The sequence below is a fragment of the Miscanthus floridulus genome, chromosome 7 (assembly GCF_019320115.1).
Source record: "Miscanthus floridulus cultivar M001 chromosome 7, ASM1932011v1, whole genome shotgun sequence".
NCBI classification, from domain to species: Eukaryota; Viridiplantae; Streptophyta; class Magnoliopsida; order Poales; family Poaceae; genus Miscanthus; species Miscanthus floridulus.
Window position 1 is genome coordinate 117,123,608 of NC_089586.1, and position 63,849 is coordinate 117,187,456.

The 63,849-nt window shown below is 45.0% G+C and overlaps 6 protein-coding genes and 1 pseudogene across 8 annotated transcripts; 4 read left to right on the plus strand and 3 right to left on the minus strand.

Annotated features, from left to right (window-relative positions):
* Positions 1 to 1,776: 1,776 nt before the first annotated feature.
* On the plus strand, positions 1,777 to 5,791 carry LOC136467696 (endoglucanase 7-like). The gene is made up of 5 exons (XM_066466465.1): positions 1,777 to 2,575; positions 2,867 to 3,079; positions 3,588 to 3,788; positions 4,497 to 4,751; positions 4,852 to 5,791. The coding sequence occupies exons 1-5, from the start codon at positions 2,279 to 2,281 to the stop codon at positions 5,548 to 5,550; spliced, it is 1,665 nt and encodes a 554-aa protein (XP_066322562.1). The 5' UTR covers positions 1,777 to 2,278; the 3' UTR covers positions 5,551 to 5,791.
* Positions 5,792 to 6,566: 775 nt separating this feature from the next.
* LOC136467695 (dynamin-2A-like) lies at positions 6,567 to 17,905 on the minus strand. Its single transcript, XM_066466464.1, has 22 exons — positions 17,558 to 17,905; positions 17,414 to 17,464; positions 17,222 to 17,342; positions 17,015 to 17,119; positions 16,544 to 16,605; positions 15,863 to 15,980; positions 15,427 to 15,772; positions 12,530 to 12,677; positions 12,330 to 12,431; positions 12,130 to 12,249; positions 11,846 to 11,929; positions 11,613 to 11,740; positions 11,084 to 11,171; positions 10,819 to 10,957; positions 10,396 to 10,472; positions 10,161 to 10,217; positions 9,633 to 9,771; positions 9,357 to 9,508; positions 8,795 to 8,908; positions 8,649 to 8,716; positions 7,438 to 7,604; positions 6,567 to 7,122 (listed from the first exon to the last, which is right to left on the minus strand). The coding sequence occupies exons 1-22, from the start codon at positions 17,714 to 17,716 to the stop codon at positions 6,908 to 6,910; spliced, it is 2,760 nt and encodes a 919-aa protein (XP_066322561.1). The 5' UTR covers positions 17,717 to 17,905; the 3' UTR covers positions 6,567 to 6,907.
* A 370-nt stretch (positions 17,906 to 18,275) lies between these two features.
* Positions 18,276 to 21,032, plus strand: LOC136464403 (glutathione S-transferase T3-like). Of its 3 annotated transcripts, none has more exons than XM_066463357.1 (4): positions 18,276 to 18,321; positions 19,468 to 19,597; positions 19,677 to 19,902; positions 19,977 to 21,032. In XM_066463357.1, the coding sequence occupies exons 2-4, from the start codon at positions 19,472 to 19,474 to the stop codon at positions 20,207 to 20,209; spliced, it is 585 nt and encodes a 194-aa protein (XP_066319454.1). In that variant the 5' UTR covers positions 18,276 to 18,321; positions 19,468 to 19,471; the 3' UTR covers positions 20,210 to 21,032. The 3 variants fall into 3 exon arrangements, with proteins under 3 accessions (XP_066319454.1, XP_066319452.1, XP_066319453.1); XM_066463355.1 differs by lacking the exon at positions 18,276 to 18,321 and adding an exon at positions 18,491 to 19,231; XM_066463356.1 differs by lacking the exon at positions 18,276 to 18,321 and adding an exon at positions 18,491 to 19,231 and having other exon boundaries at positions 19,701 to 19,902.
* A 65-nt stretch (positions 21,033 to 21,097) lies between these two features.
* On the minus strand, positions 21,098 to 21,912 carry LOC136466120 (uncharacterized). The gene is made up of 2 exons (XM_066464585.1): positions 21,677 to 21,912; positions 21,098 to 21,599 (listed from the first exon to the last, which is right to left on the minus strand). The coding sequence occupies exons 1-2, from the start codon at positions 21,910 to 21,912 to the stop codon at positions 21,098 to 21,100; spliced, it is 738 nt and encodes a 245-aa protein (XP_066320682.1).
* Positions 21,913 to 25,460: 3,548 nt separating this feature from the next.
* LOC136464404 (pyrophosphate--fructose 6-phosphate 1-phosphotransferase subunit beta-like) lies at positions 25,461 to 30,789 on the plus strand (annotated as a pseudogene).
* Positions 30,790 to 32,429: 1,640 nt separating this feature from the next.
* LOC136467698 (DExH-box ATP-dependent RNA helicase DExH15 chloroplastic-like) lies at positions 32,430 to 46,247 on the plus strand. Its single transcript, XM_066466467.1, has 16 exons — positions 32,430 to 33,044; positions 34,305 to 34,480; positions 34,600 to 34,713; positions 35,072 to 35,180; positions 35,261 to 35,347; positions 35,634 to 35,752; positions 35,996 to 36,173; positions 36,324 to 36,923; positions 37,015 to 37,293; positions 37,378 to 37,584; positions 37,664 to 38,008; positions 43,512 to 43,748; positions 44,156 to 44,376; positions 45,653 to 45,752; positions 45,845 to 45,991; positions 46,111 to 46,247. Exons 1-16 carry the CDS (start codon positions 32,532 to 32,534, stop codon positions 46,207 to 46,209), a joined length of 3,531 nt encoding a protein of 1,176 aa, XP_066322564.1. The 5' UTR covers positions 32,430 to 32,531; the 3' UTR covers positions 46,210 to 46,247.
* Positions 46,248 to 47,260: 1,013 nt separating this feature from the next.
* LOC136467697 (formin-like protein 16) lies at positions 47,261 to 51,415 on the minus strand. Its single transcript, XM_066466466.1, has 2 exons — positions 50,085 to 51,415; positions 47,261 to 48,710 (listed from the first exon to the last, which is right to left on the minus strand). The coding sequence occupies exons 1-2, from the start codon at positions 51,377 to 51,379 to the stop codon at positions 47,261 to 47,263; spliced, it is 2,745 nt and encodes a 914-aa protein (XP_066322563.1). The 5' UTR covers positions 51,380 to 51,415.
* Positions 51,416 to 63,849: the final 12,434 nt, after the last annotated feature.

Consider the following 63,849-nt stretch of genomic DNA (forward strand, 5'->3'; position numbering starts at 1 on the left):
CAAGTGTCGACATCCTTAAAAACTCAGGTGTGGTATTTTGGTTCCAAAAGGTTGCCCCATAAAAGTATAAAATATTCGCGTTACAAAAGGAGAGAACAGCACTCGTCGTCATCATGGCTGCTTCAACAACGAGAGGTAGTTCATTTGTTCCATCAAGCCTCTCGAGACTCCACAAAAAGGAAGAAAGGAAAGTCTTTTGCCAGAAAAAAAAAAGCCTCAAACACATCTCCATGGGTAGTATGTAGCTACCAGCTCGCTAAAAAGAAAACCCCAACTAAGCTAAGCAGGCACGCGCGCGGTGGAAAACCCGTGCCGCCGATGCATCAACGTCGATCGTCACAAAAAAGAAAAAGAGAAACAATTAAGTGGCCAAGCTAGTGCTTCGATCACGTACACAAATTAAAAGGGCGACGATAGATGGCCGAGGTGAGGTGGTGCTTCTTCCATTTAATTTCTCCCTTGCTTCCCAAAACAGTCTGCGAAGAAAGGAGGACGTGCCAACAGCACGACGAGCTAGAGAGGGGAAGAAAAAGACGAGCCATGAAACGTCTGGTTGTTAGCGTTAAACTAGCATAAAGCATCTGCTAACAGCACATGATGATGCCCTAATAACAGGAATAAAGAGGGACGGAGACTAGTAGGGCTAGCTAATAGTACACGAGATGTCGAGATGGGTACCAAAGCACGGTCAAAATGTGGCTTAATTGGCCCGGGACGGGAACAATGATTAAGCTACGACGTAACGTAGCATACCATACCAAGGGATGGAGATGCAAGCAAGAAGCTTCCAAATTACAACTTCCAATTAAGGGACATATCAATCGCCTTGGTGCAAAGAGAAATCAGCATCTGGTCCGGCCTACCAACCTGCCCTGCCCACCGATTGTGCGAGCAGGCAGAGGAGGGCGAATAATGTACGTGTTCTACAGTGGGAGTCGCTTGCTCGTCCAATGGATGGATGGAGCAGCGGATGGAAGAAAGCGACGGAGGAAAGGGGAGGCCAGGACAGGGATCATCAGGCCGTCCAAATCGGTTACAGCCGGGGAGTCACTGTCCGGCTGGGCCTAATGCTAAGTAATATAAAGTATAATCCAAAACTTGGCACTACTAGATGCATGTGTGTATGTATTAAGCGTGCATATTTTTGTCCAAAGAAAGTCAGCCATCGCCTCGCGGATAGGTTGACCAAGAGGGCAGGGCGTGTAGCCAACTCATCCTGGCGAGACATGCTCGCGGTTACCGACAAAATGTGCCGGGATCAGAAAGAACAAAAGGTCGCGAGTAGCTAAACGGGAGCGCCTTGTTCGGCTGGTATTAAAGTTGGCTGATAAGCTAGCTGAAGCTATTTTGCTGTGAGAGAAAAATATTGTAGATTGTAGCTGATAAGTCGGCTGATAAGTTCAAGCGAACTAATCATCATCAGACCTGGGAAAAACATGTGTGTAAAGAACCCGGTGACGCAATGCAACGACCCGGTAAAATCGGAGTGCATGCATTTCCGATAATAGCTCACCGGCCGGCACGCTTACTGGGCAGTAGTGCGACGGGTCACTGACCAGACCAGCAGCAGCGTCACGTAAGCCTGGAGGGCCACGTGAAGGCATGCAAGCTGCCGATGACTGGGCTTCGATTTGCCGCGGTCGTACGCGTGCCTCACCTTGCGTCTGTGCAGGTGGCCGGTCGAGCAGTACGTACGTGTCCGGCCCCAACCGATGCACGAGCTCCGCCCAATCCGAAACCTCCGTCCAGAGTACCAGACCCCTCGCTCCGGCCGTCCGGCGCCCGGTCAAAATCTGCCCCGCCTTGTTCTTGCTTGCGTGCGTCGCCAAGGGCAAGGCCAAATCCACCCCAACCCAACCATTACCTCACCAAACCCGAACGAGTCCACGTCCGCCCCTCCAAACCCACGCTGACGCCACGGCACTGGCACCGGCACCGGCACCGGCGGAACGCTCGATCCTGCCCTCGTCTCCTCCTCCCCCGGCCGCCAAGCCCTCCGCTGCCGAGTAGTATTCTATTCCGTCCTCCCGGGGGGGCTGAACCAATTCAACACGCTGTGCGTGCGCTTGTGTCGGGCGGGCTCGCGGCAGGCAGGACGCTGGATATAAGCCGCTCGTAACAGAGGGAGGGAGGGCGAGGCCAGTCAAGTCAGCCCTCCGATCACGTGTCCGCAGCCACGCACACACAGACACACGCGCGGTGGAGGCGGCAGGGAGGAAGAGGCGTGCAGGCGGCCGACGCAGCAGGCGGCAGGTCACGGAGCGGCCATCCACCGCACATGCGAGAGGGCGCAGCGGCGCGGAGGCAGCCGCCGCGCGGGGACTCTCCTCGTGCAATGAGTAGCGCCGCCGCGACCGCGACGTCGTGTCACGGGCTCGGGGTCGCGCTGCTGCTGCTGCTGCTTGTTGCCGCGGTTCTCGGTGGAGCCGAAGCCGAGGGGAAGGCGCACAACTACGAGGACGCGCTGCAGAAGAGCCTGCTCTACTTCGAGGCGCAGCGCTCGGGCCGGCTCCCGCACAGCCAACGCGTCGCCTGGCGCCACCACTCCGGCCTCACCGACGGCCTCGAGCAAGGGGTACGTTGCGTCACGTAAATGACACCGTCCCGTCCGCCGCTGTCGTCCCACGTCTCGCCGGTGCCTCCATTATTCCACGGTCGCCGCGCGCGAACCCGATCGGTTTTCCGACGAGCGTGTGTGTTCACACGCCGATCAGTCTTCGTTTGGTGTGGTCACCGAGCGGGCGTGGCGGCACGTTGAGAACGGCACGAAATCGAGACTCTAGATGTCTCGGTGGACGATCGCCGTGTTGATCCGTCAACTAACATGGCTATCTTTTCCTCCGTGATGGTGACGATCGCGGCACAGGTGGACTTGGTGGGGGGATACTACGACGCCGGCGACCATGTCAAGTTCGGCCTGCCCATGGCGTTCACCGTCACGATGCTGTCGTGGAGCCTGATCGAGTACGGCGGCGACGTCGCGGACGCCGGCGAGCTCGGCCACGCGCTCGAGGCCGTCAAGTGGGGCACCGACTACTTCATCAAGGCGCACACCAGGCCCGATGAGCTGTGGGCTGAGGTAAGACGACTAGCTAGGCTACAGTTACACAACCCCACCGCGTCGATCTCTCGAGTCGTCTGTCTCACCTGCCTGCCCATGCCGTGCCGAGACGGCGAGACCAGTTCGCTGTGACTTGGCCTCTCGTGCCAAAGCTAGCTGTTACACACGACATGAAACGCAACGTGATGAAGCTAGCCAAGCTAGCTAGCTAGAGACCAATTCAAATTCAATTGTCGCTTGTAGTTTAGTGACTGCTTTCTTCATTCGCTACCTTTTCCTAACAAACATTCCAAACCGCATGTACTCTGGTATAATAATTAATTAAGTATATATAGCACACAAAAAGATACCTCTTTCTGGTGAATAACAACAACCGGGTTAGGTGGCCCGCCCATTGAACGTACGAAGCAGTAGCAATAAGTTATGCAGTTCCACATGGCATGGCATGGGGTTCCATCCAAAGCTAGCTAGCTGCTCGATCCATCCCAAACTAAACCAGCAGGTGTTGACAGTTTCGTGCGCGCAGGTGGGCGACGGCGACACGGACCACTACTGCTGGCAGCGGCCGGAGGACATGACGACGTCGCGGCAGGCGTACAAGGTGGACCGGGACCACCCAGGCTCCGACGTCGCCGGCGAGACCGCGGCGGCCATGGCGGCCGCGTCCATCGTCTTCCGCGACTCCAACCCGCACTACGCGCACCTTCTCCTGCACCACGCCCAGCAGGTAAATATTTTTGCCGGCTATGATTCGTGGGGGGAAAAAACATGGGCTGGAAATGTGGTGGACTAGCGGTAGTACGCGTACCGCACTTTGGACTGTTGCGAGCACCGGCAGGCTGCTGCAGGACTGTTCCGTTGTGATTGTGTCAGTCCTCTCCTCCGCGGCAGGCACGTGTCAATGCCCCGTTCGCTCGACTGATAAGCTATCGCTGAAAATACTGTTGACTGATTTATTGTAAGAGAAAAATATTGTTCGTTGGCTGAAAAAGTACGGCTTATAAATCAAACGAACAGGACGCAAGTTGTGAACACGACGTTTTTCAGACGAGAGGTTTCTGTCGGTTCGTAGGGGATGCCATGTGGGGCCCGGGGAGCCGGCGCGCAACCTAACGCGAAAAGGAACGGAGAAAAAAAGGGAGGGAGCTACCATCTGGTGGACGTGGAAAGCCTCCCGGTTTCCTCCATGATTAGGTCGCCAGTTCAATCGCATAAAACTGCTTGGAAACTAAGAAATGTAAACGTCATCATGTGCATGCTAATTCAACCAGTCCTTTTTGGTTTTTCTTTTCGTTTGTTTATTTTTATAACAACGGAACCAGTCGTGTTAGCACCTGCTACCAATACGTGCCTTTTCCCATGCCAATTATGAGACCAGTTTTGATTGAATAACCTGCCACGTTACCTAAATCATTTTTCTTTGGTATCTTTGCAGCTGTTCGACTTCGCCGACAAGTACAGGGGGAAATACGACAGCAGCATCGCGGAGGTGAAGAGCTACTACGCGTCGGTGAGCGGGTACAAGGACGAGCTCCTGTGGGCCGCCCTGTGGCTCCACCGCGCCACCGGCAGAGCTCACTACCTCGACTACGTCGTCGACAACGCCGACAGCTTCGGCGGCACCGGCTGGGCCATCAACGAGTTCAGCTGGGACGTCAAGTACGCCGGCGTCCAGATCCTAGCAGCAAGGGTAAGTGACAGTGTACGTACGCCATAATGCCAGAACCCAAAGAGACAGACAAAGAGTAGCAAGCGAGACTGACACGTGCATGCACCCGTACTTGTTTCAGTTGCTGCTGAGAGGGGAGCACGCGACGCGCCACCGGAGCACGCTGGAGCGGTACAGGGCGAAGGCGGAGCGCTACGTGTGCGCGTGCCTGGGCGGGAACACGGAAGGCGGCTTGGACGCCAACGTGGAGCGCAGCCCCGGCGGGATGCTCTACATCCGGCAGTGGAACAACATGCAGTACGTGACCAGCGCCGCGTTCCTGCTCTCCGTCTACTCAGACTACCTGGCCGAGGCCGGCGCCCGGACCGTGTCGTGCGCGGGCGGCGAGACCGTGGCGGCCGAGGAGGTGTTCGCGCTCGCCAGGGCGCAGGTGGACTACGTGCTGGGCACCAACCCCAGGGGCGCCAGCTACCTCGTGGGCTACGGCTCCAAGTACCCCAACCGGGTGCACCACCGCGCCGCGTCCATCGTGCCGTACAAGCACAGCAAGGAGTTCATCGGCTGCACGCAGGGGTTTGACCACTGGTTCGGCCGGCGGAGCTCCAACCCAAACGTGCTCGTCGGCGCCATCGTCGGCGGGCCCGACCGGCGGGACAGGTTCAGGGACAACCGGGAGAACTACATGCAGACGGAGGCCTGCACGTACAACACGGCCCCGATGGTCGGCATGTTCGCCAAGCTGCACCGGATGGCGCGGCAGGAGAGGGAACACGGGTCGACGACGCCGGTGCCCGTGACGTCCACGGCGGCTGAGGTGTAAATATATAGGATGTAGAGCGGGGGCTGTACAATTTTCCCCATTCTTTGGTTCATTTTTTTGGGGGTTTGAATTTCATTTTGCACAGATCGAGGTTATTGTATACAAGAAAGAAAAAGAAAAAGAAAAGGGTGGAGGCATCGACATGTGCAAATATAAATTCATTACCAGTACATATGAGGGAAAAAAATGACATTCTTAACTTATTGGTCATTCTTGTCTGTACCTTTCCGTCGGCGATTCTTCGTTCGTGCAGTCCAGCTTAACAAAGAGCACGTTATCTTCGCTAACCTGGCGCTATCTAGTTTTCAATGCCAATCTGGCACCATAAGATCACTAGATCAGCTGCAGAACATGAAACAAAGGCACAAACACATGGTCAGACCTCAGAAGAACGGAAATAGTGATGCTTTCACATGATTGCTGTCCTTTCTTTAGAGCAGCTTTCTTAATCATACAGTTTCTTTAGCCCTTGTTTAGTTGCTTCAAAATCCCAATTTTGGCACTATGCAAAAAGAAGATTCCCTGTCATATCAAATTTGCGGTATATATATGGAGTACTAAATGTTGACGAAATCAAAAACTAATTGCACAGTTTGGTTGTACTTTGCGAGACGAACGTTTTGAACCTAATTAGTCAACGATTAGACAATTATTACCAAATACAAACGAAATGCTACAGTGCACTACAGTGACATCGGAATTCAGCCGCCGCCGATTTGGCAGGCAACTAAACAGGCCCTTAGTCGTATAAACTAGGAGTCGGTGAAGATCACCTGCTCTTGCGCCCGAAGAATCACAATCGGTGCTACATAAAATATACATGGAACAAATTATGCCACAGTTCAGATGCTTCATTACCCACATCAGAGCCCAATAAGAACACAAGGGCCGTATCAACAAGCATGTGCTTATTCCAGCCCAACAATGAATTGCACAGTATAATCATACTGAAGTATAGCACCACGAATGAACATGTGGTTTAGTCTAAAAGAATGGGAAGAAAAATGATACATGAATGGGTGTAAAGAATACATTTGCCAGTTTGATGGGAAGACTTACAGCAGAATCGTACAAAACCAAAATCAACTGATCCGAGGCAACAAAATCCCACAGGCTGAGGATTCAAAAGATCAATACCTCCAAAACGATCGGGAATGACAATCATCAATGACCTATATATTTCTAATTTTCTATAAACAACTTTGGTTCTCTTGATACACACCGTCCATCCAAATCTTCTAGTAAGCTCTCTGTTCTTTGGTCCCAGATGTGTTCTTCCGCCAGTATCAGTAGCGGATGAGAGCCTGGCAAGGGCAAATGATGCTGATTGGTCACATGTAATGATCAATCAATGTACTTAGCTTCTCCCCCCACTTGGTGGTGCTGGTGGCAACCGGTTAGGTGTGCGTCGGCTGCCAGAGTTGGCATCCCCATTTTCGTGGCGTCGGCCTCGACTGTCAGCACTTCTTGACCTTGTCTCATGCTGTGAACGGTCAACAGAGCCATTTGCTGCTGAGTCAAAGGCAGACTTCCAGTCCTCACCAGAGTGGCCAGGAGACCGTGGGCTACTCTCTGCAAGTAAATTTATGTCCACTCAAGGTTAGGCTCCACAATTTGCTACCCAAAAGAAAAAATAACTACTGTACAATAAATGGAAAGTACAACAAACTGGTCCACATATTTACACCAAGCAATATCGATCTAGGTATCTAACGAGTTTTTTTTGAGAGTATGGTATCTAACGAGTTAGCTGGGCTTCTAGACAAAAGTAATGAAATTGCACGTGAACTTATGAACTAAGCATCATACTAAATTGTTACTAGCTCATTATACTATACATTTCTGGACTACAATGAAAAAGGTTCTTGTTTGAAGTATAGAACTTACCAGCTCCAGAACTATCGTTCGCATATGAAGCTGCTCTATTGTCATGGATGCTGAGCTGGCGAGTGAGCTTTGACAAGAGGGATGATTGTTTTTGGTATTTTTCCCGCCTACGTTTAGCATTGTGGTCCTCTTGGAGTAGTTCTTCGATCTTTGCATTGCTTTGTGCACTAGAAGTGAGGAAATGTAACTGACTCAGCAATGAATTGTTAAAAGAAAATGCAATGACAGTGGAACAAAACATTTTCTTCTAAGTACTTTAAAATACTAGTAACACCTTTCAACAGTCACCATACAGAAGCACGAAGTGCGACAAAAAGAAAAGGTGAAGTGCATAAGTAAAAGAAGACTGCAATTTTAATAGACTTCTGCCAGAACAAAGTTTGCAAACATTCAAAAGAGCGAATACCCCATCTACAATCAGATCCAGAGGGATTAGGGGTTTATGGAACAAGATTGACGTTGAACTTAGCAGACGTGGTTCAAGATATGTAGTTAAGGAGTTAAAAGTTGAATTTCAATTTGCATAACCACAAGTCTTAAGCAAACAAGGGCACATTGTGAGTAAAAAGATGTGGTAAACAAATGATAAAGCAAGATGAGAAATACTAGTAATATACTATGCCTGCACCTGAGTGGCGCATACAAGTTATAAGTGCAAGAATACCAAAGACATAAGTGTGAGAAGCAATTAAGCACAATCAGTTTGAAGAACTCGAGCATGGATAGAGGCACTACTTCTATCAGTTTCCTCATTTCTTAGAATGTAATATGCAAAGCACCTACAGTAACTAGAAGGATCGTAAGTAGACCTTCACATAGCCAGGAACAAGAAGCATATTTAGTTGCAGTTCCATCTAGATGGTACCTCCTCCTTGTCTTTTTATACGGAATATAGTTTTGTCGAGGCATTCATGTAAATTTATTGATGTTTTTCAGGCTTTGCCCTTTTCATAGTATATTCCCTCACCTGCATTCGTGCTTAATACCTCACTAACTGCTCCCTCTCATGTTTCTAAGCTAAATTGGGGTAGCGTGGTCACTCTTTTCTTTCTCTTGGTTCCAAGGCCTTATTAATCTCTGTGCCCATCCCAAATGTGTCTTATACTTTACATAGTTTATTACAATTTTCAGTGAACCGAGGGAAAAAGGAGTGGGAGCTCATTCAAGAAGTATAACTATCCCTAATTTATTTCCGTAGAATAACAACCAACCTTATTGAGCTGTACAGTTGGTTTAGCATATCTTCTTTTGATTTCTCCACTTGGCAAAGTACAATAGCCTGGTCATGCAAAAGACAATGAACATTACTCCACGAATCGCAAGGTTCAGAGAATCAACTGAAGCTATGAGTATAAACCTTTGGAACGTTTGCGGCCAAACTGTTCAAAACAGCTTCAACATAACCACGAACTTCTTGAGACATCCATCGAAGTTCTTCTTCAGGATCAGCAGGCCTACGGGCCATTGTATCCTTAAACAGAAAAGAGTTGTAGAATGAACAGTAAAATGAGTGATCTTGTGTTGGATACGTGTAAATGAAAACACATAATAAGGCCATAGCTTTAGCCTTTAGGTAAGGTAAAAAAAACAATAGATATCCTTTAGTAGATAGCAAGAAATGAGAATTGTCCAGTTGGTAGGTGGCCTGCAAAATGACTTTGACTCCCTTAAGCACACCTTCCCTTTGTGTCCGTGTCCACATTTTTTAGACACCCAACTTTAGTCAGTCCAACTTCACATGTTTGCTTTGGGAAGTCATAAGCTGGCAGGTTCAACTGCACTTGCAACGGTTCACACAGGCTAGATGAAAGGGACGACCTTTGCATTGGCCAAGATGACAATTCTGCTAAGGCTAAAAGGTTCACACAAAAAAAATACATGTACTGAGACACAAGTGACAAGTCATGGCCAGAGCTTACAAGGGATCCATCTGAACGGCTTTGTCTCATAGAACCATCCTCAGTTGGACCCTTAACAGAGCCCCCTCTGCTTTGAATAACACCTCTTATCTTCTTGATCCATTCATTCTTGTCAGCCATACTCTCAGCCTTCAATATAACGGCACTGTGAGCTGCAAATATGAAACAAGAACATTTATAGCAACAAAAAAGACTGAAAAGGATCCCCCCCCCCCCCCCCCCCCCCCCCCCCACCACCACCCAAAAAAAAACAATGTAATGTACACGGGAACAAACCTTTTAAGACACTTTTGTAGGCAACCCTGTTAGTAATCTTAAAAACAAGACTTGGGCCTTTCTCTTGTCCATTTGCCTTCTTCGAATCCTTAGAACTCTTCGAGATCTCTTCCTCCTCTATCTCTTCCAGGTTACACTCCTAAATAATGCAGCAGATAATTCCATTAGAAACAGATCGTATCACGCTTCCCATAGCCGTGTACATGTTGTCACTGAGTTCAGATATGAATTCCAACTTTCCGCAATGAAAGAAACTGTTTAATATGTGGCTGGAAGTATACTACCTCCTTTTCAAAGTTCTATGTAACTGCAATAAACATTTAGCTTCGGCTGATAATATAGACAACATATTAAGACTGGTTGTAGAAACTATTTTCCTATTTGTCATGAAACTATTTCAGAAAATATATTTGGTACAAAATGATGGTGAAAGGTTTAAATTGGGGAACATGTTAATGTCCAGAGGGGCATCTATCAAACAGCGATTGTAGTATTCAGAATATAAGTAAGATTGACATCTAAGCACACCTCCAGGACAATGACGCCTCGAAAATGTCTCTCCTCTTGCTTCTTAGTGTATCCAAGCTGGACGGGGGAAAAGGATTATAGTAAATCATGCAAGCCATCTCAAATAAAAAAGATGCAAGCCATCTCAAATAAAAAAGATACTAAAGATCAGCAACAAAAATGTCAAGAACAATTATCAAAAGTTAACATTAAGAATAATCACAATTGCAGGAAATCATAAAGTAGATTTATTAACCTTCCCACTCTTCTCGTTTAGAACAAACCACCTTTTGCTCCATTCATTATTTTTTGCACTTTTCTTCAAAAGGTAACCTGGTCAAAAAAAAATGTAACTAATTGAAGTATGACACTGGCTCCACACAGTTGGAAAATAAATTATAAAAAATATGACTAGTAACACATTACACATAAATCTGAATGCCCGCTTTGTATACAAGAGGTAAAAGGTTACATAAGAGTTATGAATAAGTAAAGAATTAACCAAATATATTAAATTCTTATAAAAATGGCTCATTCATTCTAATAAACTAAAATTGACAAGGCAATGAAATTTTAGAATATCTGAAGCGTTCTAGTACAGTTACATAGGAAAAAAAGCACTGCCAAATTGGTATGAGAAAATATGATGGTTATTCCACCCTATGGCACATTATCATACCTGCAGTTATTTCGCCGCCAGGCCCAGCAACCTGCAAATTTGGTCCCTCTTTTGTATCCTTATCTTGCTGATTGGATTTATCCTTCATTGATTTCAGGTTACCACCAGCTTCATCCGATCCAGTTTGGGGGCTTGAAGCCTAATGAATGAAAAAGAATGTTAACAGACACGAAAAAAACTAATACTGAGTCTAGCGGTCACTTTTTTAGTACAGCTCTTAAGTAAACAGGTTTGTGCATCCTGAGAAAAGAGGCAGAAGTCAAACCCGGTTCATCTTGGATTGTTCTGCATCTTGTCCTTTCTTAGATGATCTGTTATTTCTCAACTCATCCTCACGACGCTGTCTCTCCATTCTGCAAAACCATACCAAGACAGATGTATACTGAATGATGCATTCACATGATCATACAAATTCTGTAAAGGCCCCAGTTAGAAAATCATTTATTCATTTGAACTAAGTGAGCAGACGTTAGTTAAATGAGGAACACAGAAATGGAACCTCACTTATACAACTTACTAGCGCATCATTTCATTGGGGGGGGGGGGGGGGGGGGGGGAGTGAAATACTCAAGCCTTCTGCCTATTAAAATTTAGGCTGATAGTGCTATTTAGGGTTTTTTTTGTGTTTGCAAGATTTTTATGACAATAAATCAAGAATAGGAAAGAGAAGGATTGCTATATGAAATTTATACAATACATAATGACATAAATCAGGTAGAGCAGATTGTTTGCTTAAACTTGCATTACAGCATATTTAATAAAATAGGCAAGATATTTGTTTAAAGAGTACTGACCTTCTCTGTACTAACCGGATGAAGTGTTGTGGAGGAACAAAAGCTCGCTCCATATCAACAAGTGCAACCACCATCTTTTTTGCATCACTTTTGAAAGCATCTAATGCATTAGATGCAATTGCAATGACCTTAACACAGGAATGTCATGTTCAGAAATTAGGCTTAACATGAATCATAAACACAAGTAGAAAAAAGGAGGGAAAGCTGGTTACAGTAAAAGAGCAAAGGCATACCTCCCGCTTGAATGGGGGGTATCTTCCTAGTCCTGGTGTAGCATTTGCAGCAGCGTTTACTATGTCTAACAAAACTCGGTGTACCTATTGTGTTGATAGACACAATAATTAGTTAGCATATCAGAAGCTACAAATCAGTTAAAAATTTGTGGAAGTGCGATAGTCTAAAGATACAAATATATCATAACTGTTAAGTTTATCTTCACCCAAATACAGAGAAAAATCAGATCTAGACAAGTAGGTAGCTTTAACTGTATGTTTGAATTCTATCAATTAAAACATACCTCTTCAACACAGAGTCGTGATGGCTCCTTGGCCATTTCAAGAACTCCTTTTATTAAGGATCGTAAACCCTTCTCTGGAGATATCAAATAAGGTTGATAGCCATCCGCTTCCAACACAATCTAAGAAGAGAATTCCATTTACCATAGGCCAAAATAATTGCACAGTCTATAACTAAATATTGAACAGCTTTTGAATTTACCCTCTTCACGTTGTTCAAATCAAAATGCCTGTCCAATGGAAGTTGTTTGATCCTATCTGGAAATTTGCCCTCAAAACTTGCAACTATTTTCCAACCGGACCCCTTTGAGTGGAAAAAGTACAACAATCTAGTAGTCAGTTATTTCATTTGGCGACATCTTAGATATAACAAGAAAGCCACTAACAGGGCTCATCACTAACCTCACCAGAAGTAATATGAGCAAGAAATTTATCTTCGAATTCTCGACATAGCTCCAGAGCAACTGCTCTGGTTCCTTCAGCACTTTGTACCATCTGTTCTCCTAGCCTTGCAAGTTCATCTTGCACTATCTGGGATTTACCCTGAAGTCTGAAATTGAAGCAGGGTGTTTGCAGTTTAAGCATTATGAGCTAATATAAACTCAACTGGTAGATATAATAGGTGATCCGTAAAAGTTGCACAGTTCATTGGCTCAATGACTAATAGAAATTGAAAGGTGCTTTCTGGGGCAATTATCAAATTAACATTTTAGTAGTCAAGTAGAAGCTGTCGATGTATTACTTTTTCAGACCGGCTATGTTGTATGGAGCAGAATGTTGGCCTACAAAGATTCGACATGTTCAACAACTGAGTGTTGCAGAAATGCGTATGTTGCGATGGATTTACGGTCACACAAGAATGGACCGAGTTCGGAACGATGATATACGTGATACGTGATCGCCTAGAGGTAGCACCAATTGAAGAAAAGCTTGTCCAACATCGGTTGAGGTGGTTTGGCCATGTCCAAAGGAGACCTCCAGAGGCACCAGTGCATTGTGGAGTCCTAAGCCAAGCTAATAATATGATGAGAGGTAGAGGAAGACCGAAATTGACATGGGGGGAGGCAATAAAAAGAGATTTGAAAGCTTGGGATATACCTAGAGATCTATGTTTGAATAGGAGTACTTGGAAAGCAGTTATTGAAGCGCCTGAACCATGACTTGGGGCTCTTGGTGGGTTTCAACTCTAGCCTACCCCAACTTGCTTGGGACTGAAAGGCTATGTTGTTGTTGTTGTTGTACTTTACTTTTTCACATGGCAGTCCTCTTAGCATTTGAATGTCGATCGAATAAGATGTCTGACGAGTGGAGGAGAAGTATATTGGTACCGATCTACAAGAATAAAGGGGATATTCAAAGTTGTACTAATTACCGGGGAATTAAGTTGATGAGCCATACTATGAAGCTATGGGAGAGAGTTATCGAGCATCGCTTGAGAGCAATAACGCGGGTCTCTATGAACCAATTTGGTTTCATGTCCGGAAGGTCAACCATGGAAGCCATTTTCTTAATAAGACAAGTTATGGAGCGGTATAGGGAGAAGAATGACCTACACATGGTTTTTATTGACTTGGAGAAGGCTTATGATAAAATACCAAGAAATGTTATGTAGTGGGCTTTGGACAAACATAAAGTCCCAACGAAGTACGTCGGGCTCATTAAGGACATGTACAATAATGTTGTGGCTAGTGTTCGAACAAGTGATGGAGACACGGATGACTTTCCGATTAGGATAGAACTACATCAAGGGTCAGCTTTGAGCCCTTATCTGTTTGGCTTAGTGATGGATGAGGCCACAAGGGACATACAAGGGGACATTCCTTGGTGTATGCTTTTCGCGGACGATGTAGTGCTAGTTGGTGAAAGTCGGAAAGGAGCGAATCAAAAACTGGAGTTATGGCGGGAGACTGTGGAGTCCAAAGGTTTTAGACTCAGTAGAACTAAAACTGAGTATATGAGATGTGACTTCAGCACTACTACTCGGGGAGGAAGATATTAGTTTGGAAGGTCAAGTAGTGCCTAGGAAGGATACCTTTCGATATTTAGGATCAATGCTACAGAGAGACGGGGATATTGATGAAGATGTTAGCCATAGAATCAAAGCAAGGTGGATGAAGTGGCGCCAAGCATTTGGTGTCCTATGTGACAAAAGGGTACCACAGAAGCTAAAAGGCAAGTTTTATAGGACGACGATTAGACCTGCTATGTTGTATGGTGCAGAATGTTGACCTACGAAAAGACGACATGTTCAACAGATAAATGTCGCGGAAATGTGTATGTTGCGTTGGATTTGCGGTCATACAAGAAGGGATCGAGTTCGGAACGATGATATACGTGATAGATTAGGGGTAGCACCAATTGAAGAAAAGCTTGTCCAACACCGGTTGAGATGGTTTGGACATGTCCAACGGAGACCTCCAGAGGCACCGGTGCGTAGTGGAATCCTAAGCCAGGATAGTAACGTGAAGAGAGGCAGAGGAAGACCAAAGTTGACTTGGGTAGAGACAATAAAAGGAGACTTGAAAGGATAGAATATACCCAAAGACTTAGCCTTAGATAGGAGTGCTTGGAAAACAACTATTCACGTGCCTGAACCTTGATTGCTTCTGCTGGGTTTCAACTCTAGACTACTCCAACTTGTTTGGGACTTAAAGGCTTTGTTGGTGTTGGTGTTGGTGTTAGTGTTTGTGTACCGTAACTACAGATGCAAAAGTTGTGGCAGGATCACTGAGGTGACGCATGTAGATTTTATTTGCATTTAACCTGAAGGTCAGTACAGACAATGAGACAAGAACATTTGCAATCATACAATTCTAAGTTGTTTCGTCAGATGAGAATTAACTCGATCCTGAAAGGATTTTTGTTGACTGATAGAAGAAAAGGCATAGAGAATCTAACCTAAATGCAGTTAGGTACTCATCTAAAATTAGCGAAAGTGCCAACGCCATTGCACAAATATAAAACACACATGTTTAATCTACATCAGCATAATCTAGTGCCAATAAAATAAGTGGTATCGATCATTCTCCTTTTCTATAAATAAAGAAAGGATATTTGGAATTCTTTATATTTCAAAGAACATCATGGGAATTTGTAGACATCAAAGAAGAGGATGTGCTTTCAGTTTCACATTTGTTCAAATCTATATATCAAGGGTTTGACAATCATGGTCAGTAATTGACTTGAATGTCCTTAACCAATTAACTTTTTTCTGTATTTCCTTTTGGTTTGTCTTAGGCAACACAGAGTTATAATGCCTTTAAAAGTAAAGCACAGGATGATCAGCATTGCATGCATACCCGGTCAACAAGTTTGGCAGACGAACTTTCATCCGTTTACGTATCTGCTTAGCAATGGTATCCACGAGAGCAATTCTTCCCAGCTTACTCTGAGGTGCACCAGTTAGGATGGATTTAAGGGTCTCAGCCTCAGCTCGCCAAGCTATTTCCAGTGAATTATCAGACCCAACTGATCCTGATTGAGCAGATGCAATTGAGACAGACTGCCCGATTAGAGCAACCCACTCAATATCAGCTGCTGCTCGTGGGGCACCCTTGTTGGACAAAATGGCCTGAACACAAGAAACAGTTTTTGCATCTGCAGCTGCTTGATCGATTTTGCTTAAGACACCTATCGTTCTAGTTCCTACAACAGTTAAACAAGAGGAAATATCAATTAGTATTGAGAGAGTGGCTATGCTATTGTGGAGGACATAACTGAATTAGAGTGACAGACCATCTGGATCAATGTCCTTTGCTAGTCTAAGAGCTCGAGAAGATGCAACATCAGCCGCTTGCATTGCTGGTATCACAACGATCAATATTGCATCATTGTGCCCAGCATATTCACTGATCTGAAATGAGAAAAGTAGTAACCATTATAAAACATAACTGAGAAGACCCAACAAATGTAGGTCTTGCTGTGTGTCCTGGGCGTGAGTGTGAGCGCGTGTTTCCATGAAGGCCAAACAGCAAAAGACTCATAAGTGGAAAAAAACAAGTATTACTGCTTTGTGGACATTCAATCAGTAGCAGAACCCGACTATGAGTTGAGCAGGGGGCAGCACTTAAAAATTGTATGAATTACATAAATGGGAGGTGGCCATTTTGATGATTAAGCTGTGTTTTAACCTAATGGTCAACACTCTCCCATCAGCTAAATACATGGGTTGAAGCAAGACCAAGGTTTCTTGAGGAAAAAACCATTGGTTTTGCTATACTTACACAATAGCCTCTATAATTTCAAAGGATTGGTCTCTCCCGTTTATTATTTATTACTTCCTCTATTCCATTCAATAATATTCCTATTATATTAGTGAATAACTATACCATCAGTTATTCTAGCGATTAGCGAGTGCCCAAACCTTTCTGAGTAGTTGATCACTAATGACAAAAGCATTGCAAAAAAAGTACTCACTGTTGAATCATCCATAACTCGTTGGTCTATGCCAGGTAAATCAATCAATTTCAATGGAGGAGCTGGACAAGCAGACAAAAAGATAACACAATGTGAATGCAAGACCCCAGAAAAACAGAACAAAGTAAACAGAAGCATCTAATGCATGCCATGTATTATAATTATCAGATATTGAGCTCATTCAGTATAAGGTTATTACATTTCAGTAGACCAATGCACTATCTTTCGATAACAATAGCATATTATTGATAGCATATCTCAATAGAAATCATATCATCGTATCATTTCAGCATTAAATGAAACACAGAAGGTAGAAGACGTTAATGTTAATGTTCTACAACTAGAAGAAAAGTTTGAAAACGTTCCAGATCCTTAGCAACATTGCCCCTAAAGCATGCCCAATTATCCAGCTTGTTACCGAATTAGCAACATTCCCCAATTACAAGAGAAAAGTACAATCCAACAACACACCTGTACTTGTCCGCAACTTAAGGTAAATCTCATCGCTTCGGCTTCTCCCAGATCCACTGGATGCCCCTTTGCTAAGCCTATCCTGCAGTGAATGACGGAGTGCACCTGCAGGCCACACCACAAACCAAAAAAAGGCCACCAAACTCAGTAAAACGACCAACCGCGCCCATTGCCAGATCTAACTACGCGAGGTGAGATCTCACTCACTTGCCGACACCTGCTGCGACTTGCTGTCGATCTGTAGGACGATGGACTTGCTGCTGAGCCCCGGATCCCTCGCCAGGTCGACCACTATCGGCGCCCGCGTCGCGCCGTTCTCCCCCGTGGGCTGCAACACCACAGTAGCACGTAAGCGAATGCTCACAGCAGAAGAGAACGAGTTAAGCGTGACGCACTCACCAGCACAGGGTGGCCGATGAGGCTGTTCAGCACAGCCGACTTGCCAGCTCCCTGCACGGAAAGGGCGCAGAAAGGATTGAGTCAGATCGGAAGGCGGGGGCTGCGAGGGGGTTCGAGCTCGCGCGGCGGGTGGTGGGCACTTACGACGCTGCCGAGCGCGACGGCGTTGAGAAAGGTGGAGGGGCGGCGCGAGGCGGTCTCGTCAGAGGGGTCATCGTCCGCAAGGAGCGAGGCGGCCTGCCGCATGGACTCGGAGAGTTGGACGAGCTCGTCGATTGCCTCCATGGCTGCCGCCGACGACATGGCCGCAGGGATCTAGAGGACGGTCGGGAGATCTCGGGGTGGTGGGCTGGGAATTGGGGAGTTGCGGGTGCGGACTGCGGAGAAATTGGAGGCGGACTCGTGAAATTGGAGGCTGGGAATTGTTTTGAGAGCCGAGACGGGCAGTCGGGCACAAAGGGTAGTCGTTGCCTGACTGCGTTTCAAGTGATGGGACCAGCGACTCACCGGTGCGGTGCGGTGCCGGTGTGGGGCGCTTCGTTTGTTCGGGCACGTCGGCCGTCGCCCGTTGGGTGCTGGGGCTGTGGGGATTTTAGATCTGGCTCCCCAGCCGATGAGTTTGTAATAAACGAAAAGTGGGCTCTAAGACTGTCTCCAGCAGCCCTACCCAAACCTAAATATGCCTACTTCATGCTCGTCACGGTGAAAAAAGCAATTTCCAACGGAGTAGGCAAACCGAAGACCCAGTATGCGTCGGTGTCGTTTGGGAACCCAAATAAGCGTCCGTCTCTCTCCTCGACGCATATGTCTGTCACGCCCGCATAACCGTTTCGTGGGAGGGGAAAGAAGAGGAAAACGCACCCAGCGAGTCACCGTCGGCGAGATCTGCACCGAGCTAGGCTTCACAGGTACGGATCCCTCCGCCCCACCACCGCGTCCTCCCGCTCGCTGCGGAGCCCTGGCCAGCCCGCCCTGCGACGGCGCGTTCCCGCCCCAGCGGCGCAGCCGCTGCCGCTCGCTTGCCGGCCAGCTCCTAGATCCCCAATCTCTGTCCTTGCTCCTACCTTTAATGTCGCCCAGCGGCGCCGCCACCGAGCAGAATCGACGCTCGAAGGATTTGAACCAGTGGTTTCTTGTTCCTGGCGAAGTGGTCCAATTCCAATCGGCTACCAGTACGATGCCGGACCGGGATACGGCGCCGCCTTCTCGGACAGGTCCGCAGGTGGGGTCAACCTGATGGCCGTGCTCTCGGCGTTCCTCGCTGACTTGCGCGGCTGCTGGAATCCACCCCCGTGGACGGCAAGCTGGCCGGGAAGTCGTCGTTGATGGTCCTGTCCGTGCCAAATTGATGTTGCTTTAAGTAGCTAGTGTTCGGATCCACCTGATTCATTGCATGTGCTCCTCGTAGGCTTGCTAAGAGTTCATAAAAAAATCTCTCCTGATCTATTTTTCTTGTCTCCGCCATTTTTCTATGCCGCCGTTTGTTTACAGATTTTTCTATCAATCCATCTTTCCTACAGGTTCAAAGCTAATTTTTTTTTAAAAAAATCCATCCTTTTATATTCAGATTCAGTCCAATAAGAATCGTTATTTATATGTCCTTGTAGTTTTTTTTCCTGAAACCAATGCATTTTTTGTCTGGCCGGATCTGCACATTTATATACCTGCTCATTTTGTTGCATTCAGATTCAGTTGCTTTTTCACCTGTTTTCTTATGGTAAATATTTGATTTAGTAGTACTTGGGCATTGACAGATTAGTGTTAAGGATGATTTTTTTAGATGGTGAACACTTCTTCTGCTAATTGGGTTGAATGCAGGTAAAAATTAGTCGTACATAATTTCACCATTGTCATTGAATTTTCTTACTAGAACTTCTCATTAAATACACTAGAAGACTTGTCTTGTTGACTATTTCCCCATGGCATATATGTTGCTGGTGGTTTTAGATAGGGACCAAATTGCCTATGGATGGAAGAACCAAATGCATCGTCTGTGCTGATATATTCTTTTGCTTCTTGTTGTGCATCACCATTATTAAATCTCTTTGAACTAGGACGATGGATAACATTTTTAATGGCACAAGTGGTCGCGTTGGCGAATCTGGAGAAATCTTTGGGGCAGATCAGTGGACTTTTGGTTATTCTGCTGCTTTGCAATCTTTGGATGTTCCTCCAAACCCCCAGGTTTATTGCAGCCATGCATGATGGTTTGTTCTATTTACACATCAATACATCAATGATTAACAGTTCTTTTCATCACTAGTTCAACATGCATGGCTCCTCCCAGATGTCCTGCCCACCTATGAATGGACAACTTAGTCAGGGGTTCTCCATTGACAACACACATGGCTCTCAGGACCCTCCATCATTGAAATCACAGAGGGCCGCAAAGAAGAAAAACGTGTCCAGAAGAGGAACTGCATTCACCAAAGAGGAGGACTTGGTGGTGTGTTCGGCATTTCTTAATATTAGCAAAGACCCTATTACTGGTAATAGTTTGCAACGTCTTTTAAGAAATCTTTGACCCTTTGATGCCCAAATAACATGGTGGCATAACATGCAGGTGTGAATCAGACTTCAGGTGGTTATTACAAGAGGATGCATGATTATTTCAATGAGCATAAGCCTGAAGGGTCCAACCGTAGCCAGATTGCGATTCAGCATAGGTGGGCATTGATTCAGAAAGCGATGAACAAGTTCTGTGGGCACAAAGAAGCTATTGATAGGCTGAATGAGAGCGGAAAAAATGAGCAGGATCGGGTATACTTCCACTCATGTTGTCCTCCATCTCTCTAATTTTCATATGTTTATTTTTTGAATCGGTTTAGTCTATATTCATATGTGCATATTGATGATGCTGTACAAATGTACGAGAGGACAGAACCTTTTACCATCATGCATTGCTGGAAAAAACTTCGCAATGAGGCCAAATGGAACAATAAGTTTCTTGAGCTAAACAACTCTACATCACCGGATGGAATGTCATCTCCTCCAACTCAAGGCCATACTGTGGCTGGCCATGCAGAATCTGGGAATGAGAATATAATCACATCACGTCCTGAGGGTAGGGATAGTGCGAAGAGGCGTAGATCAAAGAGCTTCACAGAGACATCGTCATCTAGTACGGCTGTTGAAGTCCTCCAGCGGTTGCAGGAGAAATCAGAGAAGACCGAACAAAAGCAAGACCAGCAAATGACTGAAATCCTTAGTAGGAAGGATGAAAAAATTAAAATTCAAAGGGATCTTTTCAACCTTCAGAAGAAGCATATGAAGATGAGTGTGCAGCAGAAAAAGAAGGAAAATGCGATTAGAGAGGAGTCAGAGGCTCACCTGATATCAGCTGAGTCTAGTATTATGTCGGTCGACATTGAGAATGTCCCCCTTTATCTGAAAAACTATTATCTTGGCATGCAGCGGCAAATCATGGAGCGTAGAGGATTCATCGGCCCCTCGAATAATGAAGACTAAGGAGCGTGTGTTAAACTTCAGTTGAACTAGAGTTGAATAAATGTATTGTGTGCAACTTTTCTATTATTTGTTGAATTGATGTATTATCTGTAGTATTGTGAACTGTTGTGTATAGGCAATCTGATTTTGCCTATCTGTAGTGTTGTACTGATCTTTTGGTAAGAACTGGCTGTGAATGAAAATCTTCATGTTTCAGATAACATTACTAGTTCATTCTTAGAAAGCATGTGGAAAGACTGCTAGGATAGATGCTTGCCAAATCCGAAGATCCTCGGTCGCCACCGCCTCAAGTATTAGAGTTGGCTTGCCTTTGTGCCCTCTGTACATGCCTTGCCAACCAGTCGGGCAGTTAGACCATTCCCAGTGCATGCAATCGATGCTGCCTATCATTCCCGGGAAACCTCTAGCCAAATTGATGCTTAATATGTGCTCTATCTCCTCACTTCTGGGAGGACGAAGAAATTCTTTGCCGAACACCTCGATCACAGTCATAATAAATTCCTTCAGGGTCTCCAGGACAGTACTCTCTCCCATTTTCAAATGATCATCCAACTCATCAGCTGGGCCTCCATATGCTAGCATCTTTACGGCCACCGTGCACTTGTGAAGAGCAGAGAATCCTAACTGCCCAGCTGCATTTCTCCTCTGTTTGAAGAAGGTATTCTTGGCAGTGACCTCATCCACTATCCGAAGGAACAATTCCCGTCTCATGCGGAACCTACAGCACAAAATCAGAATTGTTTATCAAATTAATTCAATGTGTCATGCAAATGGAAACTAGGCCAAAGATTGTACCTCCTTCTAAAATGTTCCTCATTGTAAAGTGGGCGTTCAACAAAGTAGTCCTGATTTAGTTGCCGGTCTGCTGCAATTCGATCACGCTTGTAAGTCTTGTGGCCTGGCACCGAACCTCTCCAAGGGCGTTTTTGTGGTGTCTGGGTGAGGACGGCCACCGCAGCCATGATCTCATCGTCCCTGGAGTATGCTGCGGCTGTCCCAAACATTGAAATTTTAACATACTTCCAAGCCATGGCAACGCAGCTGCAGTCCAGGTCTAAAGCTGTAGCACACAATCACGACATTGGTCAGTGTCTAGTGCAAAATAATCTGTGCACCCCCAAAATAGGTAAACGAAACAACCAGGCAAACATGGTCAGGTAAATTCAGTAGCAACCTGATGCAGCAGCAGAGGTTGCAATGTTGCTGGCAATGCTGTGTCCAAACTCCAAAATCAATAGCTCCTACAGTTTTCAAGCACCAGGAAAGTGTTGTGCTGTTGTCAGAGTTGCTACTTTGTGATTGTGTAATCAAATGTGGCAATTTTACTTGATTCTCCCTGGGCTTGCAAAAATGAAGATACATGATCATCAAGACCAAACACAAACAGAGAGATGCATATTTGATCAAACAGCTAGAGTTGTCTGTACACTATGTGGTGTTGCAGGTTTTACCTAGGCCAAACTCATGAATACAAGTAGATTGTAACATTATCATGGATAAGATTCAGGGAGGCAAACATGGCTAAAAAAGCAGAACAAGAAGCATACTTTTGGGTTGACAAAAAATTAATTTCCACCTCCTGACTTTGCCTTAACCTTGCTGGGATGCAGTGGTGAATAAATTAGATGCATAAATTACAAGAACAAAAAAAAGGGATAAATGTTAGGCCAAAAAATAGCCTCTGCTTCAATCAGACCCACAGCCACATCTCGTCTGCTACTGTGAGGCAGAGTTATCAATCTATGATTCCATCTGGTTAGATTCGATATATTAGGTGATGGATTTCTAGAGTCTTGTTTCGATCCTGCAGGTCTAAATTGCAGTGTTTAGTCCTTTAGATAGATCGATAGATAGATAGATAGATGTTGATCCCCCATAGGCTGCAAAATTCTACGTGAGAGAACTCTCATAGTCATATAACTTCAGCACGCATGATATGTCTTACAAGTGCAGGTCTAAATTCTACGTGAGAGAACTCTCATAGTCATATAACTGCAGGTCTAAATTGCAGTGTTTAGTCCTTTAGATAGATCGATAGATAGATAGATAGATGTTGATCCCCCATAGGCTGCAAAATTCTACGTGAGAGAACTCTCATAGTCATATACCATGAGCAATTTATAGTAAAAAAACATCTTACAAAAAGAGCACCTAGTCTAAAGAAAAGAGAAGAAAAATAAGAACCGTCTTGGAGCATCCTGTTGTCCAACAGCAGGAAATCTTAAGACGAAAAAGAAATATATGAGAAAATCTGTCCAAAATCATGTGCGGACCGAGGAAGATGCACGCACACAGCTGAACCTCACACCGACTGGCCATGTCTAGCACGGGTAAACAAATTAGATCAGATGGAAATTAGGGTTAGAGATTTGGAGCACCTGCGGGGGCTGAGGTTGCTGTCGTTGCAAGGGAGAAGTAGAGCCGGCGCTGGAGAGGGCCGCAGCTGTCGTCGTCTCCTCCGTGCTGGCGACGCCCTTGGCTGAATCGAGGTGGATCGAGGCCGAGGCTACCAAACGGTTGGCCGGATCAAGCAGAGGCCGAGCCGCTCTTCCCCGCGCCACCCTTGGCGCACGGCACCGTCGCCATGCTCCTCCTCATCCGGGCACCGCCGCAACTGGCACAGCACCACAGCTCACGGGCCCATGGACGTCGTTCCGTCTCCGCAGCGCCGCTTCCGCAGGGATTCCGCCGGCTACCTCCCTGCCAGTTTGACTCCCTTCTCACACGCAGCCAGGGCGGCAAGATAATCCCGCCATGGAGCCAAACCCGCAACGCACGATACCCTCCCTCCGTCTCCCGCGAAAATTTCATGGACCGCGCGCGAACGAAACCGTCGGTGTTCCGACCTTTCCTTCTGCGTTCGTTGTTGGAGAAGGAAACTTTTAGGGTCGTGACCTTTTTATTCCAAGCGACGCATATCACGAATAGGTCTCCTATTTTGAGTCGTATCGTTGGAGATAGTCTAAGGCCGTCCACAATGTGGGTGCTGCCTACTACTGTTCCTATCTGACACAGGGTGAATTCGGGCACCACTCTTCCTGGCCTGCAGTGTGTGCGAAAACATGGCAACGGTCCTCCCTAGCTGTACTGGTACCCACGTGAATAAAGTAATGCAACTTTTCCCTCCGTCTGCACAGTCACAGCAACATTTATACCGGCTTGGATGACGCGGTGAGCCAGAAAAAATAGTTTTTTATGTTTCAAGCAGCGACGCAAGTACGTTCTCCGCTCCCAGTTTTCTTGGCGTCGCTGAGAGTTGGCTTCGCTCGCTGCAACGGGGAGAGCGGTGCCAGATTCTTCTCTCTCTTCTTTAGGCAGCACTCAAGCCATACATTGTGGAGGGCCTAAGAGGCAGATGGTGGTACGCGGCGGGAGAGCCCGGGGCCCGTGTGTTTTGGGATTTGGGCTACAAATTGGAAATTGAATACTTCGCTATTGCGGATGTCCATCGACCATCCTTCAAAATTGTTTGAAATCCTCTGCAGAAAAGTGGCTTTGAAGAACCAAATCAAGCAGCAAACTCTAGATGCCAACGCCCTAAGCCGCTAACAAAGCATATACCAGTACATAACTTTTTCTAGACAGATCTTGTGACTAATTTATTATATACTTTCTCTCTCTCCTCTAAAATATAAATCGTTTTGACTTTTCCAAGTTTATAGCTTCTGTCTATGTCATACATGCAAAACCAATATATCTAGAAAAACGAAAATAACTTATAATTTGGAACGTAAAGAGAATGGCTTATTATCAGTAGTCACAACAATCTATAATCAAAATAATATTAGTTGAAATTGTAGACATCAATTATGGGTAGGAAACTAGTCTGTCTTTTCTACTCCATTTTGAATGGACTATTGTTAGACGGCGTGGGATATATTCATGCTAAAACCACGTGCCTCAAAACAAGTGTGGACTTCGCGCATTGAACTTTGAACTCGTTGCAAACACATTATAGTTCTGCTGGTTAGTTTTTCTCGTGGTGGAATCTGTCACACGAATTGAAGTCTTTGACATGATGCAGATGCTCACATCTATTTGAAATTATTTTAGGATTTAATAATGTTACTGTTCTGGTGGTAAATGACATATGTAGAGTGTGCCATGTGCGTGCATACGTCCATATAGATCAGTGTAGATGCATGTATGCAGTCAGATCGTTTAAATCTTTTATTGAGCACGTGTGGGTTGGCGACGCACGATTTCCTTCAGGCGTGTGTGTTGTACCCGCTGCTTTCTATCGTGCCCTACTGCCCGTGATTTGCTTGCCATTCATGCATGCATATACGTCGGACATTGCTAACAAAGTAACAACAAACAGAAAGAAGACAAGAGTGAAAGGCAGTTTTTCCATTGGGCTTGTGATTTGCTTGCATCCCATGCAGCATCTGCGCACGGGCGTTACTATCAAACGAAAAAAAAAAGAAGGAAAAAGAACCACATATGATTCCATGCATGGAAATTGGACCGAGCCTTAGTCATTGCTAATGTTAGCAACACACGCCCGTGGATATGAGTCCCCTCCCACCTCCCCTCCTCTCGCATCATCGTGTTCTCCAATCCAAGACGAAGGCAGGCAATGGCGGCGGCGAACGGCCCATCACCTGGGAGGTTGGCTTCGGTTTACAGCGAGGTGCAGACGAGCCGCGCCTCCATCACGCGCTCCGGCTCCCCTCCGTCCTCTGCTCCCAATTCTCCCTCGTCGATGGGCCTCCCAGCTCAGCCACCGGAAACCCAGGTAACGAAGACCTGCATCGGGATGACACTCGAGTGGATGATAAGTGGGTCCATCTGTGTATATGAATGTGGATCTAGTGTTAAATCTACAAACAACCGATGTTTCGAGTCCTATTTTTGCAAATCGCACGCATCCCTTGGCCTTGATCTTGTCTCATTCCTTGGTTTTTCGTTCGAGCTTTTTTTCCCCTTACGTGCGGTTTTGGCCTTGTCGCCGCAGATGAGATCGCGAAGCTGTTCCCTAACTTGTTTGGGCAGCCGTCGGCAACATTGGTGCTGGCCAAAGAGGCAGTGGAGGGGAAGGCGCTGAAGGTCGGGGTGGTGCTCTCTGGTGGACAAGCACCCGGTGGGCACAATGTGATCTGCGGTATCTTCGGTGAGGTCTCTTTGATCCATTTATAGAATCAATGTTTTCAGAATTGCAACTAACAGTGGCAGTATGGTGTCACCATTTCCAGGTGTCGATTTAAAAGTGGTTAGATAATAGGATTGTTCAATTGTCTGTTCCCGTTTATTAACATATTTATTTGGACATTTCTACCTTTTCGCCACATACATAGTAGTACATGTCGTGGAGTAATATAATCTGGGCAGCTGGGCTGGGAATCGAATTTTGTTACAACATTTAGATTTGGAACTAATATTGGCTAATAAGTAATGAGCTCCGACCATTGATTAGTGGAGTCATTTAATTAAAGTTGCTTACTAATATGATGAAGTGCACGGCTATTTTAGTATCTTCTCGCTAATGCATCTGCCGGTGTAGATTTCTTGCAGGAACACGCAAAGGGAAGCACAATGTATGGATTCAAAGGAGGCCCGGCAGGGGTGATGAAGTGCAAGTATGTCGAACTCAATACCGATTTCGATCCATGTTTTATTAGTGATTTCAACAAAATGATATGCATTTAACCATGGTCTAGTTTTCCAATGTCACATTGCTTTAGTTGGAAAGGCACATAGGTCTTTATACTCAGTTGTGTAACATGTTGATAGCCTTCCACTATTTTTTTTCTCGATCACGCAAAATGTTTGCACGTCTTTGTATTAAAAGAGAGAAAATATTCAATACAACATGCCTTAGCGGCACCTTAGGAGGTCAATAAGTTTTACATGAACGCTCGGACCCGCCCTAGCAGCCTTCCATTATTTGGCACACAAGTCTTATAAACCATGCTTCCTTTAGTTTGCATGCTATTGATGAGAATAGATGAGAAACAGTACCTTCAATAGGTTAGGGGACATAACGTTCTTTATTCTTCTTGAGTGTTTTATAAATCCGTTGAAACTTAAAAACAAGTTAAGAGTACTTTTCTTCTCTTTTTTCCAATAGGGTGGATTTGATATGATCTGTAGTGGAAGGGATAAGATCGAGACACCAGAGCAGGTATGTCCCTTTATCTCCAAGTTTTGCCTGCATAAGCTTGCTAAATACATCTTATTCCATATACTGAAGCATTTTTCAACTATGGCTAAAATACTGCCCTTGTGGGGTCATCCAGTTTAAGCAAGCCGAAGATACAACCAACGAACTTGAGTTGGACGGACTTGTTGTTATTGGAGGCGACGATTCAAATACTAATGCTTGCCTTATTGCTGAATACTTCAGGTTGGTTGCTTGCAGAGTGCAAATCACCATGCTGCTCCATCGAAAATGCTCTTTGTTCACTTTTGTTATGAAATAAGCTTTGTACTTAGGCTTAAAAATAATAAGATACAATATATATATTTTCTAAACAATGCCATCTTGAATTATTATGTGATAATGTTATTGTTTATCACAATGGCAGAAGTTACATATGCTGCTAGAATGCAACCATTGCTGAGTCTAATGGGGATTCTCTGCTTCATCACAAATGAATCTAGTAAAAATGTGACCCATGCTTAGTAAGAGGCATTTCTTTGTAGGGGAAAGAACCTGAAGACTCGTGTTATTGGGTGTCCAAAGACAATTTACGGAGATCTAAAATGCCATGAGGTCCCAACAAGTTTTGGATTTGACACCGCTTGCAAGGTATAATGTATTTTTTCATACATACGAGTTTTTTAGCAGGTAAAAAAAATTAGCCCTGTTGAAGTCAAAGAATGACACAACAACCTTTTCTACTCTATTATGTGATCCAGATTAAAAAAATCTTAACTAAGTAACCGTATTTTTATTCAAGGTTGATCTCGAAAGATGTGTATACTCATGTAGAACTAGCCATATAATGTAATTGGTGTATTATATTTTGTAGATATACTCTGAAATGATTGGAAACGTGATGACTGATGCACACGATCATCTGGGAAATACTACCATTGTAAGCTATTTTGCTTATTTGTTTTTTTTATAAGCTGGATTTTTTTATTTCCTAAAAGGAACCATTTGCATAAACAGGAACAAATTAAATAAGTAGTGATTGCGTTACCTACCTCGTTAAATATTTATTATAGATTGCCCATACATCATTCTTCATTAGTTTAGCCTACATGAATCATATGTTCATAACTTTATTAGAATGCAGCTAAGGATATTTTTTTTTACAATGGTAGTAAGTCATTTCGAAACATTGAGTCATGTAATTTCATCTTGTTGAATTCGTAAAAACAAATTTTGTTTTTCTTCCCAAGGACAAATAACTTAATAGTTGCATTACTAATTTTCTACCTGCCAACCAATTATGGTTGACTATATTAACATTTCCTTGACATCTCACTGCAGTTGTGAGACTTATGGGACGTGCTGCTTCTCACATTACATTGTAGTGTGCCTTACAAACACACCCAAACATTGCTCTTATCGGGGAAGAGGTTAGTACTCTTCCTTTGGATATCTATTTCATGTTGTATTTGTTTTTTCTGATCTTTACTCGGTGCCTTTTGCTAGCTTAGATATGACTTTAATAGTGTGCGGTGAGCATTACATGATGAGTGTGCTTATGTCAAGGTTCTATTCGTGTTTCATTTGAGCAACGAACATTTGTTTGGTTCATGACCACCTACCCTCCTACATTACTTTCATAGATATTTTTTCTACCAATGGACTAAATAATGTATGAATGGGTTCATTTATTTATAAAATGATTGCAACTGATGGAATTTCTATTTTTGATACGGTGTTTATGTTTGATACACAAAAATGTTGTTTCCCCCTTCATTCAGGTTGCTGCAAAGAAGCAGACTCTCAAAAACGTTACGGACTATATTACTGATATTGTCTGTAAGCGTGCTGAACTTGGTTACAACTATGGTGTCATCCTTATACCGGAGGGTTTGATTGATTTCATACCCGAGGTTATAAGATACCCTCATTATTTGTGTTCATTTAGAGCCAATGAGAGTTCCTTGATCCTTAGACTTGGTTGCACCTAGATATATTTTCTGCACCACTCATGGTTATTCTATGTTCATTCTAAGTGTATTTTTATCTCTGCCTTCCTAGGTTCAGAAACTTATCGCCGAGTTAAATGAAATTTTGGCACATGATATTGTTGACAAAGCAGGTGTTTGGAAAAATAAACTTGAACAAGAATCCAAGAAACTGTTTGAATTTTTACCTCCATCCATCCAGGAGCAACTTTTGCTGGAAAGAGATCCACATGGAAACGTTCAAGTAAGAAAATTTTCTTTAACCGTCTAATCTAGTCATTAACATTTCTTATTCTGAAATTTGCTTCTGGCATCTCATGGTGTTTCCTTTTTAGGTTGCAAAAATTGAAACAGAGAAAATGCTTATTGCAATGGTTGAAACGGAATTAGAGAGAAGAAAAGCTGAAGGAAAGTACAAGGGCGGTTTCATTGGTCAATCCCACTTCTTTGGGTGAGTGTTTAGATCTTTTAAAAAATAGATATTTCTTTATGTATGGGTAAAAAATAAATGTATTATAATGGTTTTCTCAATGTCAATTTTCAGATATGAAGGGAGGTGTGGCCTTTCAACTAATTTTGATGCTAGTTATTGCTATGCTTTAGGTTATGGTGATGGGGCTCTTCTCTAGTGTGGGAAGACGGGGTCTTATATCTTCGGTACATATTCCAATTTATCATTATAGGATATTGGTGACATGTTTCTATGTTCATATATTTAGCAAAAGGTTCAAGTCATGCACGAATGCACAATATTATTATTCAAATTTTTTTAACATTATTATGCCTAACCTCACATCAATTTCTATAAAAACCCAAGAAGCAGCACATACAAATGTAGTGACGATTATCTGGTTCACTTAGTTCTTTTATAATTTGTATAATGGGATGTCTTATGGTTCTTTATTTTGTAAACTCAGGTTGGTAACCTTGCTGCCCCTGTGTCCGAATGGACCGCCGGGGGAACTGCATTGACATCATTGATGGATGTTGAGAGGAGACATGGTATCTTTTAGTATTCACTAAGATTTAGTTACGATATCTTTACTTTTTTTTTGAAAGAGCAATCTCTTTACTTTCTTCATCTTTTTTGAAAGAGTAATCTCTTTACTTTCTTTTTATTTGTATTTATGTTCCAAGTTTATGTAAAAGCAAAAGAAAAATATTTCTATATTTTTATTTGACGTAGAAGAATATTTTCTGCGAATGGATAATAATTTAACGTTCTCTTTTATGGCTTTACCATATTTTACTCCTGTCATTGGTTATAATGTATTGTTTTGTTGTTTTGCTATTGGAAGCATTTATTCTCTATCTCTGACTTTGCATGTACAACTGCAATTCCACAGGCAAGTTCAAACCAGTGATCAAGAAAAGCAATGGTACAACTTGAAGGTATGAATTAACTTATCTCTTTATATTTCATTGTTATAATGAAACACCTGTACACCCATCAACTCCTAAATTTCTATGTTGAGAAATTTAGGTGCACCATTTAAGAAATTTGCATCCCTGCGAGATGAATGGGCCATCAAGAATCGATACATTAGCCCTGGTATGTAGCAACAAGTTTTCTATCAGTGACAAATACTTGTAGATGGATGGTTGAATGAGTTAATAAGCTAACATAGGACCCATCCAGTTTATTGGCTCCGGAGCAGACGCTGTCACCCACACCTTGCTACTGGAACTTGGTGTTCAAGCCTGATACACTGCCTATCTAGTTCCCAACCATTTCATTTTTTTATTTCCCAATTTTGGTATAGAAGGTGTGTTCCAAAGCTAGTTTGGGTATCTATATTGCACGAGATCGCAGAAATGTGAATAAGAGGTTTAGGCAATGTTATCTACATAGTATTATGATAGCAATAAAAACTAAATTTTATTTTAGCTCATGTTCATGAGCTATTGATAAATTTTTTTTTTGCTAATCACGGTACAAACAGAGACAATGCACACAAATTCACTCCTAAGAACACGTACACTGAGACTAGGCCGACAAATTTTATTATGAGCACCTTCGAAAGACTGAGACCGAGTCAACAAATCTTGAGATTGACGAAGTCACCATAGGCGTGTCACTGTTAATGGGTACATTACCTATCACTGAAAGAACAATACCAATAAATTTTAAAATAAATCTAAAAAAATATAAGCACTCATTTCTAGTCGAGGACTTAAATTTACCACCAGGAACCCAACTAGCTAAGCTACACTCAGTTCACCTTTGTGATACCGATTTATAATCCAAGATGATATATTAGCTCACATAGAGGTTGGAAAGTGTGGATTTTGCAAGCTGATTGGTTTATGGCTCTTTACCTGAATTAGACGTACGTGTCTCCCTAGGTACATTTTATTAAGCTAAGGGGAACCTCGTAATAAACTTATTTGGAGATACAAATATTGCTAATATTTTATACAAATCTAGTCAAAATTTAAAAAGGTTGACCCACATGTTTCTCGTAGCGACAAATATAAATGGACAATAGTTATTAGGATCGGACCACATATTGAACCGACGAAGCCTTTAGTTCACAGTTTGATTGGTCTAATTAGTTAAACTATTGATTTAAAATTGTTTAATAGAACAACTACATGGCGGAGTTATGAGGAATACATGTTGAAACCCTCCCACAGCTTGTTTTCGCTCTTATTTCATCATATTTCATCTCCCTGCGCATAGTGGTGTTACTTATTCAAGGCTCACGTGGACAACAATGTTTGCATCGGCTTGGAGTGGTTCCTTGTAACCAGTTTCACCGGTTTCCATCTAAAGACCTACGTGAACCGACAAACATTGGCTCTAGTTTTTTTTAGTCCGATCGTCGGTCTTCTAATAACCGTGCTGTTAGGACATCAAACAAGCCGACCCTCAATAATAAGTGAATATGGCAATCTTGATGTGACTTACGATGTGTTTGGCAACCGCATGGAAAGCGGCATGGAAATTAATGGTGGAAGTTGATAGAGGGAATTAAGGTAAAAAGGGGAGTAGAGAATTTATATCCCCTATTTGGTGGGTAGATCTTTGAACGTGAAATCATATGACAAATCATGATAAATAGTGATGATGCACTTATCTCTTTGTTAAAAACACACCTCCGACGCCTCTTCTAGAGAATTGATTAGTGGTGCTCTCTTACCTTTTCTTTTAACCAAAACTCCCACTCCTATAAAACAAACACACGATTTTTAATTTTTTATTTAACTCTAATCTTCCATCCCCTCCTTTCAATTACCTCAACCAAACGTAATTTAACTCCAATCTTTCGTGTTCTAAAAAAAACTCCAATCCTTCGTTTCCTCTTTTCAATTTTTATTTTGAGAATGTTTCCTCTTTTCAATTACCTTCAACCAAACGTGCCGTTAAAAAAATTTCCTCTAGATGGCGCGCCGTTAGGAAGGATAATGCAAACGGTAAACCCACTTCTTTGACGTATTTAGGCGCTTGCCGTCTTAACGAGTCAACGTACAGAAGTCTTAAAACAAAATCCGAAACTTTATCTCGTCTCCTCTCCGCCTCTCCCCGCCTCCTCCACCCCGAAGCATCGCACCTCCCGCCATGCACTGCATCGCCCCCCGCCTGCTCCTCCTCCCACTCCCGACCGTCTCGCGCCACGCGCTCTCGCCAACCCAGACGCTACCTCTTCCTCTCATCCTCCCCTCCCGCGCCTGTAGGCTCCACCTCGCCTCCGCGCGCTCGCCGTCCCGCGCCGCCGCTTCGGTTTCTGACGACGACGAGGATGAGGAGGTTGACGTGGATGACGACGACGACGAGATAGGCATCCGCGACGTAGACGATGAATACTACGACGATTTCGGTGACGGGGATGAGGGAGATGAGGCCGACGAGGAGGCGGTGGACGAGGAGAGCGGTGGTGAGTACGAGGAAGAGGCGGAGGAGGACGAGGACGAGGACGAGAGGGAGGATACCGCAGCGCGAAGGCGGGAGTCGGAGGAGTATAAGTCGCGGCGGGTGGCGAAACTGGTCGCTGAGGTGCGGGAGTTCGGGGAGGACATCATCGACTACAACGAGCTCGCCGGGATCTACGACTTCCCCATCGACAAGTTTCAGGTATCGTTTTGGTTCCTGACTCGATGGGCTAGCCCTGCTTCTATTTGTTGAACCGTGCAACTCCAATGCTGGGCCGGTAAAGTTAAATGCAGTTTTGAATTTTTTGTGGAAGATTTCTCACACGTGTAATTTGTATTTTGTAACGACAAGGTACAGGTAGTTCTTCTCTGCAGCACACTTTCTAATTTAAGCACTCAAATTTGAGTTCCGAAGAAAGAAACTCCTAAGAGTCTGTCTACTGCATAACCATGTGTTTTATACAATTTCAACACATGATTTTTTTTTTGCACCATAAGATTAAGATCCAACAGCCTCCATTCTTCTTCTACCTTCAGACAATCACAAGATCACAGATCCACAGATCACAAATCACATATCACAGAAAACAATTTTTTTTATGGAAGGACAAATTACAGAGCGGTTGGTTCCATTGCCTGCCCGTTCGTCATGGGTCGTCGCGTCGTGGGGCCCTGGCCGGGCGCGATCGTGTTCGCGTTCGCGTCCTCTCTCTCCCTCTGGGCCTCACCTGACACGACCACGCGCATACCTGGAAGGACGCAGACGAACCGAGGACACGGCTTGGCAGATCCGACGGACGCAGACGAACCGAGGCAATGATCCGGTGGACTAAAAATCCATGTGTTTTTTTTTGCTAAAACACACGTGTGTTGTATAACATTTCTGCCTAAATTTGGGTGTCTCTATTTCTTTTCGAGCCATTGTTTGTTGGAATGGGCATGGTTACATAGTAATATTGTTTTTGTGGTGGTGGGGGGTCGGACTTGGGACCATGGTGGTCTCATTGTTAAACATTACAATTTCCATCACCTTTCCTGGGGAAAAAAACTTTCACGATTTTGACTGATTTCTGATGGCATTGTTTGGGACAAGCTACTCCTGGGATGTTTTGTATAGCACTACTAACTAAGCAGGCAACAAAAGAATCTGGCATGGCCTTCATAAAACTGTAGTAGTTTACTGATTTAAAAAGCTGAATTAGTTTAATGGGTTTCAAGTTAATTTGAACTAATTTCAAAATTATAACTTAGTTATTGGGCATTGTGATTGGAAAGATAACATAAACAATCCCTCTTTCAGCAATAAATTGTCTTGAAGGCGGATATGTTTTTTATGCTGCATGTAAATCTGATCATTCGGGAGTTATATGTTCCAAAATTAATTTAAGCAATAGGAGCATTATCCAATGTCCACAAGCTATTGTACTCCGTTTTTCTTACCCTGTTTCCTATCTTCTTGTAGCGCTTGGCTATACAAGCATTTTTAAGAGGTTCATCTGTTGTAGTTTCTGCACCTACAAGTAGTGGGAAGACATTAATAGCAGAAGCTGCAGCAGTCGCAACAGTAGCTAGAGGAAGGCGTCTCTTCTACACAACACCATTAAAGGCCTTGTCAAACCAGAAGTTCCGTGATTTCCGGTAAAATGTTATTTTCTGATTCTCCTACTTTTGCAGGTTTACTATTAAATCCATAAAAAAATAAATCAGTTTATCTAGTAAATTCATTTTTGACACAATTGGTTGTACAATTATTTCAGGGATACCTTTGGTGATCATAATGTTGGCCTTCTTACAGGAGATTCTGCTATCAACAAAGATGCTCAGATCCTAATTATGACGACAGAGATTTTACGTAACATGCTGTACCAAAGGTATTTTAGAGTGATATACAATGATCAATATGGATTGTTGCAGATACTCACTCTGCATACCAGTTTAGCAGTTTGCCATTTTTAATTATACAAATATTGCAGAAGCTTTTATGACGAGAACCATTCACAGTAGATATACACTTAAATAAAATTATTGCCAGCCTTTCCCAAATTGTACACGCTGATTTTAAAATACATGTGATTTCTTTTCTCGATAGTTTTCCTGTTTCTTAACTATAAGGTAGTGTCTTTAGGAGGTCAATCTTTTGCCGGTAGGTAGTTCTAGGTCGTAAGTAGTAACTGATGTTCCCTGTCCTGCATCTGAGATGAGTCTTGACATCTTCTGTTTGTACTGCAGTGTTGGCATGACAGCCTCTGAAGGTAGATTATTTCAAGTTGATGTCATTGTTTTGGACGAAGTCCATTATTTGAGTGATATCTCACGTGGCACTGTTTGGGAAGAAACTGTATGCTATTGGATTACTCTCATATTGATCACTTGTGTTCATGTTGGTCATTTGACTTAGCCACTTTTATCATGTCTTAGGTCATATATTGTCCAAAGGAAGTCCAGCTTATATGTCTGTCAGCCACTGTTGCAAATCCCGATGAATTAGCTGGCTGGATAAGTCAGGTAATGGCAGATTCATGTTTAATTATTTGTGAGCTGGTTTTCTTTATCCTCAGTGATGTTTATGCAAGAATGTGAGCTTGTCTTCCTACTATAAATTTAGGTGCAATTTTTCCTACCATTGGCCTAGGATTTTCTCTTACTATAAATTACAGTGAGACTGCACAAACACATGCATGCGCAAATGTTTTGTTATAAACATAATGATTTACCTTTATTTGCTCAGTATTGCAAGACATTGTTCTATTTTCTGAAGTATGGAATCATTCTTATGTATCTTTCCTTGTAGATTCATGGTAAAACAGAGCTTGTAACATCGAACAAACGTCCAGTTCCGCTTACTTGGCACTTCTCGAAGAAATACTCATTGCAACCACTTCTTGATGGAAAGGGGAAAAAAATGAATAGGTACCAGATGTGCAAGTCCATTTTAAAAGATAAGGGATGTGGTTTTTAGAGTGGTCCAATTTTTTTCGTGGAGACATGCAGAACTTTAAACTCAAATTCGTTCTTGATATTAAGGACAAAAATAAAAACAAGTGCATATGGATCTCATGAGTCATGACACATGGGTTTTCCTTTCACACTGGAATTTATATTTGAAAATAGGGGCCACATTACAACTTTCATTTTCTTCTTCTATTCATACAGGAAACTGCGGATGTCTAACTTCCAAAACTTATCATCTCCAAAGAGTGAGTTCTATTATGTCAAAGGAAAGAGGAGATTTAGAACAAATAAAATTGAGCAAGGTAATAGCAGCTCTTTTGACATATCGAAACAGGTTCAGTTATCAAAGCATGAACTCAGCAATATGCGCCGTTCCCAAGTATGGACTAAAATCCCTTTTAAGCTTTGCTTACTTGCTTTCTTACATAATAGATTTGAATTGCCATTTGTTATTTTTCTTCCTAGAAGACGTGGTCCAATTATGTGGAATGACAAATTGATGCCATTTTCTTGGTACCTTCGAATGCAGGTTCCACTAATACGTGACACTTTATCACAACTATGGGAAAATGACATGCTTCCAGCTATTTGGTTTATTTTTAGTAGAAGAGGGTGTGATGCAGCTGTTGAGTACCTTGAGGATTGCAGACTGTTGCATGACTGTGAGGCTAGTGAAGTTGAACTGGAACTTAGGAGGTTCAAGATGCAATATCCTGATGCTGTTCGAGAAAGCGCTGTGAAAGGACTGTTGCGAGGAGTTGCGGCCCATCATGCTGGTTGCTTGCCACTGTGGAAATCATTTATTGAAGAATTATTTCAGCGTGGCCTTGTTAAAGTAGTTTTTGCGACAGAAACCCTTGCAGCTGGGATTAATATGCCTGCTAGGACGGCTGTGATGTCTTCTCTCATCAAAAGAATAGATGCTGGGCGCCAGCTCTTAACCCCAAATGAACTATTCCAGATGGCAGGTCGTGCTGGAAGGAGAGGGATTGATACAGTTGGGCATGCTGTTCTTGTTCAGACTCCATATGAAGGGCCTGAAGAGTGTTGTGACATCATCTTTGCCGGACTTGAGCCACTTGTCTCACAATTCACTGCATCATATGGGATGGTTTTGAATCTTCTTGCCGTATGTATTTTTATTTCTTTTTATTATTATCTATTCAGAAGTTCCTGCTTTCTCCAGATCTTTATCTAATGGGTTTGAATATGCTGTCCAGGGTTCAAAAGTTACACATAATCAGAAAGAATCGGATGATGTTAAGGTCAAGCGCTCTGGAAGAACCTTAGAAGAAGCTCGAAAGCTCGTGGAGCAAAGCTTTGGGAATTATGTTGGGAGCAATGTAATGGTTGCTGCCAAAGAAGAGATTGAAAGAATACAGCAAGAAATACAATACCTCTCTTCAGAAATTACTGATGAATCTATTGACCGAAAATGCAGGGAAGAATTATCAGAGGAAGACTATGCTGAGATTTCCCTTCTACAGAAGAGACTAAAGGTAATATTCATTGTTTAGTTGTTTTGATCTATTAAAGTTAATAATATACTGATCCATCTAATGTTCTACACCCCTGCCCCTCAGGAAGAGAAGCAGATCAGAAATGAGCTGAAAAAAAAGATGGAACTGGAGAGAATGGCTGCATGGAAAAATCGGTTAGAAGAATTTGAAAGTGGCCATCTTCCTTTCATGTGCCTGCAATACAAAGATAAGGATTCAATTCAGCACACGATCCCTGCTGTATTTATTGGAAACCTCAACTCATTTGCTGATCAAAAGATCACGAACATGGTGAGATACTTTTTTTTTTAAAAATAAACATTGCAGAAGGAAAACCTAAGCATGCTTACTCCTTATATACTTACTGCAGGTGGAAGATGATTCACTTGTTTCTGGCAAGCAGAAACTTGATAGTGGGGAACAACTCTATTGCCCATCTTACTATGTAGCTTTAAGTTCAGATAATTCATGGTATTTGTTCACAGAAAAATGGATAAAAACTGTTTACAAGACAGGTCTACCTGCTGTCGCTTCTGTTGAAGGGGGCACACTCCCTAGAGAAACCCTGAAGCAGCTCCTTCTGCGTGAAGAGTTGATGTGGGATAAAGTTGCAAAATCAGAATATGGCTCTTTGTTAAGCATGGATGGTTCTTTAGACACATGGTCGTGGAGTCTCAATGTTCCTGTGCTTAATAGCCTTTCGGAAGACGATGAGGTTAGACTTGCTCCTTGGCTGTTCTGTGACGTTGTAGTAGACAGCTAGACTTAACATACACTAGAATTGATGTTCCAGTATGAATGTTATTATCTTGTATCTTGTAATGGTTGGGTCCTAAGATTGGACTAGTGCACCTTACCTGTCAAGCGCCTCAACGCCCAACGTCGCCGGACCGCGGCTACGTAACTCGTAGTCGCGCTCCAGGCCTTCACCGTGAGAAGATCTCACCGGCGGCTTGAGAGAGTTTGGAAGAGAGGAGCAACTTTAGGATAATTGATCTTCCTTAATTCTCTCCAAGTCTGTTACACGGCATATATGGCCAATGGCCCAACCAACTCTCCTATAATTAAGGCATGCAAAAGGAAACTAGATCCTATCTTTCTAAACTTAGCCACTGACGGTGGCACCTGCCTTGGCCGCGCGCTCCGCAGCCCTCCTGGTGTCACGACGGCGCCTATAGGTGCGCCCGTACATGACATCTCTCCCCCCCTCGACGTTCAGCTCGTCCTCGAGCTGAAACTGGGGAAATTTGTTGCTGAAGTCGGCAACATCCTCCCAGGTCGCACCAGCAGTGGACTGCCCTTTCCAGCGGATGAGCACCTGCCGAACACCCTTTGCCAGCCGGTACCGAACAGCCTGCTCCGGTTCTGGAGTCACCGCCCCATGATGAATGGGTGGGAGGGGAGGTGGCGTAGCCGGTGGTGCGCCGACGAACTTCTTGAGAAGGCCGACGTGGAAGACATCGTGCAGCTTGGCGCGCGGGGGCAGCGCTAGACGAACAGCCACCTGGTTGATGCACTCGGTGACTTGGTAAGGCCCAACGAAGCGCGGCTTCAGCTTGCCCTTGGGCGCCTGGGGAAGAGAGGAAGCTACCCGTTGGCGAAGGCGCAGCAGCACCCAGTCACCCACGGCATAGGAGACCGGTCGATGTAGGCGGTCGTAGAACTTCTTCTGGACAGCCTGGGCTTGTTCCAGGCGATAGCGGACATCCGCTAGGAGCTCCTCGCGTGCAGCCATTGTCTTGACCACCGCTGCCACCCGGGTCTCTCCAGGCTCATAAGAGCGGATGGAGGGGGGGTCTCTACCGTAGACCACCTTGAATGGAGTGTCCTTGAGCGACGATTGATACGCTGTGTTGTAGACGTACTCCGCCCATGGCAGCCATCGCAGCCACTGCCGTGGCCGATCCCCAGTGAGACACCGGAGGTACATGACGATGACTTTGTTGGCCGCCTCCATTTGGCCATCGGACTGCGGGTGGAAGGCGGACGTCATGTGCAGCTTGGGCCCGGTGAGTCGCATCAGCTCCCGCCAGAACGTCGAGGTGAACACGGGGTCCCGGTCCGACACCATGGACTGAGGGATCCCGTGGAGGCGAACGATCTCGCTGAAGAACGCCTGGGCGACGGACTCTGCACTGTACGGGTGAGCCAGTGGAATAAAATGGCAGTATTTGCTAAACCGGTCGACCACTGTGAGGATCACCGATTTGCCCCCAACGCGAGGCAGCGCCACGATGAAGTCCAAGCCGACGTCGGACCACACGGCCTGGGGAACGGGCAGGGGCAGCAGCAGGCCCGCCGGGTGTAGGTGTTCAGACTTGTTGCGCTGGCACGTTGCGCAGGCGCGGACGAAGTCCTGGACCACGCGGCGCATGGCGGGGAAGTAGAAGTCCCGGCGGAGGCGATGTAGAGTCCGCTGCACCCCTTCATGTCCGTCGTCGTGCGTAGCAGCCACCACTTCGAGCAGCAGGGGGGAGTCCGGCTGGATGTAGAGTCGGTCAGCATGCGCCACCATGCCGTCCAGCAGCGACCACGACGCTCCCCTAGTGCCGGCTGCTAGTTCATCCCTGAGGGCGACCAGGGCTGGTTCTTGTCGTTGAGCATGACGAAGACGGTCGACGAAGTCGAAGCGAGGCGCGGACAGCGCCAAGACCGAGCCCACCTCGGTGGTGTCGCGCCGGGACAGCGCGTTGGCGACGGTGTTCGTGGCACCCGGCTTGTATTCCACCGAGAAGTCGAAGCCGAGGAGCTTGCCCACCCAATGGTGCTGCGGGATCGTCGAGAGGCGCTGGTCGAGGAGGAATTTGAGGCTGTAGTGGTCGGTGCGGACGAGGAACGCGCGCCCCCACAGGTACGGCCTCCAGTGGCGCACGGCGTGCACCAGCCCAATGAGCTCCCTCTCATACGCTGCCAGAGCGTGGTGGCGGGGGGCGATCGGCCTGTTGAAATAAGCGATCGGATGGTGCTCCTGCAGCAAGACCGCCCCGAAGCCATGCGTGGACGCGTCACACTCAACGATGAAGCCCTTGGTGAAGTCGGGCAGCGCCAACACCGGGGCCGACGTCACGGCTGCCTTGAGTGCCTGGAAAGCTGCCTGGGCCGCGTCGTTCCAGGAAAAGCCCTCCTTCTTCAGCAACGAAGTGAGGGGCGCCGCAATCTTGCCGTAGTCGTGGACGAATTTGCGGTAGTATCCGGTGAGGCCCAAGAAGCCACGCACCGCGCGCGCCGAGCGAGGTGCCGGCCAATCGTGAATGGCCTGCACCTTGGCCGGGTCCATGGCCACACCTTGGGCGGAGATGATGTGGCCCAGGTATGCCACGGAAGGTGACCCAAAGATGCACTTGGATCGCTTGACGAAGAGGACATGGCGGTGAAGTTCGGCGAGGACGGCGCGGATGTGCCTCAAGTGATCTGCCCACGTCTTGCTGTAAATCAATATGTCATCAAAAAAGACAAGGACGAACCGGCGAAGAAATGGACGGAGCACGTCGTTCATGAGCGCCTGGAATGTTGCTGGAGCGTTGCATAACCCGAACGGCATCACCAGGAACTCATAGAAGCCGTCGTGGGTTCGGAACGCCGTCTTGTGTACATCAGCCGGCCGCATCCGGACTTGGTGATAGCCGGAGCGGAGGTCCAGCTTGGTGAAGAACTGCGCACCATGCAGCTCATCAAGGAGTTCGTCGACGACGGGGATGGGGAAAGCATCCTTGACGGTGAGGGCATTAAGAGCGCGGTAGTCCACGCAAAACCGCCAAGCCCCGTCTTGCTTCTTGACCAGCAATACCGGCGATGAGAACGCCGAATCGCTGCGGCGTACGATGCCTTGGTCCAGCATGGCGGCGCATTGCCGTTTCAGCTCGTCCTTGTGTGCCGCCGGGTAGCGGTAGGGCCGAACCGCCACAGGTGTAGAGCCGGGCTTGAGGACGATGGCGTGATCCCGTGCTCGCTGCGGTGGCAGCCCCGCCGGCTCGGCAAACACCCCCTCGAAGGAGTGCAGCAGCTCCTCAAGGAGGGCGTTCGGTGTAGTGGTGGCGGCGAGTAGGGGTGGCCGACGGTCGGCGACGTCCGACCAGGAGACCTGTCGGCCTTGGTGCAGGAAGGAGACGGTGCGGGCGACGAAGTCCCACACCACCCGGCCAAGGGTGACCATCCATTGAGTCCCCAAGACGAGGTCATACCCCGCGAGCGGCATGACGAAGAGGTCGATGAAGAACGTCTCTCCCTCGATGAGGACCGGGGCGCGGCGGATGACGCCCGGGCAAGTGACGCGCTCGCCGTTGGCCACGGTGGCCGTGAGGCGTGGGCGCGACTGGATCGGCAGGCCGGTGCGGCGGGCGGCGTCCTCGGCGATGAAATTATGTGTGGAGCCGGTGTCCAGGAGCGCGACGAGGGTGGTGGCGCCCAGGGAGACCCGCACCTGCATGGAATCACAGATGGGCATACCGGCCACTGCCCTGAGTGAGAAGACAGGGGCGTCGTCCTGCTGATCGTCCCCCGCTGGTTCCTCGTCGGCGGCCGTGATCTCGACGCCGTTGAGGTAGAAGATGCGGCGGCAGACACGATTGTGGCCGCGGGAGTACGGCTCATTGCAGTTGAAACAGAGGCCGAGACGGCGCCGTTCCGCCTGTTCCTCCGGGGACAGCCGCTTCAAAGGCGGGCCATCCTGTCGCGGCTGGGCCGCGGCCGCTGGTGGTGCAGGAAGGGCGAGCAGCGGCGGCTAAGGCGCCGGCGCTGGCAGCAGGGTACGAGGGGCTCCCCGGGTGGCCGGTGGGGGTAGCCGCGATAACTCCATCTGCTCGACCTGACGGGCGAGACTCATGGCCCCGGCGAGCGTCTCCGGATTGTGGATGCGGACGGCATGGCTCAACGGGGGAAGAAGGCCGCCGGTGTAGAGTTGGACGCGCTGGTCCTCCTCGAGCCGACCCGCGCGCGGCAGCAGAGTCTGGAACCTGTTGGAGTATTCCTCCACGGTCCCGGTGCGGCGACACTCCGACAACTCGAACAGGGGCGCCGAGCGGAGAGGTGGACCAAAACGAAGGTTGAGGAGGTCCTTGAATCGTCCCCATGGCGGCGTACCCTCGTCGTCCTGCAACTGGATGTACCACAGCTGCGCGACGTCCTCCAGATTGTAGGAGGCCATCCACACGCGCTCCTCCGGCATGGTGCGCTGTTGGCGAAAATAGGATTCGCATTTGTTGATGAAGAGCATCGGATCGGTCTTGCCATCGAAGCGAGGGAAGTCGAGCTTCTGGAATCGTGGGGGCCGATCCAGATCACGAGGAGGCTCGTCGCGGCCGCCGCCGCCGTTGTCCGACGACGATGATGACTTGTCCTTCATGGTGGCCATGTCGGCCTTCACGGAAGACAATTCAGTCTGGAACGACTTCATCATCTCCATGAGGTCCTTGATGGTGGGTTCAGCCATGGTGGTGGAGTGGCCGGTGGAAGGAGTGGACGTGGAAGGGGGTGGTGGAGGGCTGGAGCGGGTGGGAGAGGATGTACGTGACGCCGATACCAGGTTGTCAAGCGCCTCAACGCCCAACGTCGCCGGACCGCGGCTACGTAACTCGTAGTCGCGCTCCAGGCCTTCACCGTGAGAAGATCTCACCGGCGGCTTGAGAGAGTTTGGAAGAGAGGAGCAACTTTAGGATAATTGATCTTCCTTAATTCTCTCCAAGTCTGTTACACGGCATATATGGCCAATGGCCCAACCAACTCTCCTATAATTAAGGCATGCAAAAGGAAACTAGATCCTATCTTCCTAAACTTAGCCACTGACGGTGGCACCTGCCCTTGGCCGCGCGCTCCGCAGCCCTCCTGGTGTCACGACGGCGCCTATAGGTGCGCCCGTACATGACATTACCACTGGCAGTCCTATATTGATGCTAATATAAAAACCAATCACCAATGCCTACGCATAATCTCAGATAAGCCATGTTTTATAGGCATAGTTAAATTAGTTCCCTACGAAATGATTTCCAGCTTCTGCATGCCATTTTCTGTCATCATACAGAATAATGGCGCTTTTTGTTTTTTTTGGGGGGGGGGGGGGGGGGGGGGGGGGCTTCACCTGGACTCAACCCCTATCCCTCTGTATATGTTGGTTAATATTATTCAAATAATCAATGTCTGAAATTAGGAGGTCCTTTTCCAACTTACAGTTATTTTAGGTTTAACTATCCTTTGTTAAAATTTTAAACTTATTTTGATCACAGGTAGAACGATTTTCCCAGGAACATCAAGATGCTGTAGAATGCTACAAGCAACAGAGGAGGAAGGTTTCACATTTGAAGAAAACAATAAAGAGTACTAAGGGTTTCAAAGAATTCCAAAAGATCATCGACATAAGAAATTTTACAAAAGAGAAGATTGAGCGCTTGGAAGCTAGATCCCGTCGCTTGACTCGACGGATAAGACAAATTGAACCGACCGGTTGGAAAGAATTTCTCCAGGTTACCATGCATCTTTTTCTATATTCATATATTTTTCCAAGTATCTCTTCATGCATCAATTTCCTTATGTTCTTTTCTGATCTTATAGCTGAACTACATTTTAGGCATTGCAGTATGAGCTGCTGCATCCATTGAAGGCGATGTCCCCCACGCCTCGCCCTACTCCCCTCTTCCACCAATCATTCCCGATTTGGGCATTTGGGCACAATGGTGCCTTGCTCTCTTACACTCACTCATCATAAGTGGCACTTGATAATTCTTAAGATCTGATGGTTTCTACCATGTCTCTACATACATAGGTCACATATGGTGTTCATTTGCATATTGCTTGTCTATCCGTATGTTTGCCATCAATGGACATTTCATCAGGTATTAATTTGTGGTTCTCTATATGAAATATTTACCAGATTAGCAGAGTCATACAAGAGGCTAGAGCATTAGATATCAATACTCAGGTAATCTATCCTTTGGGTGAGACGGCAGCAGCTATACGAGGGGAAAACGAGCTCTGGCTTGCTATGGTTCTAAGGAACAAGGTCCTCTTGGATCTAAAGCCATCTCAACTGGCAGCGGTTTGTGGAAGTTTAGTCTCGGAAGGGATCAAACTTCGTCCTTGGAAAAATAGCAGGTGCAAAACTGTACTACCTTTTTTGTTTTTCATGTTTATGTTTATAACTTGCTACATATATTTAGTGTCCTGATATATATGATGTGATGTCTACATTTTTTTTGCAACCACAGTAAGCATGTTTTTCCTTAAGAGGGAGAGAAAGTTACAACACACAGTCATAGTAAGCCTAGTCTTACCAAGACCAGCATGATCCTTGCAAGACTAATCTAAGAAGTATTACCAGCAAAGTTCACAATTAAGTAATTACATAAAAACAATTTGTGACCGGACGACGAACAGCACTAAGAGAAGCAGCAAACAGTGACACAACTAGCAGCTAAAGGTGACCCCTCTAACTCTAAGCAACTAAGATCACGCGCAACAAAGTTCCTAACAGCATAGCAACGTACCCAGCCATTGAGGCCATGCACAATCCACATGAATATGGTGTCTGTTGTCATGGAAACACTTGCATGACAAGTGGACAGAAGGATCTGTCACCTAGTAGGCCAAAGTAGCCGTGATTTCACTCCTCCAATCAGAACCAGGGAAAAGCTGCCTGACGGATTCACGTTTCGATGAGGAAAGTGAGCTTACAGAGGTCTTTCAGTACTGCACAAATGAATTAGCATCCGGTGTCTCCTTGCCCGTGGCAATGCCAAGCTTCCTGATGAGATATCTACATAATATAGAGTTCCTTATCCAATTTGTTTTCAGCAGCAAGATTGGTTCAAATGCGCTTGCATTTAATTAAAGTATATCAATGGGACAGATATCTGTCACATTAGGCTTTCTAAAAATGTGGATATATCAATGGGATAGGTATCTGTCACATTAGGCTTTCTAAAAATGTGGATCAGCACATTGTTTGTCTCATATATGCTTTCCACTGTAACAATTGTAGTACTTCGCTAGCAAAGATAATGACAGCTCAACCATGCTGTTGTACTCATTAGAGTGTCTATTCACAGTTGCCGTACAATGCAAGCCCTATTTAGCAGTGACATAATGCCCCTACCAACATGTTTAAAATTCTGTTTCCTAGTTTTTCCTCATGAGAAAAATACACAAAGATTTAGAACAATGTCCAAAGACGGACTAGCCATGTGGGAAATTTGATGTCAAAAAATTACAGATACCCTGTAGGCTGCAGTCTTGGCCTTTTCCCTCTTTATTTAAGTATAAGAATTCATTAATACATTTTCATCTGTATATGGTTGATAGTTCTTTTTTTTAAAAAAAAATGTTTGGTCTCTTCTTAATGATGTCCTGCTGACTGTTTGGCTGTTTGCAGCTATGTATATGAACCTTCTTCTGTTGTTACTGGTGTTATAAGTTATTTAGAAGAGCAGAGAAATTCGCTAATTGATCTCCAAGAGAGACATGGTGTTAAGGTTTGGCATACCATGCTACTGTGTTATTAGTGTTGTTTGTCCAATTGTTGTCTTCTCTCTGTTTTCTGATTTGTTTATTCGTTTGCATATAGATACCTTGCGAAATAGATGCCCAGTTTGCTGGGATGGTTGAAGCCTGGGCTTCAGGGTTGACCTGGAGGGAGATAATGATGGACTCTGCAATGGACGATGGAGATTTAGCCCGTCTACTTAGGCGCTCAATAGATTTATTAGCTCAGGTCTGTTATCAAGCGAGCAGACTCATTAACCAATGTTTCCCGTGGATTATCTATTTTTGATAGCGCAATACTCTGTCATGATGCAATTACACTGCATAATATTTGGCTTAATTTTCCAGATTCCAAAACTGCCAGACATTGATCCAGTTCTCCAAAAGAATGCACAAATTGCTTGCAGCGTCATGGACCGAGTACCGATTAGTGAGCTTGCTGGTTGAAAGCCTAAAACTTGTGAGTACTACTAACAGAGGGTTTGCCCGGCTGCTTATTTTACAATTGTTATAGGTAGGCAATTCTTTGTTGTACCATGAAAAATAATTACCAGTTGTCACAATGAAGAAATCCAAGAGCAGTTGATATCCCACTGGCTAAACATGCTTTTCAAGAAGATCAACAACTACAGTGATTGATTCAAGGAATCAGAATTCAGAATGATGACAAAGACAAATGGCATCACATGTGAGGTTCATAGGATTGTTCATCCAAAAAATTCTCACTGCCAATTCCAGAATTTCCAACCACCTGACCCAATCAAAAGGATATGGAGATCAAAGCACAGCAACAAGCTCTAGATTTTCTCACGGCTTCTTCTAGATGCCTGAACACCAGAAATATACTCAGAATCAGTGTCAATGGATATGACTATTATTAAGTGGGTACTGTGCCACACAAATATGGAAGAAACAGTGCTGCATCTCTTCTTTGGATGTCAATTCAGTAAAGCCTGTTGGCATTGGGTTGGTCTCACCTGGATCATGCCTCTACCTTTTTTCAGCATGATGACGCAAGCAGGAAAAAAATATTTACAGTTACCTTTCTTCATTCATGGTGATTTTTTTATAATAGTAGCCTGGAAAATTTGGAAGCAACGGAATGGAGTCAATTTTTTTACAAGAGACCCAACATATCTTCTGACATGGCTATCTTTCCTAATTGTCTCTCTATGTCCAGGTCTTCTCTCCTTTTTGTTAACTTTTTAGCCTTTGTATTTGTACAATGCCTTTACATTTTCTTTATATAGCCTACCAACAGTAGGGGTTTTCCCCTCAAACAAAGATATCATTTCTAAGCAATTGAGATCTTCACGTCAAAAAATTTTACAAATTTCTGTAGAATTCTATTCGGTGCTCTCAATCTGGATCTTGATTGAAGAAATGGACAAAAGAACCAATGTAAAAATTGCTTTATGTACAGTCTGCAGCTATCCTATACCTCTACAACAACCAATTCAAAACAATGCAAACAATCATTTACAGCCACCCGTTCAATCTATTCCTCATCACTACTTGAATCAGAATCTGCACTATCCTTCATGAAGTGCGCTGGTAGGTTTGGAAATCTTGGCATGACCCTCTTCCTTTTGCCATCTGCCTCTTCGGGTGGTTTCTGAGCTGGTGCTGCTTGAGCATCGGTGGCTTCCTTTGTCGCTGAGGCTGTCGCTGCTGTTGTGGCCGCAGCCACCACCGTGGGGGCAGCAGCTGTGTTTGGCTGCGATGACGATGGTGCCGGTTTCTTCTGCTGCACTTTCCTCTTGATGTCCACACATGCCTGATCAACCATACCCAGGAAGTCCCTCACTACGATGAACAGCTGGAGGGGATGTGCGTTCCGCTCCTTGGTGGCACCGGCATGGTAGTACTCTGTTGTCTTCTGGACCAGCTCAAGTACTCTTTCCTGCTCCCTTCTTAGTGCCTTCAGCTCCTGTTCTGCAGCCTTCACAAATCCTCGCAACCCCCTCGCAAATCCATCATCACTGCAAGTCTCCAAGAGCCTCTTGATCTCATTGAGTCGGCTGTCTAGAATGGCACACTCGCTGACAACTGCATCGTAGTCGACCAGTGCGGCTCTCTTCACGTTGGCAAACTCTGTGCTGAGACCACCAACAATTGGTAGCCCCAAGTTCATGTATTCGTTCTGCCTTTCCTCCCGTGATGGCCCCTGGCTTGCAAAGCCTGCTGCTGAACTGCCTCCCTCGTGGCCAGACCTTGCGAGACTGCCTGAGCGGCGGATGCTGTGGTTACGATTGATGGCAAGCCGCTTTCCCTCAGAGCGGACAACCTCCTCAATGACGAAGTGCAGCAATGTGGTGCTCCCATCAGTGCTCTTCACGTCAGAGAGCTTGCGGAGCGCTGTAAGGTTGAAGGCCTGAGCGTTGCCACGTGCTGTTCCAGCATTCATCCTGTTTCCTGCCTTGAGCACGGCCTCGAGCAGCTTGAAGAACAGGCCCTTTGTCCTCAGCTCCTGGCTTGCCAATTCCAACGTTCGAAGCGAGTGCTTGAGCTGTGCAACCTCAGCACCATAGTTCACCTTGAAAAGCAGTGCATTGACACGTGCAATCGGATTGGGCACGTCAAGGAGGAGGCGGAGGAGGAAGGCCTCCGTAGGGGCAAGCCTGTCGGGGTTCCCAGAGAACTTCAAGATGGTGAACTCTTCTTCTTTAGAGATGTTGAGCCGCGAAAGCTTCTCCAGGACCTCAGTGCTGAGTTCTGTGTTCCCATCCCGGAGGGCGTCGATTATTTCATCCCGCCCCACCGTGAGGGACTTCAGGATGATGGAAATATTGTGCGACTTGCGTGGCTCGAGCAGGAATATTTGCTCCGGCGTGTTTGAGCGCCCGAGGCCGGCCGACGATCCAGCAGATTCCTTGGAGTCTGCAGATTTAGGCTTGCGGTTTGCTGCTGCAGTGCCGAATAGAGCCTCGATGATGCCTTCGTCCAAGCTGGAAAGACACCAGAATTGACACAGTAAGAAACTTGAGATGATATTCGATCCATCACAAATAACTGAATAATTATTGGGAAAAAACATGTGTTTTCTGAGCACTATGTAATACTAGTAAATTCATGTGAAATTGCTCGTATCAAAATTGCGGTAACTAATAGCTGACACAAGCTCGGTTTCTTCAATCATGCAAAGTGATGCCGTGCCGTGACAACTGACTAGTGACTCCAATGGCACAAGTGGACAGAGACAATTCGGGGCCATCTTGATTGGGATTGCTTTATACCCTTGAATCCATGATTGCTTTGTAACAAGGTAAAGTGTCTCCATTCCTATCATGGTTTGTACAACAAAATAGTAACAATAATATCGTTGCACATTTTGTGAGTTCCGGTTTGCACAACAAAATAGTAGAGTAATATTGTTGTCCATTTTGTGAGTTCCGTCGAAGCGTCTTTATCTGAAGTAAATAGAAACATAGAAAACCAAATTCCCAGCATTGACCATTGTTTCGACAACAAAGTTTGGCCTTTAATAAGCTTAAATTCGTACCAAAAGATAGATCAGAGAAGTTGGGAATCTCTGCTACTCTATGCACTGGTTGACTCCATCAAATAAGAAATATTCATACTACTTGTTCAATGAAACTTGAAAAGCATGCTACACCAACTCGTATAGTACTTGTTCCACGAAATCCCGTATACCCATTCTATTGATCATTTCTTAATCAGTAAGCTCAAGCTAGACAGAGAACGCGCTTTAGATTAAAGCAAATCTCGCCATCTATCTTTGTCCCAGCCTGTATGTAAAGTACTCTGGATCCTACGCGCACAAAAAGGCACCACAGGACTTGGATTTGGGCATCCGATCGAAGATGCTGCGACGTCAGTCCAGCGAAAAAGCGGCAGCCATGGTTTGTCGATACCATCGAGGAACGTGATCCTACCAAAATGCTAGTGAAAAGTCCTCCCCATAATTTATTTACTGTTTACCTCTGTGGATTTGTCTTTGCACTGGGAGATTCTTTTTCATGCCAAGTCTAGTGAACCTGCGTGATTTCTCTCCACTCTATAGAAATACTCCTAGAGCTCAATGCTGCTGATTAAAATTAGTGGAAGTACTCGCAAAATCCGCAGTGTCCGATTGATTTGCATGGTACTACCACATGAACTCTGAACTTGGTACTCCACTACTCCATCCGTCCCTATGTCTCAGTACTGTGTTCCTACTGATCCTAGTGACATTGTTGTCCTAGCGTGCTCATGAAGCGCCTAGAATGAAATTCTGACACCTATCTCGATCGTATAGTGGCAGTACTACGGTAATCAGCAATGGAAATGAGATGCGGTGTTAAATTCAGGGGGGGACTTACTTGAATGAACCGCCGGTGATCTTGTCCCACACCATGGAGTGGTCGGTGGCCTGCACATTGACCTTGTCCCAATGCAGCGGCTTCAGCTTCGCCTGCTGCTCGCCGGCCCCGGATGGCATGCCCGGCGCTGTCGGCGGCCTAGAAGAGGACGCCGATGCCCCACCCTTTGGAGGTGGCGGAGGCGGCCCTCCTTTTTTTCCTCCTGGTGGCGGAGGGGACGGGCCTTTGGGCGGTGGTGGTGGAGGCGGGCCACCTCTGGGAGGTGGCGGCGGAGGTGGGCCCTTGGTCGGTGGTGGCGGCGGAGGTGAGGCCTTGGCCGGTGGTGGTGGCGGCGGCGGCGACGCGGCTGCTGGTTTTGGAGGTGGCGGTGGAGGCGACGCGACAGCGGCAGCGACCATGGGTGGCGCAGGTGGCGGGCTTGCTCTCCCAGGCGGCGGCGGCAGACCCGGCGATGCGCTTGGCGAGGCGGCAGGTGCAGGCCGCGGAGGCGGGCGGGGCACGGAGCTGACAGCGACGGCCGGGGTCGGCGGCGGAGGACGCGAGGACACGGAGAAGGAGGAGCCGGAGCCGGAGCTGGGCGGGTGCAGCGAGTCGTCGAACATGGCGGACGCGGAGTCCAGGGAGCCCACCGGGATGAGCGGCTCCTGATCTATCTTGTTCCTCCTGGACCGTCGCGGCGGGGACGGCGGCGACGACGACGGCTGGGGCTCCGGCCACATCTCCGCGCGCCAGTGCTGCTGCTCCTGCTGCTGTTGCTGCCGGGGCGGAGGCGGCTGCGGGGGGCGCCTGCTCCCCGTAGGCTTCCTCCCTCTGCCGCCGCCTTCGCCGTCCTTTTCGAACTCCCTCCAGTATATCGCGTCGAGGCCGTTCTCGTCCACCATGCCGAAACCGCCCCCTCCCCCGCCCCCGCCCCGCGGCGGCCGCCTCAGCTCCCTCTCCGGCCGCTTCCCGGCGAAGGCGCCCTCCTGCGGCTGGTTAGGATACCCATTCCCGCCCCCGGCCGTCAGCTCCTTCTTCCTCCCGTGGCGGAGGAAGAGGATGAAGGCGAGGCCCGAGACAGCGAAGCTGCTGAGCGCCGTGCTCACCACCGCCACCGCGATGTCGCTGCGCTTCACGGACGACGACGACGACGGCGACGGGGACGGGGGTACGATCGCCGGCGGCGGGGTGGCGAAGGCCGGCGTGCGGGTGGAGGGGAACGTCGTCTGGATGTTCCGCTGTGGTTGCGCGGCCGCGAGTGGGGAGAGGGCCACGGCGACGGCGACGGCGAGGAGGAGGGGGGGGAGCGGCGCCATCGGCGTGAAGAGGTGGGGTGGGGGAGGTGGAATGGAAATTTGACCGGGGGGGGGGGGGGGGGGGGGGGGGGGGACGAGGTGGGCCTGATGGACTTGCCTGCTGGCTGCCGCCGGCTACGTTATTGTTGGGTTGGTTTGGTTGGGTTGGGGTTGGGCTGTTGGGTTTGGGTTGCGTTGCGTGGTGGTGTGTTGACTTGGCCGGCCTGCAGGCTTTTGTGTGTTTGTTTTACTCGGTACACGACGGCCGAGAAGACGCGTCATGTGTGGTGCCTGTGGAACGCGGGAGGGAGTCAGGGAGGGACCGAAGGACCCGGCGCGGCGGCGCCGAGGCGGAAACCGCGCGGGCGGGCGGGCGCCGCCGCGCCGTTGCTTGCGGTTCGTCCGGTCGCCCTGCTGGGACGCGGGGTTGACACGGCGGGGGTCCCATCGACTGATGGACCCAGGCGTCGGTTTTAGATGGAACGGACCCAATTTTTTACTTTTTAGTTTTTTTTTTAAGTTTTCATAAATAGATCCTAGAGGAAAGATTTCAGAATCTGGACCCTTAGCTCGGCGCCATCGATGCTGGCGCCGAGCTAACATGTCTCGGCGTCAGCGTCCCTGGCGCCGAGCTTGGCGCCGTCAACTCTGGCGCCGAGCTATGCAAAAGCTAGGGTTCGTCCGGTGAGGTGAGACGGTCATGTGATGTGAATGTGACCTCTGTTTATGACCGGTATACAAAGGACTTTAGCTCGCTGCCCGATCGTGGAGCAGCTGTTTGACTTGACTTGGCTGCCGGTTCAAAAAGGTTTTGGTCCTGCAGTCGTCGTACCAGATCTCTGCCAGCTAAACACGGACCTCTGCATCACGTGGAAAGCGAGGTGAAGAAATAATGCAACAAAAAATTTCTGCCGAGAGCATTGTGTTCCTTCTGACTTGATTGATGCAGACAGCAAAATGGTTTTCTGGTTCTGTAATACAATGCCGTCTCATTTTCAATGTGCGAAAGTTGGCATGCTTTTTACTACTGCTAGTCACGCACTGGCTAGTGCAGGCAAATATGAAAGAAATAATTACCAAAGCAATCATAACGTGCTATGAAATTTATAGGCTATATTTTGACGTTGCAAAAGGGGACAGGACCAGCCACACAGAGTTCTCAAATCATAGGCTACCCTGTTAGGGCTTGTCCATGAAGGACTCTCTTTATCCGGAAAAGCTTGTAACTATTAGAGTATCGGTTTCCAAGGAGGAGTTAGGCAAGAGGTAAAAAGAGGAGTGTACCCCTACACATCCAATTTTTAACATAAAGTGTTGTGTAAGTTGTGAATCTTATGATTACTCATTGGAATTTGCTGATCAACAGGAGCAAATTCAAGAGATACCATACTTCCTCCTTTCTTTTTATATGTTATATTATCTTTGTCCTAAGTTAAACACTACTATCTTTGATCATCAATTCTTTTTAAAAAATCGTTATAGTTCCACCGTATACGAATTATTATATATTATGAAAATATTTCTCATAGTGAATCTAAAAGCATAGATGTTATGTCATGAGTCTATATTTATTTGCTAGTAGATCTTATTTGCTAGTAGTTTAGAATAAAAAAGAGTAAAGTGCACTAGCGGTCCCTAAACTTGTACCGCTGTGTCATCTCGGTCCCTAAACTCGTTAATCGACCGTTTAGGTCCTCAAACTTATTCATCTGTGTAATCTCGGTCCCTAAACTTGTTCGGCTGTGTCATCCCGGTCCCTAAGCTTATAAATCACCCGTTTAGGTCCTCAAACTTGTTCAGTTATGTCATCCCGGTCCCTAAACTTAGTTTTGAGTCTCATATGGGTCAAAACAGGGTGATCTAAAAACTTTATATCAAAAAATAATTCATAACTTTTTCATATGAACTCGAATGAAGACAAACTTTATATCAAAATTGAAGCCCTCGACGTGATCTACGACTTTGTAGTTGAAAAGTTTTTGAATTAAAACTGTTTAGGGTCTAAAATATTATTGTATGTTTATAGATTTTAAAAATTGAAATTTAAAATTAACTTTTGGGACACTAAATGACTTCAAACAAAAAAATTTTCAACTACAAAGTTATATATCGTATTGAATTTAAAATTATCAAACAATCTTGGATATCGATATGGTCTATATGAAAGTTATAGTTCTCAATACGATCTACAACTTTGTAGTTGAAAAGTTTTTTGTTTGAAGTCATTTAGTGTCCAAAAATTTAATTTTAAATTTTAATTTTCAAAATCTATAAACATACAATAATATTTTGGGGCCCTAAACAGTTTTAATTCAAAAACTTTTCAACTACAAAGTCGTAGATCGCGTCGAGGACTTCAATTTTGATATAAAGTTTGTCTTTACTCGAGTTCATATGAAAAAAGTTATGAATTATTTTTTGATATAAAGTTTTTAGATCACCCTGTTTTGACCCAGATGAGACTCACAACCAAGTTTAGGGACCGAGATGACACAACTGAATAAGTTTGAGGACCTAACGGGTGATTTGCAAGTTTAGGGACCGAGATGATACATCTGAACAAGTTTAGGGACCGAGATGACACAGATGAACAAGTTTGAGAACCTAAACAGTCGATTTACGAGTTTAGGGACCGGGATGACACAACGGTACAAGTTTAGGAATCACTGGTGCATTTTACTCAATAAAAAAACTGCTAACAAATAAGACACATCAAAGAAAGATTGTGTACAAGCACTATTAACGAGCCTCAGAGGCCAAGAGATCCGACCCTCGCGTGAGCCTCGACTATTTGACCCTATACTCCCCATGAATAGGAATAATATCATCATTTTTATTAAATTTAGCGAATCTTATAATGGATATTTGATTCTTTAAATTATTTTAAATGAAAAAGTTTAAACTGCAAAGTTTCGATAACTATAGCTTTGTTTCAGGGTGCATATTCATTTTAGATTGTTTAAAAAAATAAAATAATTTTCAAAAAATGAAACACTAAATAACTTCAAATGACAAATTTGTCGTCCGTCTTGATTTTTAAAAATGATTTTTTCCATGTTGCACCTGTTTTCTTACAAATTTCTGGCTATATGCCGCTGATATCCCTGTTTTCATCCTCCGGTGCATACGGTGTACGTGAAGATGCCCCATCACCCTAGCTTTTCCTTGCACAACGGATTTGATAGAAACCATGCAGGCACAGTAATAGTGTATAGATTAAGCTAAGCAGACAATGCCCGTGTTGAGCTGCCAGAGCTCTGGTACGATAGCTGCAGGACCAAAACCTTTTTGAACCAGCAGTCAAGTCAAACAGCGGCTCCACGATCGTGCAGTGAGCCAAAGTCCCTTGTGTACCGGCCATAAACAGAGGTCACATTCACATCACATGACCGTCTCACCTCACCTCACCGGACGAACCCTAGCTTTTGCATAGAGCTCGGCGACAGAGTCGCCGACGCCGAGATGCCTACCAAATCAGCGCCATGTTAGCGTCGAGTCCATGAACTCGGCGCCAGGGACGCTGGCGCCGAGACGTGTTAGCTCGACACCAGCATCGATGGCGCCGAGATAAGGGTTCAGATTCTGAAATCTTTCATCTAAGGGTCTATTTGTGAAAAAACTTTCAAAAGAGGCTAAAAAGTAAAAAATTTGATGGAACGAAGGGGTCAAAAGGGGCACGTAATTTCTGGACGAAAGCCCCGTCTCCGGATGTGGAAGTCGCGGCTCACGGAGCGTCGCAATCGAGTGTAAAATCTGGCAAGTCGTGCCTCCGCCGGCGCCGGGGTGAAAGCTCCGATTTACAGCGGCGCCCACACCTGGGCTCCTAGCTTGCCTGCCTGCGTCTCGGAAAAATTACTTTCTCAACAAATCAGTTTCCACCGCAAAGGTTGCTGGGATTTGTTTTTTAGGTCAAGACCAACCGGTTGCGCGTTCGCCCAACGGCACCTTTTGTGTTTGATGAGTGCTGGCAGGGCCTGTTCGGGTGGTATTAAAGTCGGCTGATAAGTCGACTAAAGCTATTTTATTGTAAGAGAAAAACATTGTAGATTCTAGCTCAAGCGAACAGGCCCTCCAGATTTGTAGGCTGTTTCGCTGGCCTGAAAAAAAAATCAAAATACTATTCCGACTGATTTATTGTGAAAGAAAAATACTATTTTAACTGAAAGATACTGTTTACGTAAATAGTAACCACGTGGATGAGCTGGCCAGCACCAGCCAGCCGAACACCCTTTTGGCTCGCCCGCACATGGCTGGGCCGGTGGACGACAGGGCGGGAGTTCCAAGGCCGCGTTGTTGGATTCGGCTGCAAGCTCCAATGACCTCTGGTTGTGGTAGATCGCCGGATATGGAGTAGGGACACAAGTACACAACGCGTCCAAACTCCAAAGCCCACAGTGCTGCTGCTAGTCTGGCGCTGTTCTACTCCGTTTTACAGTTCGCAGTGTCGTCTTGTCGCTTGCGTCTGCCCTCACGCGCTGGGTGACGCGTCGAGTTGTTGGTGTGCCGTAGGCACAGGCGCATGGCTGCGCCTGCCCAGCACGCATACGCAGGGATGAAAATGGTACGGATATTTTCCGACTGTATTCGAAACCGAATCTATTTAGAGGGGTTGAGATCTGTCCGTATCCAAGTCCGGATATCCAACATCCGATACCGTATCCGTATCCGAATACTCAAATCGCATATTTATAATGTCGATATCCAATCGTATCCTATCCGACATAGTTGACACTATCCGTATTCGAATCCGAATCCGGACAGAAATATGAAAACAAATGTAATATCGGTGATATCCGTCCCGATCCGTTTTCATCCCTACGCATACGGCACACGACTTCGGTGCAGTTTGGTTCCCTTCCGGGATGCCAAATTTTTTTGCCAAATTTTTTAAAATTTTCCGTCACATCGAATCTTTGACGCATGCATAAAGCATTAAATATAAATAAAAAATAAAATTAATTACACAGTTTAGACGAAATTCACGAGACGAATCTTTTAAGTCTAATTAGACTATGATTGAACACTAATTACTAAATAACAACGAAAAACGCTACAGTATCATTTTGCAAAAAAAAAATCGTCATCTAAACAGGCCCGTGTGAGCAATTCATCGTGCATCCCTAGAGTTGGTGTACATCAGTACATGTGGTGACGCGAGCAAATACTGCTTCTTCTGCTGCATCATAATAATAGACAATTAGACACGAGTTAAAAGACCGTTTCTTCGATTACTCTTACCCTCATCAGCAAAAAATGATACTAGTAGCTCCTTCTCCCATGACTAGCAGCCTGTTCGGCAGCTCGTATCTGGCTTAAAAGTCTTGGTTTATCAGTCAACGAACAATATTTTTCTCTCACATCAAACCAACCAGCAGTACTTTCAACCATTGCTTATAAGTCAATCCAACCGAAACGAATAAGCTGTAGTTCGTTGGCTCCCTTGACAATCCGACGAAACAAATTGTTTAGGAGGTCGATGATTGATGATTTGTTTCGTAAGTCATGAGGGCCTGTTTGCTGAGCCGCAGTTACGGCTTGAACCAAACTAACCCTACAGAATTGTGACCTCGACGTCCTGTTCTCTTGAACTGTTTTTAAGCCATTATACAGTGTTTTTCTCTCACAACAAATCAGCATCAACCGCAGAAACCGTCAGCCGAACAACTCTATGTTGTAGCAACCAACCAGATATGCCGTGATCTTTCGCATTTGTCTTTAATGACAAATATGCTTGTGTATATTGTAACAGAAAAAATACTTTTTTTCATAATCAATTTAATAATACTTATTTAATATAAAATTTAATAATACTTTTTTCACATAGAGGTAGTTAAAATTGAAATTGTTTGGCTCATTAGAAATTGAAAATTGCATCCTTTTTTAAAATAGAGTATATTTTAATATTAGGTAAAAGTATAGGGTGTCCTACTTCCAAGTTTCAAGTGAAACTAATTATGCACTTTCTTCTAAAATACTTCCTCCGTCCATAAAAAATGTAATTATGGGATCCATGCCAGTCAAACTGACTCAAGTTTAATTAAATTTATAGTAAATAATATTAGCATTTATGTCTCCAAATAAATTTATTGTGAAAATATATTTTATAACTAATTTAGTAGTACTTATTTTGTATCATGAATATTTGTACTTTTTTATTTAAATTTTGTCAAAATCCAAATTATTTGACTTCTCGACAAACGAGAATTGCATTCTTTTATGGACGAAGGAGGGAGTAATGGCCCTGTTCGCTGGGAGGAATTTGAAGGAATTTAGAGGATATGTGAGAGAGTGAACAGTATTTTCCATCCACGCACAGTAAAATCCGGCTGGTTTCTCAACCAGCCGAACGAGCCCAATATTAACTCAACTTTTTAAAAACGCAAGGTAGATGCAGACCCCCCCCCCCCCCCCCACCCCACCCTCACCCCCACACCCACACACAACACAATCACTTCTATTAATACATGTATAAACAACCTATCCTATAAACACTTACAACTGACTAGGTCAATGTTGACAAAGTTTCCATAGAATATCCCGTACCACACAAAAAACACATTGTTAAGTTACATAATATAACTAGAAAAAACGAGCACTTATGCTAAGTCAAAAACTTTATCGAATCATGAGTAACCTAACCAACCGAGCCGTACTTAATTTGCAGCATTAACTCTAGTTTTCCTGGCGCTCCCTCATGCTAACTGCAGCCTTTCTTCAAAACTATTTCTACATCCACACAAAGTCATTTCTCGGTCTTACCACTAACTTTGTCTACTCCCTTCGTCATAGGATGCAAGGATGCATCTTTAAGGATAGTCATAAGGTCAAATGTTTACACTAACCAATATATATTTACTATAGTAAATACTTTTGGTAATTTTTTTCAATTTACAAATTTTTTCCTTGTAAGTATAGTAAAAGACAAGTTAGTCCATATCCCATCGTATGTTTGACACATGCATAGAGTATTAAATATAGACTAAAAAATAACTAATTGCACATATTACGACTACTTTGCGAGACAAAATTTTTAAGCCTAATTAGTTAATGATTTGATAATGTCAGTAAAGCTAAAGTAGAGAGATAAGAAAAGAAAAAAGAAAAAGAAATAAAGAGATACTAACGTACCTGCTTCCAGTACCTACTTCCGTATGCTGCGGCTTCCTGGGCCGCGCGTCGTGCTTTCCCGCGCGTTATTCGGCGGACGGCTCCAGTCCAGCTGTTCGAACCATATGCTTTCCGCTAGGGACTAGGGAGGGAAGTTTTGCAGTCCGGCCGTTCGGACGAAAACAATGTGCCGATATTCCCGCGCTCGGAAGCATGCGGCTGATGAAATATTTTCGACGCCCTACGTCTGGCTGGCCCACTCGCGCGCGGCCCACCTCACCTCTCAGCTGCACATGGCCCAGCTCGCTTCCGCACTCTGTGGGTGAGTGTCACATGAGCACACGCAACGTTAACAAAAAGTAATCATTTGGTGTTGTTGCTTTATTCGAAGCTGCTCCTCCACATGCATGTACGCTGCTTAAAAAGAATAAGCGTACGTAAGCATTTGCTAAGTTTTAAAAAGTCATAACTACTAAACTAAATATATAAATTAAATTACGATTACACCATCATGTTTTTTTATAATAAATCCTTTAAAACAAGATCCCACATGAATATATTTAGATAAAATTTTATAATGAACATTTATCTTGTGAAGATAGAACATATTTTATTGAGTAGAAGCAATGTTCTAAGTTAAAAAAAAACAATGTTCCGCCTTTATAAGAAAAATATTCTCGATTTAAAAGAACAATATTCTAGTTATAGGTTCATGATACTATAATATCTATAAAACAATAATAACAAAAACTATAAATATATAGAAACAGTAAATAAATTAATAAATACCATAACATACATTAAAATTTTTTAGAGTAAATAAAGAAGGAAACAAAATAAAATACCATAACTTTGGTCGTGATGTAACCCAGATAAAATCATCACATGGAAAAAACAATATAACAAACCCTAAACAAATCACAAGGAAAAAATCCACGTTATAGAGGTAAGTTAAAAAGATCATCACATTTAAACAACCTAAAATATACCATAGAGCATCTCATGGGAACTCAAAGATATTCGTACATTTGTCTTTTAAAGATAGAACATTTTTTTAGTCGAAGCAATGTTTTAAGTTCAGAAAAACTATGTTTCGCTTTTATAAGAAAAATGTTCTCGATAGAAGAATAATATTCTATTTATATGTTCATTCAATTAGTATTACAATATCCATGAAAATAAAAAATAATAACAAAACTATAAATATATAGAAACAATAAATAAATAAAATAAATATCATAACATAAATAAAAATAATAAAAATTAGAGAAAAGCAAAAGGAAAATAAAATAGAACATCACATGTACATTATGTGAACATTACAAAAACATATCATAGAATATCATAAGCTATGTGAACATCACATGTATACTATATGAACATCACATGTATATAACATGACCTCACAAACATATAATAGAACATGAAATACATACCAGGTGAACGTACAAAATACAACAAAGAACATCATATGTATACTACATGAATATCATGAAATACATCGTAGAACATCAAATGTATACTAGGTGAACATTACAAATAATATCATAGAACATCATATGTATACAATGTTGTTGATATAGGACCCATGGGATACCCCACAAGGAAGGGAGAAGATCTAGTCTAACTAGGACTTCTTTCCCTGTAATCTTAGTAGTAGTAGTATTCTATAATCCTACTATGAACCTTATTGTAAACCGACTAGGACTCTAGCCTCCTGACTATATAAAGGAGGACGAAGTTTCTAGAAAAAAAACAGATAACACAACACAACACTTTACAATCAATCCAATGTAAAGGCTAACGCCGACTGGACGTAGGGCTATTACTCGATCAAGATCGAGAGTCCGAACTAAGATAAATCGACTGTCTCTTGCGTTAACCGTCGAGTTCTGTATACGCTGAAGCCCGAACAAACTACCCCGGGTACCCCTGTGGCAGGCTATCAGTGGTGAAACATCGACAGCTGCGCGCGCCAGGTAGGGGCTTTCGGTGAATTTGCATTCGAGAGCTCGACGAACCTCGACAACATGATCTTCTCGACAGGATCAACCTTCATCTTTGGTTCATAGATCTGCGAGGCAGGCAACGATGGTAAGCTCCAAAGCCATCTCCTCGAAGATTCAGATCACCATGAAGACCTTTCTACTTCGGTGACTACAACAGATCAACTCGTCGGAAGATTCGCGCAGCTCGTGATGTCCGATCTAACTCAGATTTCGCGGCTTTGCGCATCCGATTCAAACTCAGGCTCTGCATCCGAGATGGAGTCTTACTCGAGTTCTTTCGAGAAACTAAGTTCTTTTCTAGCAGGATTCTAGAACACGGCTTCGGCCTATCAAGAATACAACTCGGAGTACACTCAGAGTCCTTTCAAGAAGTCGGGTCTTTTTCTGTTCGAACTCCACGACATGACAAAATCTCATCAGGCATGGTCCGAAGGATCCCTCGATTCGGTGCTTAGAATGCCACTGAAAGGAGCTAAGGAAGGTCTCGTATTAACTATAACATCTCAAGACTGCATCGTCCACTGGTCAGGTTCTGTTCTTAAGGATAGCGGAACCTGCCTAGTTGGCACGACGACGACAGCAATTCTACCCTGCCAAGAAGGAGAATCGATCTGCAACCTTGAAGCCTCTACTAAAGTTATCAACGACTCCGACAGTATGGAAACCAACACCGACAATGGAACAATTTACGCATAAGAAGTATTCATGGTTCATCGTCCTCGATCACCATTGATCCCCCTAGAAGCACTCAACATCAAGTCATCGGATGAATCTGAGTCCAACATATCACCCTTCATCCAAGGGCACGATGATGAGACTGAGAATCAGAAGCAAATCAGAGAAAGAAGAAATAAATTAAAACAAGGACACCAACGTCGTGCTAGGCAGCGCAAGGAAGCTTGGGTCAAATATGAGTCAGATCTGACTGAGTACAATAGAAGAAAATTAGAACAAGAAGTCGAAGAAAGACGCATGGCGAATACACCCTACAATAGGATCCGAGAAGCACTAGAAGAACTCGGAGCAACATATCTTCCCAGTGAAAAATAGGAACAGCTCCGGGACCTTCTCTGGTTAACAGCACTAAGGGTACATGACGGAGAGACCCGCTCAAGACTACCTGCCAGGTCAACGTCTCATAGACAGGAAGATCAAAATCAAAGGAAGTCCACTTTCGAGAGACTCGGACCAAGCGGAAGTCACAATAGAGAAAGTAGAAGCGACCATAGTCAAAACTACTGAGTAGAACAACTAAGAAAGACCAGAAGTAAAGTACCTATTCAGACAGCCCTGCAGAACTACTCTCACCAAGAAAATAGTTGGCTAGAAGGAGGTGCCGAATCAGAATACATAGAAGCCGAAACGCATAATAGATTCCCTTATTTTGCAAATAGACTTGCTTCAATACGACTACCTCACAAATTTAAGCCATCCAACCACTCTAAATATGATGGCAAGACCAAACCAAGGTAGTGGCTCAGGATTTACTCACAGTCGATTGAACTAGCTGGAGGAGACGACGATATCAAGACCTCATTTTTTCCCATGGCCCTAGAAACCATGCCCCTCCAATGGTTTGACAAATTAAATCTAGGGTCAATCAGAAATTAGGAGGACTTGTAAAGAGTTTTCTGTGGAAATTTTATGGGTATCATTACGCACCCCATCACCCACGTAGAATTAAAAGGACTCAAGCAGAAAGGGGGCGAAACTCTTAGAAATTACTATCGATAATTTGGCGAACTACGTGCTCAAGTATATGACATCACCGAACGAGAAGTAATCAAAGCTTTCTCTCATGGAATTATGGCTAAGTGGCAATTTCAAGACTTCTGCAAGGAAAACCCGAGAAACAATAAAGAATTCAGACGCATAGTAGAAAAGATGATTATTGTAGAGGAGAAGACATGAGTAAGGTTCCTAGATAGAAACAACCAAGATAACCCGGACAAGCAAAATCATCAAAATATCAGACATCAGGAAAGAAAACGTGGACCAGACAACACCGTGGCGGTGGCTAATAAATCAAGGAAGTTTTCCAAACCCAGAAGGTATGACGAGATTGGAAACATGCATTGCATCTGGCACCCTAAAGGAAATCACACCGTCGGAAATTGCTACACCTTCAACAACCGATACACAAGAAAAGATAATAAGGTAAACATTAAAGAAGACAATCAGAAAAAAGATGAAGACAACCATGAAGACAAGGGATTCCAAAAATCCATGGGTACAGTAGCAGTGATCTTCGCTGGGGCCCCAGATTCTAGAAGCAAACATCAAGAAAAGCTAGCTTTATGAACCATCATGGTAGCAGAATCGGCTACTCCAAGATATCTTAATTGGTCACAGTATCTAATCTAGTTTTTAAGAGAAGACCAATGGACTAGCGTAGGAAACACAGGCCATTACCCACTGATTCTAGATCCAACTATTGCCGGTATAACTATCATAAAAGTACTAATCGATGGGGGAGCCAGACTCAACATCATTTTTTCAAAAACGCTAAGAAACATGGGACTACAACTCGCCGGAAAGATTACACCAATGAGCACCCCTTTTATGGGATAGTGCCCGGCAAGGCAGCCATACCACTTGGATAAATCACTCTACCAGTTACTTTTGGAACTTCCTCAAACTACCGAATAGAGTTCATCAAGTTTGAAGTTGTAGACTTCGATTCATCATATCACGCAATCCTCGGGCGCCCAGTACTAGCAAAATTCATGGCGATACTGCATTATCCATACCTATTGCTTAAGATGCTAGAGCCTAATGGTGTCCTTTCCCTTCGAAGTGATTTGAAGCGTGCTTTTGACTGTGATGTTCAGGCAATTCAAATTACAACCAAAGCACAAACCGTTAATGGTAGAAAAGAAATAACCACTATTGCCACATAAATGAGCCCAGAAGAACTAGAGATACCAGCAAAAAAGCCCAGCATCCTCGCAGCACCAAAAAAAGCTGACGTCAAGCAAATCGACCTAGGCACCGGTGATCCCTCCAAGACGGCAACCATCAGCGCCCACCTCTCGGTAAAATAGGAACTCGCGCTCACTAACTTTCTTTGGGACAACAAAGATATCTTCGCTTGGAAGCCGGTCGATATGCTAGGTGTCCCAAGAGAGTTGGCTGAGCATAGAATTGATGTTAATGAAGGCTCCAAGCCTGTGAAGCAACGGCTACGATAATTCTCACCCGACAAGAAGGCAGCAATTAAAAAAGAAATCACTAAGCTAATGGTAGCTGGATTCATTAGAGAAATTCTTCATCCAGATTGGCTAGCAAACCCAGTTCTAGTACAAAAAAAGAATACGGACAAGTGGCGCATGTGTGTCGACTATACAGATCTCAACAAACACTGTCCGAAAGATT

Bases quoted from the DNA above. Each gene is read 5' to 3' on its own strand.
- LOC136467696 (XM_066466465.1), top strand. From the start codon at position 2,279: ATGCGAGAGGGCGCAGCGGCGCGGAGGCAGCCGCCGCGCGGGGACTCT. The intron at 3,789-4,496 runs GTAAATATTTTT...GTATCTTTGCAG, and splicing joins TCCTGCACCACGCCCAGCAG to CTGTTCGACTTCGCCGACAA. The intron at 4,752-4,851 runs GTAAGTGACAGT...TACTTGTTTCAG, and splicing joins TCCAGATCCTAGCAGCAAGG to TTGCTGCTGAGAGGGGAGCA.
- LOC136467695 (XM_066466464.1), bottom strand. From the start codon at position 17,716: ATGTCGTCGGCGGCAGCCATGGAGGCAATCGACGAGCTCGTCCAACTC. The intron at 17,465-17,557 runs GTAAGTGCCCAC...CTTTCCGTGCAG, and splicing joins CCGTCGCGCTCGGCAGCGTC to GGAGCTGGCAAGTCGGCTGT. The intron at 11,741-11,845 runs GTATGCCTTTGC...TCCTGTGTTAAG, and splicing joins ACCCCCCATTCAAGCGGGAG to GTCATTGCAATTGCATCTAA.
- LOC136464403 (XM_066463355.1), top strand. From the start codon at position 19,194: ATGGTGAACACTTCTTCTGCTAATTGGGTTGAATGCAG. The intron at 19,232-19,467 runs GTAAAAATTAGT...TCTTTGAACTAG, and splicing joins GCTAATTGGGTTGAATGCAG to GACGATGGATAACATTTTTA. The intron at 19,903-19,976 runs GTAATAGTTTGC...CATAACATGCAG, and splicing joins TAGCAAAGACCCTATTACTG to GTGTGAATCAGACTTCAGGT.
- LOC136466120 (XM_066464585.1), bottom strand. From the start codon at position 21,912: ATGGCTTGGAAGTATGTTAAAATTTCAATGTTTGGGACAGCCGCAGCA. The intron at 21,600-21,676 runs GTACAATCTTTG...TTTGTGCTGTAG, and splicing joins GAGGAACATTTTAGAAGGAG to GTTCCGCATGAGACGGGAAT.
- LOC136467698 (XM_066466467.1), top strand. From the start codon at position 32,532: ATGCACTGCATCGCCCCCCGCCTGCTCCTCCTCCCACTCCCGACCGTC. The intron at 34,481-34,599 runs GTAAAATGTTAT...CAATTATTTCAG, and splicing joins CAGAAGTTCCGTGATTTCCG to GGATACCTTTGGTGATCATA. The intron at 35,181-35,260 runs GTATGCTATTGG...ATCATGTCTTAG, and splicing joins GCACTGTTTGGGAAGAAACT to GTCATATATTGTCCAAAGGA.
- LOC136467697 (XM_066466466.1), bottom strand. From the start codon at position 51,379: ATGGCGCCGCTCCCCCCCCTCCTCCTCGCCGTCGCCGTCGCCGTGGCC. The intron at 48,711-50,084 runs GTAAGTCCCCCC...GTGTCTTTCCAG, and splicing joins ATCACCGGCGGTTCATTCAA to CTTGGACGAAGGCATCATCG.